Raw genomic sequence first — 72,089 nt, 5'->3', positions numbered from 1 at the left:
TAGACTGTGGTTTATGCCTCATAGTTTGTGTCTCATATCTGCAATGTTCTCTACTGAGAGTGACTCCCAGCTGATCTCTAAGACATTTCAACTAAGAGATGATATAGCAGCAAGTAATGAAGAGCTTGTACTTTTTCCAACAATACCCTAGCCATTGGAAATGAAACAATAGATCAATAATGCTTATTGTCAGAAATAGAACATAGCATGTGTAACAAAAATGAGCAGAGAGCATTAAACTCGTAGTAAAAATGGGGGGGTGTCATATGTTAAAGCCAAATGAGACTGAACTGGAAGACTATTTCAGTTACCCTGTGCAGAGCCAGGTTGCGTGATGGTGACTCAGACACACTGCTGTTTGGTAATATATTCGTTCACTAATTCATTCCATTAACAAAGGCGTATTGAGGGCCAAGTGTAGGGGCAGCAACCAAGTGAAATAAAACAAATCATTTCAAGGGACTTGGAGTTTGTTTTGTTCCATATCTAATTAACACAAACCACTCAGACCAAACATAAAATTTATGTGCACACAAACAACTGGTCTACCTCTTTTGTCAATCAAATTAGAGTGGCAAATTAATAGGTTTTGGCATTATGATAACTGCATCAAGCACTGAGTAACATCAGTAGTAAAGAGCAGAAGTAGACTTTTCCTGAGTTGCCAGTCTTTGTAAGAAAAATGGCACTTGAAGCTGTAATTGGAAGGACCTAAGCAAATAATATAACCAATCTCTATGGGAAAAGGGCTTTTCATTTGGAATTGTCAAATTTGGCAACACAAATGATATTATGACCCACTTGTTTAAATATCTGTACCCATCAGGTCACTTCCATCAGGGTATTATGTTTATCTGTCATATGTAATTCAGAATATCCCAACTAGTGCCCAAATGTGTGTGTTTAATGCCATGTTTTGCTCTTAAGAGAAGCTAGTCAAAGACAGGAATCCTCCCTGACTTTTATAACGGCTGTGTTAATCATTAAGGAGCACTCCCCTCGCATGGGGTGCCCTGGAGAAGTGTAGCACAGATTGATGAAGGATCCTTGAGGGGCCTATCTTCCTGAAGAGTGGAATATGCATGCTATTGAAATGAGAGTGTAGATCAATGTTAGGAAATACTGTGCTAGGAATTAAGACATAAATAGATTTTCCTACACAACCCTGGCTTGACTATCTGTGGGAGAGTACTCACATTCCTCCAAGGAGTCTGAGTACCCCAGTTTGATGGTCACTTCTGTACAGTGCATGGCACCATTGCTCCAGGGTTTGTGCTTTAGAAAACCAATATTTTCCATTGATGTGTTTGGTTCTCAGGGCAAGGAGTATGGAAGGAAAAAGAAAGCAGACATGAATGGGAAGATGAGAAATGCCACAGATGAATTTAAATTGTCATACTGATGATTGTCCAATGTGATATTTGAAGTAGTGATTTCTAAGAATGTGGTGGAGCTGTGCCAAGGTGTGATGATAGCAAGCAGCATCTCCACACTGCATAACAGAGGCTCCTGATGATGATGATGTGATGACAAACTGGCTGTGGCATATGGCCATTGCCTGGAGTTCTTGCAATTCTGTTACCAAGGTTGGCTAAACACACAGTGCAGGCCCTTTTCTAAAGCCCTCTAATTATAAGTGTCTTTCTGAATGATTCACCTAGGCTCATCTTTGGAACCATGTAGTCACCTCCATCAGTCTGAACTCTGATATATGTTCATTATATAAGAAGAGCTATTGGTTTTGAACGCCTTCTCTGTCTGGTTCTTCCAAGTTCTCAGAAATAACTCATGGATCTTTTAACAGCCCTTTACAGTAGTTCTCATTGCTTCCATTATGCAGGTGAGGAAATTGCTGCACAGGGGTTAATGAGCTCACCCAAGATCATACAGCGAGTAACTGGATAAGAGCTTAAGTCCAGACCTGTCTCATGACAGTGAACCACAGGAGTTGCCTTGTGCACAATAGCATATCTACTAATATGATTATATACGAAACTTTTAGAGGCTCTGCGTTAAGTTCAAATCATAATTCGTCTTGATGCCTCAACCAGACAAACTTATACTTGTTACTTTAGTTTAACAAATGTCATGCGGGTTCTATTAAGAATCACATTTTTAATGCTTTCATTTATTTTTTAAGTTTCAATTCATCTTCCCAAGAAGTATTTCTCAGCATCTATTGGGTTCCAGATTTTGTTCTAGGCATGAGGGATCCAGCTGGAACAAAGCAGACAGGAAATCTTGTCATTGGCACAGACATTTTAATGGGGTGTTATTTATACTAGAAATGAAGTTTATTGGATAAAGATACATGACTTCACCTGGTTCCAATTAGGGTCAAAATACCATAAAATATATAGGGTTGGCTTTAGAATTTCATTATACATCTAAACAGAGAAAGAAAGATTTGATATTAGGGAAAGAGACCTGTGTGGATGGATTGCTTCTGGACAAATGATACATATTGCTTGAAGCTGGAATACTCCCAAACTATAAACTTTTGGTATTATACCTTTGTAGAACACCTCTATTTTCCTCAATATGGAAATTTCAAAGATGATTTAAAATTATAGTAATTAAATATTCAGCCATAAAAATATTAGTTATAATATTATACAGATCTACCTACCACATATATTCTATAATTAACATTTTGATAGACTTGTTTGCTGTATCACATATCTGTTCCTCCACCAATCCATCATGTATTTGTGTGCATTCAAATTAATTTGCAAACACTCTTAAACACTTCAGCATGTATGTCATGCATATGGAGTCTATCTGTTCACAATTCTCTTTCCTCTCTTCCTCACATTTTTCCTCCTCTCCCATCTCTTCCTCTTCTTCCTCCTCCTTCTTCTTTGAGGTAAAATTTACATAGAATAAAAAAACAAATCCTAAGTGGATCACTTGTTGAATTCTGACAAATACATACACCTGAAAACACATGTATTTGTTTCAGCCCATCCCAAACCTGGCATAAATGAAATCATGAAAATCCAGGGAATTGGTTTATCAAGCCTTCCCACCCCCTCAATCGGAGACCAGTTTCTCTGTCATATCTCCATCTTTCATACCTATTTTCTTTTTAAAAAATATTTATTTATTCATGAGAGACACAGAGAGAGAGAAAGAGAGAGAGAGAGAGAGAGAGAGAGAGAGAGAGACAGCCAGAGGGAGAAGCAGGCTCCATGCAAGAAGCCAATGTGGGACTCAAAGCCGGGAATCTGGGATCACACCCTGAGCCAAAGGCAGACCCTCAACTGCTGAGCCACACAGGCATCCCTTTCATACTTATTTTCAACTAGCTGTTACTCCAACCCTACTGGTTTGATACTAACTCATTATGAGGTTATTAACTGAGATACGTCCTGGCTAATTAGATTTGTAAGGGGAATGTCTGGGGATTGTAGTTTAAAGGAGATATTTAAGACCCACACAACTAAAAGTATAAAGCAATAATGGTGGAATGGTTGAGGTTGATAACCAAAATTTTTGACAAAAGCCTTACCAAAATCCCTCTCACGTATGATGACAACAACCACTATTGTTTGGCTATCTTAACTTCCTGGCTTTGTTTCACTTTAGGAAGATGATATTTGTTACACACTGGGCATGGAATGGTTTGTTGAATTATACATCTGTGTTGGAGGAAACCCCCAAGTCTCCTGATGAAATTCTTCATTAACATGAAAATAACAATTTTACTTCTCTGAAAATTTATTTCAATCTGAAATCAGATCAGAGTGATGCTATTCATGAAGTTATGGTATAGACAAATTGCTATGAAGTGGGCTTTGGTGGAAGACAGGCCATCACGGAACCCACTTCAGGAAGAATTGGTGGTTGAGGCTGTATCATAGGAGCTCTTAGGTCAGTGTGATTCCCATGAAGCAAGTAGGTTTGCAGTAAAATGACTTTACTTTTGTTTAGTGTGTTGATTCCCCAAACGGAAAGGTTAGAGTATTTCAGACTGGCCTAGGAGTTACTGGGTGGTTGAAGTGGGGTAGACATGGAACCACATAGCAGATTTCTATACACCTGTTTCATCCAAGTGAGGAATGAAGCTGGGAAACCCAAAGTCATGTCATCTGAGTTCCAGTCCCCATTTTGCCACTTTTCAGCTCTGCGATTCTAAGTCACTCTTGGGACTCAAGTTTCTTATAAAATAAATTGATGTAATTTCAAATTTACAAATGTTTCGAGAATAATGCAAAGAACTCTCATATACTCTTTAGTCAAGTTCACTAGTAGTTCATATTTGGTTCCATTTACATTATCTATCAATCTATCCATCCATCCATCCATCCATCCATCATATATATATATATATCTTTCTACCCATATATCTATTTAAATATGCATACATTTTTCTAATTCACTTGAGAGAAGGTTACAGACATCATTTCCTTTTATCTCTAAATACTATAAGATATATTTTCCAAGAACAAGGGCATTTTCTTACATAATCATAATATAATGATTAAAATTAAGGTATCAAATATCTACAACACTGCTATCTACCCCACAGTCCGCATTCAAATTTCATCAGCTGTTCTAATATCCTTTAAGACCTCTGTGTGTGTGCATGTGTACATGAACATGTGTGTCTATTTATTCACCGCTCCAGAATCCAATGCAAGATCATACATTGCATGCAGTTATCATGTCTCTTGAATCTGTTAAAATCTGGAATGTTTTTTCAGTCTTATCTTTGTCTTTCATGATCTTGTCATTTTTGAATTCCAGGCAACTTGTTTTGTAAAATGTTGCTCAGTTTGGGTTTGTCTGATATTTCCTCATGAGGAAATTAATTATGCATATTTTAACAGGTGTATCCCAGAAATGACGTCTTGTTCTCGGTGCGTCATGTCAGGAGGTGCATGATGCCATTTGTTTCAATATCAGTTAGCTCTGATTACCATGGTGGCTTACCATGGTGGCTCCCCTGCCAAGTACTATTTTTCCCTTTGTAAGGTATATATATTTTAGGGGAGATACTTTGAGATTATGTGAATATTCTGCTCCTCAAAGTTTTACTCACTACTTTTATCAGCTTTGGCAATTTTTGCCTGAATTAGGTGTTACTAACTAAGATGTTTGCTAAATGCTGGTTATGGTTGTCTAAACCCACCATTCTTAATGCATTTATTAACTGCTTTTCTATTGTAAAGAAGAATTCTCTTCTTCCTCAATTTAAAAAAAAATTATTCATTCATTTAATTATACCAGCACAAGAGTGTAGATTCTTATTTTATTCGAAGTTACACTTCGTAGCTGCCAGTATTAATTTTGATAGTCAAGTGTTATGATATTTGGCCAGTGGGAACCCCCTCATACAAATTCCTGTGTGCTTTTGGCATGTGTTATGGACTGAACTGTGTCCTCTCAAAACTTATACAGTGAAGCTCTAAGCCCCATTGTGACTCTGTTTGGACACAAGGCCTTTAAGGGAATAAAGTTAAGTGAACTTATGAGAGTGGAGTCTTAGTCTAGAAGGACGGGTGGCCTTATAAGAGGAAGGGGAGACTCCACAGAATGCTGTCTCTTTCTCTCCATGCAAGCATAGAGAAAAAGCCATGTGAGTGTGTACCCAAGAAGGTGGTCATCTGCAACTCAAGGAAAAAGACCTTACTGCAAATCAACTCTGTTGGTGCCCTCATCTTGGACTTTCCAGAGTCCAGAACCATGGGAAAATAAAATCCTATTCTTTTAGCTGCACAGTCTGTGTAATTTCTTATGGTGTCCAGAGCAGACTAACACAGCATGCCTCCATCATTCTTTGAGTACTTCTTTACCTTCTAGCTCATATTTCAGGCTCATTTTGACCTTTCTTCACCCAATCATTCCTCTGAAGATTCTGGATTCCTTTAAGTAGATAATGATGGTTATATCTGAGATCTGGGTGCTAGGTATGTCTAATACTATGGGAAAACCATTGCTCTAAGGCCTTCCCAGTGAACAGAGATAGGGCACATCTATGCTTTTTCAAATGAAGATCTCCTCACACATGCTTAAATCTTCTCAACTTTAGTTTCTTGCAGTGATGTATGAGGTTCTGAGTCCTCAGTTGGTTCTGCTAATTTCTCACTTATCATATCATAAAGAGTTCAACCCTTATGTTCAGCGTGTGTGGAAATCTCTCAACACATACACACTATACATTTAAATACACACTCAATTTTGTCTGACACAATTACACAAATCCAGTTGGAGAGGCAGTAGGGAATTTATTTATTTACTTTTTAGTCAAACATTCCCTCTACATTTGAAAATACAAATATCACACACTAGCAGGAGGCATTGTCAGATGCTGACAGATTTAAATGTTCTTGAAATAGGTGAAAAAAATAGAGAAGGATCTTATGAGAATAGGAGCACAGGAAAGTCCAATCTGGGAGTGGAAAAGAAAGGAAGTTCTAAAATGTTCAAGTTGTCCACATTGTCAGGTTTGGCTTAGAAAGGGATAACTTGCAGGGTATGGCTTTGTCTGGAGGAGAAGATATCACATACAGCGAGGACCTCTAGGAACTTGACTTAACAACTACTGGGATCAGACATCTTCAACTGTGGGAGCACACCTGAAGTTACCTGCTCACTTCCAGCCAAGAGTATCAGGGGACAATCACCTCAGGACTGATAATAACAGAAACAAAGGATGGTGACTTAGTTTTATCACTTCTCTATTGAAGAAAAGGGTAGGGCCCTTGGAAAACTGTGGTGCCTGCCCCCAAAACCATGCATATGAAAATGCACAGAGGTACGCAGCCTTTTTGGGGGAGGGGGTGGAAGCAGCAGAGGGAGAAGGAGAAAGAGAATCTCAAGCAGACTCCAAGCTCAGTGTGGAACCTGACATGGTGCTCAATCTCACAACCCTGAGATTAAGACTTGAGCTGAAATCAGGAGTCAGATGGTTAACCGATTGAATCACCCAGGTGCCCCCATACACAGCTTTTCTATCTGCTATGTTTGAATGTGATCACCACTCTCACCAATACCATGCAAAGGTACATAAATTTGTTCTCAAAATGTCCAGATCCAAGAATAAAAGCCAGAAACCACTGTGAACAACACCCGTATTTTAATGAGTTTTATATTTTTGTTAACAATGTTCTAGTTGGTTTGAATTGAGACTACCAGCTCATTACAGGCATTATTCTTCACCTCCAAGATTTTGCTTAGAAGTCCCCCATTCCTTATCACCTGTACCCTGTCATTCCTGAACTTGGTCCCGGATTTTCTATAACAACCCCTGTGGTGATGGTTAGTGGGGCTGCATGCAACAGATCACTCTTACCCGATTTTGCTCAAATCAAGTCTGCTATAGCATAAATATTTTTTCCTGGATACACATGGAGCTGTTGTTTGTTTTTCTCTGGAAGCCCATTGTACAAAAAATAAAATGCTGCCTTGCATCTCAACCTCTGAGTCAGTTCCTAGTGTCTCCCACATCTTCTGACCCTGGGAGTCCAGAAAAATATCAAGGTGTATCTTGGGCCCTGGCATGTGGCACATGGCCAGGCTGAGATGTGGGGAGTTGTGGGTCTGACCTGGGAATTTAGGACCATGCTGGGGCAGACACAGGAGACTTTGGCTCTGAGACTGATCTCAAGCCTTTGTTCATTCCCAAGACACCCAGCATGGAATTTCACCCACATGTTTCCCATACTTCTCATCCCCATACCTGCATGTGGGGGTTGGGTGGACATAATATAACTAGACTTATATTTGTTTTTGTGTTCATTACAATAAATTCTCCCCTTTTCTCTGGCCCAGAGAAGTGGGTGGACATCTTCTACCTTTGCTACCATGAGGATCTTCAAAGATCTGCTCCAACTATTCCTCTGGCTCTTGCCTGTGTCAGCTTACACAAGCTGACCTGGGCCCCATTCTCTAACCCAACCTGTACCAAACAAAAGCACTCTCCTCAAAAATTAGCAGTTGTGATAGAGGGACTGACCAATGATCTACAACTTTGTCTACATAATGGAATTATCTCTAACCTTCTGAAAAATGTAAATGGTTCCAGCCCCAAAGATTCTGCCTCAATTTGTTGGGTATGGGCCTTTAGGCATTTTCCCCATTGGATATTGTTTTCATATTTTGTCTTTTAATTAAGAAATGTTCCAAACATATAGAGATACATGGTTAATATATAACATGTATGCATCAACCTACCACCTAGATTTAGTGACATAATCCTTTGCTGCAGACTAGGGAAAGAAGAAAGGAAGAAAAGAGGGAGAGAAGAAGGGGAAAGCAGGTGAAAATTTTAAAGATAGAAAAGGAAATAACATATCTTAGTAACCAACGTGGGTCAGGTTCTAGCATCTGTGCTTTCTCTTCTCTGCTTCATTGAATTCTCATACAAGATGGGAGCAGGTGAGGAAATTACTTCTTGGTTTCCCAAAGTCATCCAGCTACTAGGATGCCCCTGATTTGATCCCTACCTGTTCTGGCTCCAAGCTGCCCATGGTTTTTCTAGCACTCATTCCAAAAAGAAGAGGAAGTGGAGGAGGAAGCCAGGAACTGGTAGACAGAAGTCTGTGCTCTTGGTGAGGGGACAACAGACCAAACATATCCTGTAGGGTCTGGCTGCCCCCATACCCCCAGCTCACAGAGGACCTTGAGGTACTGAAGGAAGGATGGATGAAACTGTTATCATCACAGCTGAGCTTTCAGACAGGAGAAAATTCAAGGGATGATCAGAAATATCCAATAATGTTTGCTTTAGATGGGGTTTTAGGCAGCTTGTTTTATTTTATTTTTAAAGATTTTATCTATTTATTCATGAGAGATACACAGAGAGAGGGAGAGAGGCAGAGACACAGGCAAAGGGAGACGCAGGCTCCATGTAGAGAGCCAGACGTGGGACTGGATCCCGGGTCTCCAGGATCGCACCCTGGCCTGAAGGCAGCACTAAACCGCTGAGCCACCCGGGCTATCCTAGGCAGCTTGTTTTTAAGAGGGTCTTATATCTGCTTTGAAATTGGTCAGGGGGTCAAATCTCCACTTCAGCTGCAGTTAAATGACCCCCACTGCCCTCCAGCATGGGTGGCTGGGACCACTGGCAGAATCTTAACCTATTACACTTTGAGAAAGCAACAAGATTAGCCAAGAAGGAAAATAAATGTAATAAAAATGCTTAGTGAACATCCACTGGAATCTGCAAATGAGTTACAATGAAAAGGCAGGGAATTAATGTCCCTTCTTGGTGGTTTTGGGTACTAGAAATGACCTGCTGGAGAACACCCATATGCATGGACATCCCAGAACATTCCCTGTCGCATGAACGAAGTACAAGGATGCAGAACCATTCATGTGGAAATGATTACAGGTCAGGTCATCCCTGAGTTTGGTCACTCACTGTGCTGGCACGGGGGCGGGGTGGGGGGGAATGCCTTGGATATCCATGCCCTCCACCACCAACCTCTTCACCATTTCTTCTCTCTTTCACTCCTTCTTTCCTCTGGGCATGAGCTTATTTCATCAAATGACAAATTGCTAACAATGTTCCATAGAAAATCATTGTTCTCATTTTACACTAAATTCGATCAAGCAGTTGAAGCTCAAAAACGTGATGCTCATTGAAAAGAGCAACCTGTAGGGGCACCTGAGTGGCTCAGCCAGTTAAGCATCTGACTTCAGCTCAGGTCATGATCTCAGGATCCTGGGATCAAACCCCAGGTTTCATTCCCCACTCAGCAGGGAGTCTGTTTGTCCTTTTGCCCTTCCTCCTGCTCTCTCTCTCTTTCAAATAAACAAATATAATCTTAAAAAAAAATAAAAGAAAAAAGCAAGCTGTAAAAGGATGCAAACACAGGAATACCATTTATGGAATTAAAAATACATGAGAAGGGCTTTCAGGTGCTGGCAGCGTTCACTTTCATGATCTAGTAGTGTCTATATGAGTGTGCTCCTTTTGTGAAGGTACATGCAAGTGTATACTTGGAAAGGGCACTTTTCCACATCTACATTACACTTGCAGAAGGTTATAGTACATTATATGAATAAATACACTAACCAATGCTATGTATCATTGATGGGCATGTGTGTGTGTGGTTAAGCATAAAAACTGAGGCTTGGAGAGGTAAAACAACTCACTCAGGCTGAAATTGAGATGGCAATCGTCATCTGACACATTGCCTTTCTGCAATACATGATGACTGTGCTAAGTAGGTATTTTGCATCAAACCAAGGAGCAGTGAATGCCCATGAGACAACTAGCCTATGAACTCACCCCGACTCTACTCAGAGCTAAATCATAAAATAAAACTGAGGCATCACTATTCATATGTGAGCTCTGTAAACGTCATCGATATTCTTTTTCAGTTTTCTATTTTTAACTTTTTTTGTTATATATATAAATAATTTTTGCTAATTTTTATTGCAGTTCGATTTGCCAACATGTAGTATAACACCCAGTGCTCATCCCATCAAGTGCCCCCCTCAGTGCCTGTCACCCAGTCCCCCCATCCCCCCGTCCCCCCCGCCAACCTCCCCTTCCACTACTCCTTGTTCGTTTCCCAGAGTCAGGAGTCTCTCATGTTTTGTCTTCGTGTTTTGTAAAGTCTTGTACAAGTCTGATGAGATAGTATGGAGGGAAATGCGCAGGAACTGAGAACATTGTCGACATAGGTGAGGGAAATGACTGATAACCAGGTCTGTCCCGTCAGTCATCGGACTTTAGTCAAAGAAGAACCTGTTGTCTCTACCGGCTACTCTCACTCTCACCAGCAGAGGGGGTCTATACCCCTTTCTGCAGGCAGGGGCCTAACACACTCTTAACTAACTCTGAGACTGTGATCTAATTCGATCTTCGGGCATCCCTGGGAATGAAGTTAAATAGAACAAGTTGAAGAAATTTGGTCTCCTCTTATCATAAAGAAGTCAAGACACAAGGGGTTCAAACCCCAGGTCAGACAGCCCTAGACCAGGGCAGGGAGAGTGAGCCACAGACCCAGGATAGCTGACTAGCTGTGCAAGAGCACCACCTACAAGCAAGCTCACCTTTCTGCTCTGGGTCTGTATATTGATTCAATTCTTACAGGCTTTCTTAAGATGTGTATTTCTTATGACTGAAAAAAATTGTCCTATATATCCACAATGTTACTATAAAGTAAGAAAATTTAGCAATGATACCATGCTTTTATGCAGTTTAAAGTCTACTTTCAAAGGTCGTCACCTGTCCAAACAATGTCCTTCTAAGCTACTTCCTTTAGTCCGCCCATGGTCTAATCACACTTGCGTCCATTCATCATGTTTCTTTAGACCCCTTTAATGTGATGGAGTCCTTCAGCCTATCTTTGCTTCTCTTGCCCTAATGTTTTTGATGAATAGAGGCCAGTTATTTTGTAGAATGTCACTCAATTTTCTCCAATGCCTTTCATTTCGGGCAGGAGAATCACAGAAGCAACCTGGTGTCCTACTCAGATCATCTTGGTAGGACCTACAGGATGTCCATCTGTTCCAAGAGTGATGGTATTAACTTTGAGCTTAATTAGTGTGTGGTTCATGCTGGATGAAATGACCTTGTGCAGTTCCCACATTTAGAAGGCTGATTCTGGATACTCTGTGGGCTTTTTTACTTTGAGGGTTAGGAACACTATCAAGTGGATGCCCCTTTGCCGTTGATGTATACCTTTCAAATATTTGCTGGTAACGAAAGAAGAAAAAGATTAACAGCAAACCAGATTCACTTAGTATTTCTTGACAAATTAGATAGATGGTCTAATAAAGGACAGTTTGAAGGCCTGTCCTTCAACGTATATAAACGTATATACAAACGTATATAAAATGTTTTTATTTTTTAAATGGATGAATATTTAGGATAAGCAGCAAATTTTAATATTCTATGAGACTCTAACGTGACGCAGGTACAGTACATTTGCTAAAGAAAATTTCCAAGGTTTCTTTCCGCAACCCCCCTACTTTTTCCTAGTAAACTGCAATGTGTGGAAAGAACATTAGGTGGCACACTAGCTCCAGTAGTTTTATCAGCAAGGGCCCCTCTGGGAAATTCTCTTGCTAAGTAGAAAACCCTAGTTGCTCAAGAAGTCAACTCAGCTCTCTGCACCTAAAGAGAATAATTGGTTTGTGAGAACCTCTCCTTGCATACATTTTGAGCTGGGGTTGGGTTCCTTTCCATGAGAATGCTTCCTTCCTCCCTTACTCTGATTCCAAATTTAGACAATGTAAATATTTAGATGCGTGATTAAAAAGAGGGGGAAAAGAATATGAGGGACACAGTGGAAATGTAGTGTTTAAATATTTGGAGATGTTTTGCCTCTGTTTTGGAGGTAAAGAAATACAAAACAGAAAAGAAGCCTGGAAATACTGGAAAGTCCTGTTTCATACGTGGCACCAAGCGCTAGTTGGGGGGGGGGGGGGCGTTGGGGTTTACAGGAGGGGACAAGAGAGGAGAACAGAAAGTCTTTCCAAGATCCCTTTCCCATCCACACTAAAGTCTCATGGAAGCGCTGAGTCTTTAACCTGTAATAGTTTGTGTTGTGGGTGTGAGAGAATCTGTAACTAATTATTAACCCATTAAAAGTCGGCAAACCAAATTCTCATGCTTCTAACGTAAGTGGCAGAATTCTCCTGCCTGATGAGTTTCTTTCGCCTGGTTTTGCTTTTAGCACACTGAAAACTGCAAAAATCAAGGACTAATCTATTCATAAGATGTCACCGTACTACTTAAGCTGCCTTTTATAAATGCCATTTAAAGCTTGGCCAAAGTTCAAAGGTACTAGAAATCTCCTACATAATGTCCAGAGCAAGGTATGGACCAGATTATGTTGTATTTGCTGAGTGTTGCTCATATTCTTGACTTCTGATGATGATGTCATAGGAGCCACTTAAATAGGGAAGTAAGTCGTTCTCAGAATTTCTGTGGCAGGCCACTCACTGCACCCCTGAAGTGGTACAGAAGGAGACTCGAAGAGATGGAGTAACCATACAGTAATCTCTCTGCCAAGATCACATGGCCAGGCAATTCTGTACAAATCCATGGAACACTTTGCAGGCCCAACTACAAAGTCACCTCAGCAGTTCAGACACTAGAGACCAATGTTTTGGACTATGTTAGGACTTTTGTCTTGGCCAATAGCTTAGAAAAGAGAAAGAAAGAAAAATAAATAAATAAATAAAAATTGTTTTTAAAAATTTCATTTATTTATTCATGAGAGACACACAGAGAGGCAGAGACACAGGCAGATAGAGAAGCAGGCTTCATGCAGGGAGCCCGTTGTGGGACTTGATCCCCGGACTCCAGGATCCTACCCTGGACCGAAGGCAGATGCTCAACCACTGAGCCACCCAGGCATCCCAAAAATTTCTTAATGAAATAAAAAAACCTCATGAGTCTTTTTTTCCTCCCTAAACCCTCATATTATTGTAATGGAACCAAATAACTTTTGGTTCTATTACTATAAATAACTATTAATATTTTGATAATTTTAAGATGAATAACAACAAAATCCTTTTATATTTGACAAATGATAGTGTATATATATGTATATATACATATATATATATACATATATATATATATATATATGCAAATCCAAGGACTGATTCAGACCCCCAAATGCACAAATGGATGTGCAATTCTACCAGTAACTTTTGCTTCACCAGGGATATTGAGGACTAAGAACAATATTTTTCATTTGAGTTAAGTGACAGTAGTAAGTCAATACTCATTATTTCAAGATTAAAAAGTCCCCAAACTTGCTCTTTGTTAAAGAGTATAGACCTTTGCAAGTTCTATCTGCTTCCATATCTCCTATTTCACAAACATTGTGGTTCTCAAAGTTTGGAGTATATAAGAATGATACAAGGAACCTGCAGAAATGGTAGAGCCTTACTGTGTTGATTTGGGTGGACAGGCTCAGGAAGCTGCATTTTAACATGCATACCAGGATATGTAAGACTGCTTTTATAAGAACGCATTATGAGCAGTAGCCACTTCTTATAATTGATCATGCCTCATGGGCATGTCACTTTCAAGTTTACAGTGCTTTTTAGGCGAAATCATCTAACACAGAACTTGGTTTATTATAAGATGTTGATTATCTCACATAATTGACTGAATACTGTACCAAAAGTGAAAAACAGAATGGTTGTAAACATATTGGCTTTGACCCTCGTGATGGCAGGGCTGATGGAGAGCTGGAGCTCAGGGCCACTGCCCAGGATCATGAGAGAGTGTCGAACCCCCGGAAATGATCCACATTCAAAAATCAAAGTGTGGTTTCTACTGAATGTGTTTTGCTTTTGCACTATTGTAAAACAAACAAACAAAAAAAAGGTCTACTGAACCATTATAAGTTGGAGACTATCTATACATTAGAAATATATAATATATATTTCTTTAAAAATATATATTTCTTTAAAACCTAGTTCTCATCCTTCTCACTTTCCTCAACAGTAGTTACTCAGAGCCTCTCTCTTGTCTGAAAAAAAAAAAATCTTTCCTGAATACAAAGTGGATTCATGTCTTTTCTTCCCTGCCTTATTTACTTTTTTTGATCCATTCTTTTATTTTTGACCAATAATTTTACCTTGTTCCCATTAAATTAGCTTCATCAGCTGCTCTGAGCTCTACTCAGTACTCTGATTCTTCTACACTGACCAGTTCCAAGGAGCTCTGGGATGATTCAGACACCAGTGCAGGTGGAGCAGGAGAGCAGAGGAAGCTGAATAATGCAACACGGGGCACATCTAATGTACATACTGAGCTCAGGGGAAGTCATTTGGACAAAAGCTCCTATCACCAAGAAGTATTTGAAATCATTAGCTTATGCTAGTATCACTCTTTCATGAGATGGATATTATTAACCCCATTTTCCAAATGAAGAAACTAAATTTCATACACAGTAAATACATTCTACTGCCAGACAATAAAAGTTCCAATAACTCCCATCTGCCAGACATATTATTCAAACATTTTTCTAAAAATGGTATTGTATACTGAAAAAATATTATTTTTGTGTGATATAGCCTATGGAAATGATTTCCAGAAAATATATAATGAAATTTGAATTTAGCATGATTTAATATTAGCTTGATTTGCTATTCATGATTTATAAAACAAATATTTTCTATTAACAAGATAACTATATTAATTTTCATAAACTACCTTCATCTCATATCCCTTACACTATTCTCTTTTGAATATTGGCTTTTCCTTGTATTTTTCTCTATTTCTACAAAACATGAGGCTGTGACACTGATGAAGGCTTGCTTCAGGTTGATACAAGCAAGGCTTGAAGTCATTGTATGATCACCCATAGTTTTGGGGATCTGAGGTATACAAATTTTTCTACATAGCTTGGAGTCATGGCTGTTATCATGTGGCCCACCGTTCACTTTTGCTTTAAAGGAAAACTTTGTTAGAATCTTCACTAGCAGATCAATTTAGATTGGGAAGAAGCAATCATACCCTCTGAGAACCTACTGGTGCAATGCAATCCCACTTGAAATTACCACAGGAACTTGAAAAGCTGAATCTAAAATCCATGCAGAGCTATAAAAAAGAAAACAAAACCTCAAAACAACTATACAGTCTTATGTGGGAAAAATTGCCCCATTAGAAAATAATGCCTACTTAAAGCTACAGTAACTAAGAAAATGTTGTATCACTGTAGGGATAGACAGAGAACAAAAACGAAAGCAAAATACCCACCATGAATGAGTTCCCAGAAACATACCTATGCATCTATAAGCAACTTAATTTGAGGCAGAGCTGGTTCTGTGGATCAGAGGTGACAGAAAGGGCTTTCAACAAATGGTGCAGGGTGATTAGTCCTTCATAGGAAAATGAAGTTAAAACAACCTTGCGCCATACTAAAAACAAAAGATGGGTTAAAGATTTAAGTGGGAAATGTAAAACACATTCCTTTTAGCAAATAATATAAGAGAATATCTGTATGACCTTGGAGTACATAGGAGTTCTTAATTCCTAAGAAGCACAAATTATAAGGAGAGAGAATCATTCAGTTACAGTTTAATTACAAAGTAATATTTTTTAAAAAAAGATTTTATTTATTTATTCATGAGAGACAGAGAGAGAGAGAGAGAGAGAGAGAGAGGCAGAGATACAGGCAGAGGGAGAAGCAGGCTCCGTGCAGGGAGCCTGACGTGGGACTCGATCCCGGGTCTCCAGGATCAGGCCCTGGGCTGAAGGCAGCGCTAAACTGCTGAACCACCTGGGCTGCCCAACAAAGTAATATTAATAAGAAATTGAGGGGCACCTGGGTGGCTCAGTGGTTGAGCATCTGCCTTCAGCTCAGGGCATGATCCCGGGGTCCTGGGATCAAGTCCTGCATTGGGCTCCCCAAGGGCAACCTGCTTCTCCCTCTGCCTGTGTCTCTGCCTCTCTCTCCACTTCTCTCATGAATAAATAAATAAAATCTTTTTTTAAAAAAGCAAATGGCAGCACAGATAACTGTCATTAAATCCAGCCTCTTCCAGTGATTTCTTTGATGCCAGCCTGTGCCCTTTCAATGCATCCTGCATATCTCTCCAGGGAAATCTACCAGATGCACAGGTGTCCTTTCTTTGGAATCAAGTGCCTGACCACAGATAAGGAACCCTGGTCTCATTGACTCCATTATGTGGTCCCTGCTCCCCTCTGTCACAGCTCAGAGGACAGAGACACTGAAGATGAGAGTCCTGAGAGAGATGCAGTGTGACCCATTCTTGCTGTGTCACCTGGTGAGTCATACTTATTTACTCCAGTGGTAAATAAGCAAAGTTCCTCCCATGTCCATCTTACCCAGCTTGCTTGTGGGCTCTTCTGTGGGCAAACACTAGCAGACTCCTTAGAGCATGGAAAAATCCAGCCCTGAATGGGCAAGGGCATGGCTCAGTGGGTAATGATGGTGATGTGGGCAGAAATGTGGTGAATAGATGTCTGTCCAAAGCAGAATGAAACAAGTTAGAGAAAAAGTGCAAATGCACGAATTAAACAAGTGATTGACAGTAGCAGAGAATTTGCAAGAAGGAGATTGGAAAGTAAGGAAGAAGTTTATTAGATGTGTTTCTAAAATAGGGATCCATGTAGTAGAAGGAAATGATCTTTTCATATGTGGGGTAAGCTACAGATAAACCTAAGGAATAATTATTTAATTTCCAAGCAGAGCTCCGAAATAGCATGAGCCATTTCAAGAGGTTGGATCACTTAACAATGGCATGTGAGTGTCTATATGGCACACGCCATGCAGCTATGTGGTGGACAATGTTCCCCGAAGGGACAGGACTTAGACCCAAAACCTGATGTCATGTGCTGTCTTGCTTTTTTTTTTTTTTTTCTTTTTCTTATTTTGCTTCAAGTGTTCAAGAGTTAACCAGCAGTACATTCTTCTCATCTCAGCTCCTCAATCATCCCTGGGTTTCTGATGACATGGTATGTGACTGATGTTTGTAAACACAGTAAATAGTTTTTTTGTTGTCGTTTTTTGTTTTTTGTTTTTGTTGTTGTTGTTTTTTTGATACTCTTAGGATGTGAGGGTTATCTGCCAAGACGTTTGTTAACCTACTGATTGTCAGGTTGATTCAGCCAATTTGGCTGGCCGGGTGAGTGTCCCCTTTCTCCTTCGCTGCTCCATGTGCATCCCTCCCAAACCTGTGTGCTTTGTCAAAGAGGATCACCTTCCCCAATAGATGTGAACTGTTCTTTGACGAAAGGTATACCAGTGCTCCCCTGCTAGAACATCCAAATAAGTTCTCAAGGTCCGTTTGTGGGAGAATGTAGAGTAGTCAAGCTTCCAAGTCTCCATACATATCCAATGGGCACTGCATGTGGCAGTCAGCCTTAGAAAAAAACAAAAACAAATAAATAAAATAAAACAAAGATACTTTAAAAAACACCATCACTTCTACTGGTTTAGAAGTCATGCATTTAAATGGGAGTTGATTTAAATATTTTCATTTTAAAATACCACCAATTAAGACAATTAATTTGCTTTCTAGCAATTCTGAAATGCTGTTTTGAAATGGTCTGAAATGTTCTGCGATGCTCGTAAGATATTTTGCTAACATTTTAATGACAGCTCACAAATCAAACATTTGCAGTTTGTTGAGGGAGAATACGAACATTTCTCCATTGGTGTTTGTGTGTGTGAGGTAAAGATATGGAAGTAGGGGTAGAACTTGACATTCCTAGTTTACGTCCTTGCCTTGTTTTTACATCTTTTCCACTCTCAGTCCAGTGAGATGAGCCCACCCCTTAAAAGCAAGCCCCATTACACAAGGTCTATTTTAAAGGGCCATCCCATAAAACAATGTGTGACAGGATTAGAACACCTGCCTTTAAAAGCACTTCCTCCCTGTCATGTAGGACTTGATTTAGCACCGAGGCACAGGATTTCCCTGACAGTCTGAGTACCTTATGAGGCCTGAGTACAGGTGCAAAACAGATCTTCCCTGGACTGTGAGCCGGGCTTTAAGCAGAGTACAGTGAAGTGTCACGGACTGTGGCCATTCTCAGTGAAGAAATCACTGGGGAGGAGGAAGGATGGACCAGGGTAGCCAAATTTTCAGGGCTGAGTGCAAATTTCCCTCATTTATACAACAGCAAATAAATATCTGTCTGGTCAAAGAAGGTGACTGTATATACAGGTGTCTACTTGGCGATCCCTTATTTTATTTGTGTACATGGAGAGGAGGCTGTGTAGAAACACAGATGTGCCTTTGGGCCCATTGGCCTTATTCAGTGTGAAGAATGTAGGTCCCAAATCTTTATGGAGAAGAAGGGAAGACATTTTCCTTAGACCCCAAGTCATTTCAATCACGGGCCCCTAGATGGGCTCCTGAAAGGACATGGTGCCTCAATTTAGATCACACAGTCCTGGCTTGTCTTCCTGAAACTAGCCCCATGTGCAAGCCCAGATGCACTGCAGAACCACGTCTTTAGTAATAATGACTCAAAATTTACTTATCCCCTATGATTGGTGAGCTGAAGTTTGGACACAGAGCTTACACAGCATGGACTGTGAGGTCAGGGTAACTTAACTAACTTGCTAACTGCACATGTTTGGGAAAGTGATGTGACATCTCTGAGTCTCAGTGTCTTAATCTTTAAAATGGATGTTATACTACCCAACCAATCAAATGGATGATATCTGAGAGCACTTAGCAAGAGCCTGTCACATAGTAATTACTGATAACTAGCAGGGCTAATGGAATTACATTCTTACTAGTGGTCTGACATTATAGGGATGGACCACATTTGTTGTGTGAATCCTGATGAGAATTTTAAGGAGGTTTTGTGTATTCAGTAGGAAAAGAAATGATTTTAGTTTGCACAGGCTGGTGAGGGAAGGGTAAATAGTGGCCTCTGCCTCTCTGTGGGCCAGTTCATACTATATTGCCCTCATCTGTGTGCCTATAGACTCAGGAAATTTAATAGCTAGAAGGCCTTTTGAGGCTAACTAGACTAAATGCCCTCAAACTAGAGTAGTGGTAACTCCAGGAGGTACCCAATGTCTTTTGATGGAGGATATAGGCATGGAGACTTTTATGATTAAGCAAGTTCAATTCCTGATTTACATGTGAGCTCTTAGCTAAAAATCAGTGTGCATGAGAATAAACCTGCTGGTAAGCTTACCATGCTTACCATTACCACATTTCCTTTCAGAGGAAACTCATGCATTCAGTATCCACTGAGGAGTAACCTCAGACACTTTCTAAATGTTCAGGACACAGGGTGCCTGGGTGGCTCAGATTGCTAAGCATCCAATTCTTGATTTCAGCTCAGGTCATGATCTCAGGGTTGTGAGATCAAGCCCCAAATTGGGCTCCATGCTTAGTGTGGGGCCTGCTTGAGATTCTCTCTCTCCTATTCCTCTGCCCCTACCCCCACTCACTCTAAATAAAATAAATAAATATCTTTTAAAATGTTCAAACACAAGAGTAGACAATAATCCCTATGAGAAGACAGACAATAAATAAGATAAAACCAGTAAAATCAGTTGCTTTTTCCATGGAGACACATACTAAGGAGGAAAAATGAAGCAGGGGAGGGGGGATTGTAAGAACTGGCAGGGGAGGGGAAGTGGTAATTTTAGATAGAACATTTGGAAAAGATCTCACTGAGAGAGGGACATCTGAGTAAAGACCCTAATGAAGTGAAGGTGCCTGCCTGCAGATTTCTGGGATAAGACAATCCGTGTGAGAAGGTGCAGAATCTGTGTGTGTTCAGGGATGAGCATGGGTCTAACTGAGGAGCTCACTGGAAGGAAAAGAAGAGCTTCTGGAGAAGCAATATCCACTCTCACAGAGCATCCTTTTACTTTGGGATCTTGCCCAGTAGAACCAACTGGGAGAGTGCCATGCATTTCACCAAGACTGCCATTGCTAGGTGGACCTCAGTCAGAAGACGGTCCAGCAGGACTTCGCATCTTTGGGTTTGTGCTTGTCAGTCATGGAGTTAGCTGGAGAGATGTGACCCTTTGGGCTGCTTGCTCTGAAGAATGTGACACTCTTTGAAAATGTGGAGAAACAAGCCAGAGCCCATGGAGATTCCTTGGCAATGAAATGCTCCCTGCCACTGGAACATGGGCTAGAATACAAAGAAGATTCTTGTGAGGGTAGGTGGATCTGTAACCCTGAATGAGCAGAGGACTTTGCATGCCAGAAAAATAGGGGATCTGAGGACAGGACAAAAGCAAAAGAATGATCAAAGACACAAACTCATTGTTCAGAAATGATGATGTAAAGTCGATAGACAACTTGAAGCAAAGAGAATTTTTTTAATTTTATTTTGCTTCAGAGTGAACACTGGTTAGGGGAGCAGACACCTAGAATGTTTCGTGCAGGCAAGATTCTGGAATAGATTACTCATTCTGCTTCCCTTTTAAAAGGAATCTGATCACAAGAAGCTAGCATGGGTTTACTGAGAAATAGCAATTTCACACTAACCCTTATTTCTGTTTCTTTAAAGGAATACTGGATTAAACCATATAGTGGTCATTATATTTTAAGGAAACTTTTGGCCAAAGATCAGAGAAGATCCCTCTTTTCTTGCTAAAACCTAAATTAATCAATAGGCTTTATTTATCAGGGGGTGAATAAATAATACATTTAAAAAATCACAAGTCTAATAAAAAATAGATAACAAATCAAAATCCTTTCCAATATAATTTAAAGATTGTATTAATAAATATGCAGCCCTCTGTTAGAGAGATATTCCTATTTGAATGTTCTCAAAGGTGTGAGCAAAACTTGGGGCTGACTTTACCTCCTACCTTTACTCCTTTCCATCCTAAGAATGTAAGAAGGAAAGAAAAGAAGAAGGAAGGAAGGAAGGAAGGAAGGAAGGAAGGAAGGAAGGAAGGAAGGAAGGAAGGAAGTTCACCTAAGGCAGTGGTTCTCAGAGTGTGGACTCCTGACCTGCAGCATCCAAATTACCTAGAAGCCTGTTAGAAATACAGATTCTCAGGCTCTACCCCAGACCTGCTGATTAAGACACTCTGAGGTGGCGGCCTTGCAATTTGTATGTCAATGAGCCCTCCAGCAGATTCTGATCCCACCGAGTCAGAGAGCCACAACTCTATAGTCACGGACACCATAGGATACTTATGTAAGTTATCTTGTATAGTGGAAAGGCCTGGTCCTGTTGGAATCTGCTGTTAGCAAGAGTCCAATAATTCCTCTTTGTCCATTGCTAAAGAAGGCATTTTCACCTGACAAATAAATGGCCAAGAGGTCCCTGTGGCCTGCTAGACTACAGTTAGATATTTGACAGGGTATTTAATGATGCATTTTGGAAAATATGGGGAAATGAAAAATTTTGGAAAATATGACAATTATTTGGATCAGTAATGAGATGACAGACTAAATACCATATATACTGAGGGAGCACTATCAACCCATATAGAGGACTCCAGCAGTTGACTCATGGCTCCGAACCCTGCCTCATTGATTTATGTGTTTTATTACTAACCTACATAGAAGTTTTCATGATATGTCTCTCGGATTATCTAATAGTGCACAAAGTTAATTGATGACATTGTCTAACAAAATTAAGATTCAAAACACTGATAAACTGCTGCAGACTATTGGCAGAATGTTTTTGTTTTGAGTGATGAGCATGGTTTTTTTTACATTTTTTTTTATGTTGGAGACTGTAATGTGATGATCCTAAGTAAAAAAAAAAAAAAAAATGGTGATGAGTTGACTCAGAAACTATGTTTGCAAAGAATTCTCAATGGTACTTGTTACCATAAAATATAAATATAAATATAAATATATTGAAAATATATTTGAAAAAATATATTTGAAAAATATATTTATTATTTTTTTAAAATAACATTTTTAAAAATATATTGAAAAATATATTAGAAATATATATATTTTTAAAATTTTTATTTATTTATGATAGTCACAGAGAGAGAGAGAGAGAGAGGCAGAGACACAGGCAGAGGGAGAAGCAGGCTCCATGCACCGGGAGCCCGACGTGGGATTCGATCCCGGGTCTCCAGGATCGCGCCCTGGGCCAAAGGCAGGCACCAAACCGCTGTGCCACCCAGGGATCCCATATTAGAAATATATTGAAACATTTCAAATACATTTGAAAATATATTGAAAATATAAATATTATTTAAAAATATATTTGAAAATATATTGAAAATATATTGAAAAAATATAAATATTCCTCCTAAAGGAGGAATCATGAGACATGGCAGCCACACATTTGACTTCAATATTTGATTTCTTTACCGGAACTATTGGGTCTTAAATGAAGGTCATTAAGTTTGCCTTGCTCAGATCACACTTACAGAATTACACTCAGTCTGGGCACCATTTTTATTGGTATGCATATCAGTGGGAGCACATTTAAAAGACACTGGTCAACAAATGGAAGTTATGCAAAGACACATTTAAGAAGTATTGAGAAACTTTGTAGGATATTTAACCTGAAAAAGACAAGGTTAAAAGGCCTTGCCAGCCATCTTGAAGTACTTGAAATACTCTCCTGTCCAAGTAGGACCAGCTTTGTTTGGTGTGTCCACCAAGGATAGAACCCAAATAAGAAAGAGATAACTGGGAATGAAGACATAGGTTTTCACTTAATACATAAAAGATTTTCCCAAGATACATAAAAGTTTCCCAGGTTGCAGTAAACTCTTTGTTGCTGGAATGCTAAAATCTAGAAGATCACTTAAGAGGTGAAGTTGCAAGAATTCAAGCAGCATAAAAATAAACTGCCTTTAAAGTCTTTAATCCCCCTATCCTTGCATAAGTGTCTTAGTAGCATGATGAGCATATATATATATATATAAAAGAGTTGAATCCTGCACTATCCCTATAGTTGGCATTGTTCTAAGCATTTTGCATGTACTCACTCATTTAATCATCATGATAACCCTATGACAGAGGTACTGTCATTATCCTTCTTTTACAGATGAGGAAATCAAGGCACAGAGAAAATAAGTAATTTGCTCATGACCACATAGCCAGCCCTCATCAGAGCTGGAATTGAACCCTGGCAATCCGGCTCCCAGGCCACATTATGCCATTATGCTCTCCAGCATAGGGAAGAGCTCTGACTTGCCCACAAAAGTACACTGGTCAAGCAGACCAAGTAGCTCACATCAAGGGAAAGACATGTGTATATACATGTGCACATACAGTTCCACATATATATATAAACAGATATTAATTTGTCAACACAATGCCATTCATTGGTTATGATTCCAAATCCTTATGAACACAAATGCCTAAACAAGAAAATCCTGATAAAAATCATTATTAAGTCTGGAAATTCAAGACATCCAGCATTTTTCCCCTTTGTAGCTTTTGCATTTACTATTCCCTCCCCTGGAAACCTTTTCTTTGGGCTATTTCCAAGACAGGCTCCTCATCCAAGAGGTCTATCTTGACCTCTTAATTTAAAATGTCCCCTAATTATCTCCCTCTCTGTGATGTTATTCTAACCTATTACTTAATAGGTTCTTATCTCTGTCAGATAATGTATTATTTATTTACTTTTTATTTTCTTGATGCACAAAACCTACGCTTTTTCTGAATGAGCCAACTGGTTGAAAGCTAAAAACAATAGATGGGACCCTAAAAATAAATATGTAGTTGAGCATAGGAATGAATAAATCAATGAATCAATGAGAAAATTCTGGAAGTTTCATATGATTAAAGATATTGACTTCACATCCATTAGTATGGCAGCTATTTAAAACAAACAGAAAAACCAAATTAAATGAAACTAAACCAGAAAATGACAAATGTTGGAGAAGTTGCAGAGAAGTTGGAACACTTGTGAACTGCTGGTAGGAATGCAAATGGGCAGCTGCTATGGAAAACAGTATAAAGGGGCCTCAAAAAATTAAAAATAAGATTAGCATATGATCCAGCAATTCCACTTCTGGGTTTATACCCAAAAGTGTTGAAAGCAGAGTCCTGAAGAGATATTGCACAGCAATGTCCATAGCAGCATTATTCACAATAAGCAAGAAGTGGAAGCAAACCGAGCATCCCACAGACAGATGAAATGATAAACTTGGTATATACATACGTGGATTATTGTTCAGGTTTACAAAGGAAGGAAGTTCTGACACCTGCTGCAACATGGATGAAACTTGAGGACGTTACACTAAGTGAAATATGGTAGTCACAAGAAGACAAATACTATATGATATTATTTATGTGATGCACTTAGAGGTGTTAAATTCATAGAGACAGAGAGCAAAATAGTGGTTTCCAGAGTCTGGGAGAAGGAAGGAATGGGGAGCTTTGTTTGATGGGTCTGAAATTTCAGTTTTATAGGATGAAAAGAGCTCTGGAGATGAATAGCGGTAATGTTTGCCTAACAATGTGATGTTTGCCTAACTTTCTGCCACTGAACCTCACACTCAAAATGGTTAAAATGGTAAATTTTATGTGTATTTTCTGAGTTTATTTGTATTTGTATTTTATTGCAAATAATAATAATAATAATAATAATAATAATAATAATAATAATAGATTATACCTCCTTCATGGGCCTGTAACATTTTACATTTTTAATTTGAGCAAAGCTATCACTTTCTCCATTAACCAGGGGTCATGCTGCAAATGTCTTGGGATACACACCCATCTGTGAGGAGGTTAGCATCTTTCACTCACCTCCAAAATTCTGTACAAGGCTGCTCTTGGCCTCACCAATTCAGGTTCTTGGCAACTTCCTTGCCTAGGAGTGATGATGGAAACTCCTGGAAAAATATTTTCCTATCACCTTTTCTTACTTGGAAGACACAATTTTTCCAGAACGAAGACCAATTAGCTCGTCAACATGAAAGTCATTACATTTCTTCTTCTAAATATCTTTTACAGCCTACTAATTGGATTAAATGTTGAGGTCATGTGACTCTTACTGCCTATCTACACAGTCATTTATTTTCTTTTGCCTGAGTGATTTAGGCAGAATCTCATGTTGGGGTTAATTTCTTCTTGGTTTGTTCAGATAGAGTGAATGCTGTTTGAACACTTGAGATGCACTGGTCAGCAGTCCTCAGGTCACTCACATGGCCTGTGTGACATCATGCTGCGAGGTACACTCCTTGTGCAAACAGAACCCACACATTACAGACTGAATGGCTAAATGTTGGGGGAGGGGAGGGGTTTGACCTCTGAGCCTCCTACTGGGTGCTCTTGTGCTTTCTCATTGCAAATGTTGTGACTTGGCTCCCTGTACCTGGGAGTGTACACCTGTGAAGCATCTAGAAGTGTGATTTTCTCCCATCACAGCTTTCCAGAACTCTCCTTGCTTCACCTACTTTGCATCTGTTCATCCCTGCTTTTGGCGTTTCTTTTTCTGACCTTGCTCCTGGCCCTGTCCCCACATTTCGTATGCAGATATCATAGGTTTTTTTTCTGCCAGAGTTTCTCTTTAGTTATTTGCCATGAATGTGTCCCCAAGGCTGCCTAGCAGGGACATCTGGCATACAGCTGCTGGGCAAGAGTCCACCTTGCTGGCCCTCTCCTCAGGGCCTCTGACATCCTATCTTTACTGTCTGTATCACTCCCCCTCTTTCTGCCTAGGACACTGCTGTTGCCTGAGTTATAGAACATGTAGATGTTTGGAAAGAGGTTGGGCTATGAGGAGAGTCTGCAACCCTTGAGCCTCAATCCTGCTGGTGTGACCTTCCTTGTGATGCTTAGGAGGGACTGTCATCCTGGCAGTTCTCACCATGCACACCCTTGGGCACACTTCCCATCACTGATGAGTAGGTTATGGAGAGCCCCACCAGTAGCAAATTAACTTGCAAATAGTTCTTTCTAGTGTGAAAATGCTTCTGAGGGCTAATTCCATTTTCCCACATTTCTGCAGATTTCCAGAAGAAAGTCTGAGTCAGGTGGGTGGTAGCTACAGTTCCCTTTCACACTTGCTTGTTTATTTCCCTTTGCACCCATTTCCACTCATGGCTCCATTGTTTCACAGGGGCACACTTCCCTTGCACCTACTTTCAGAAACAATTAGCAACAATTTCCTTCTAGAGCCTACCTCTGCTAGCCAGAGAGATAATACTGTTAGGTTGCTTACTTCCCGGTTGCCTGTTTTCTCCCAGAAGTTATTCAAGTCAAGTTAAAGTTTGTTTGCCTGTTGGCTAGAAGAAGCAGAACTCAGGAAGACATCCTCAGGGTGACTGGTGATCCCTCTTTCCCTCGCCAACACAGAAACTTTCTCTAGCATCTAATCAGCACAAGTCAGAGCCTGAAACTGTCTAGCTGGTTGTTTGAGCCTATTCATGGTCACCAGGCCATCCCCTGGACTCTGCAGAGCACATGCATATTTTCTAAAACTTGCACTCTTTTGCCTTTTGTTGATTAAATTTGGGAAGAGTCATAATTACTGTGACATAAATGTGTTCAACTGTGGAAATCCTGTCTTTAGAAGAATCTGGCATAGCCTCCTGTAGTCAATCAAGGGCTTCAAAGAAAGCAACTAGGGGCATCTAAAGTGACAACAGTTGCCTGACAAATTGCCATTTCAAATCTCTTTGAACTAGAAGAGCGAACTTAATAGCTTTCAGCCACTGATTGTTATTCTTTAAACTGGGCTTTTCTTCTTGTCTTCTGGGTCATCTGCTGAGTCTTGCTTCTGCAGCCTTGGAGACAGTTCTTGCCCAAAGTTTTGGTTAAAATTGAGATATTTCATATTGTTTAGTGACTCACTGAACTTTGTCTTCAACTGGCCAAGTCCATCATGGTGCTGGAACGATGCCAGGGTAGTCATTACTACCAGTGGGGATTATTGGCAGCAGCCACTTTGGAACCAAATACATTTTCGTTTAAGAGGCAATTTTAAATTAGCATCGGATAGAGAGACGTGGCTTATGAGATCAGAATCTCACCATGGGTGGGGGTATAAGGGTGGATATTCTGTGTCAGATGCTTCAGGTATAATGGTCCCTGAAACCACACGCTAAAGCAACACTATCCAATACCACAACCACTGATCATCTGTGGCTATTTAAATTTATATTAATTGAAATTAAATAAAATCTAAAAATCAGTTTCTTAGGTTCAGTAGACAGATTTCTTGGGCTCACTGGTCACAGGTGGCCAGTGACTACTGTACTTAGCACAGATTTAGGACATTTCCATCATTCCAGAAGTTTCTATTGGACAGTACTGTCCTAAGGTAGGATTTTTTTTTCATTGTTTAGATGCAGAAGATTCGATGCAGACACACTAAACAACTTAGCCAAGGTCACATTGCCAATGCATGTTACCTTGAGACTCTTGAGTCAAAACTCCTGGAGTCATTTCTCATGTTGGCTTCCTTCCATATTCCCTCCTGCCATGAGGTTTCTCACACCATGACCTCTCTTTCCCTGACCCCATCTCCACCTTCACCTTTCACCCAGGTAACTGCCATGCATCCCTCCATGATCAGGCCCGTGTTCCCTTCTCCAAGGATGCTCCTTTGCACTAGTCAGGATTCACAATTCCACCTTTTATCATCCTGCTCAGTATGTACTTACCCTTTTCCTTGTAATAATACTGGGTAGTCTGACTGGTTTCTTGGCTAAACTTCTACGAGAAGTTTTTGCAATCAGTGTCTTATATGAATACAAACGTACACATATAAAGATACATACATATGCACTTTAGTATGTAGTCAAGATAACTGGGCTTTTAGAAAAGTCCTCTGGCTAGATTTAAGATCTTTGACGTGGGGTTGAAACCTCCCTTCTTGTCAGCAAAAGCAGTCCGCAACTGTAACCTCATGCATTGCATAAAGGTCAATATTTACATTCCAACTTTTCTTTTGGAGCCAGTCACAATCATAAACTTTTTTTTTCTCAGCCAAAGTCACCTGTAGCAGATATGGACAGTGTAGTGTCTGCCCATTTTATCCTGGCCTGACCACTTTAGGGGAGAAGTGCTGAATCTCTTTACTTTCTCTGGAGCCTTGAAGGTTGACTATGTCTGAGAACAGAAAAGGCTGGAAGGGCACTGGGGACAGCCTTTAACCAAAGACTGAAGGGGTTGATGCACTAATACTCCACCCCCAGCCCCTGAGATTGAAAAACCAAGATGCATGTTTCATGCCACATTCTAGAATTTCTTTGCAGCATTAGGGCCCAGTTACCCAAAGCAGCAACTTGCTTGGTAGCTCTCTTATAACTCTTTCCCTTCTCACTTCCCTCCCGGGGTCTCCTGGGATCACCTTTCAAATAGACACTTGTGCTCAGATCCCCTACTCATGAGTAGCTTGCTATAGAGTTGAAAACCACAACACTCATATCCTCCATATACAAGATAAGGAGTAATATGAGGAAGGCAAGAGCTCCTGGGTAGTTCACTGTGATGTGTCCAACACTTGATTTCAGCTCAGGTCAAGATCTCAGGGTCGTGAAATTGAACCCCACATTGGGTTCCGTGCTGGGCAGGAGGCCTCCTTGAGATTCTCTTTCCCTCTCCTTCTGCCCTCCCCCCTGCCCATGCTTGTATGCTCTCTCTCTCTCTCAAAACAACAACAACAACAACAACAACAACAACAACAACAACGGCAGCCCAGGTGCCTCAGCAGTTTAGTGCCACCTTCAGCCCAGGGCCTGATCCTGGAGCCCTCCTTGGAGCCTGCTTCTGCCTCTGCCTGTGTCTCTGCCTATTTCTCTCTCTCTCTCTCTCTCTCTCTCTCTCTCTCTCTTTCTCTCTCTCTGTGTCTCTCATGAATAAATAAATAAAATCTTTAAAACAAAACAAAACAAAACCATGAGGAAGACAAGGGTGAGGGAGAGAAAATCTATACTGAGAGTTTACTTTGTTGGATTTCCAGGACAATGTTTTACATAATCCTATACACAGCCCTGTAAAATATAGGATCACATAGCTGAGGAAAAACAGAGGCTCAGAATCACAGTAAACCCTGGGGCCAGGTTCTGAACAAGTTCTATGAAGCTATTCCATGTGACTTTTCTATGTGATATTATTAAACAGCAAATATGCAATGTAATTAATATGTGATCATACATAGCAGGAATGTTGGGGATTGGAATGACCAGATGGTGTTTCTTGGAAGTTTGACGTGGAGGGATCCTTTGGCGAGGAGGGTATTTGACAGGGCATTCCGAGAAACAGGCTCAGACTCAGAGGCCAGAATGCATATTTTAGCTTCACATGTTTTCATTCATTTCTGAGCATATTTTGCCTGTGGCTTCTCAGATCCTAAGACTTTTAAAATAACATATGTCAAAATACTTATCTTTTCTGCTATTGCTATTGAGGAACTGAATTAACACCCATTAAAAGGAGGTGCCTCTTTGTGAATTGGTGGGACAGCTTTCAATAAAACATAAAAGAAGATAGTTGTTATTTTTAGAATCATATAAAGAAAACAAACCTGACTGGCTAGGCATCTCAAAACCATGGGAGTAAAAGTAAAACTAGAGTTTCCATTGGGGGTAGAGGAAAGGCCCACATCAGCAAGTGTTCTGTAATTGGTGCCAACTGACAAATATTAGTGAGCATGTGCCATTGAGCAATGTTCTGTCGTCAGATTCCCATGAAGGCTGGTAACACAACTAACATTTTTCAAATAGCCATGGGAATGGTGTAACCACCAAGAATAAAAATTATTTTGTTGACTTTGCAGCCCCATTGTCTAAGTGATGAAGGACCCATTGTAACTGGTAGTTCACAGATCCCATTTCTGACTGTGCCTATGTGCAGATAGAGGTGTCAAAAATATATGGCTGTAGTTTGAGGGTCTTAGTAACATAATCCCAACAGTCTCTGGTCCCCACAGGGAGCTTAAGTTCTACAGAGAGTCTGTCCTGCCTGAAGGCCAGGGAGCTGGGCTTTGAGACATCTTATCAGTCTGTCATGGCTCCAGTTTGCTCTGGGGTGACAAGACACAGCCCAGAGACCCTATGGGAAGCTGGCGCAGGAACAGATTCACCGAAATTTTGTCATGGAGAGCCCTTCCAACAGGCCCCCAGGCATCCAGTAAAACGTACCCCTGGGGGGCTCTGGATCAGCCACCAGCAGCATCTGCTCCAGGGTTTTCTGTAGAAACATCTCAAATCTCACTCAGCTCTGCAGCCCCTGATGTGGAGGCGCAAGGTGTGGCAGGCAGGAGGTGGGGAATGGGAGAAAGGAGGCAGTAGAGGGCTCTCTGTATCCCTAACTACTGAAGTTTGCCTTTGAATATCTACTTTCTGCCTCAGGAGACGTCTCTCTTCATTTACCTCAAAATTTGAGTCACACGTGGTGCAGCACGGCCGGATACATCATAATTGGCATTGTGGGTGTCTCGTCCCTCACAACCCTGGGAGATGGAGGGGCAGTGTATTCATGTGAGGTGGAATGCATCTCTTTTTCTCCTTTGCATTTTCATTGTTTTCTCTACCCCACCACTAAGCATTCTTTGATCAGAATTAAAGCCCAACTTCTAGGGACAAGTACTACTAATGCTATGGAGACAACAGAGCCTAAATCTATACTGAGGAACAGCTAGGTGTGCAATTAGCAAGGCATTCGTTCCTCATGGCAGTCCTCAGTGCTGACTGTCAGGTTGATTTCTCGCCTGCTCCTCAGGAAGCTTGCAGCATCCCCCAGGATTATGCGAGATCCTAGAGGCTGCTCTCTCTGATTTCCTCGGGAAAGGCACTGCTCTTGATGAAATTCTTAGTAATCATGCAGTCTCCCCATACCAACAATAACAATGACAATCTCTGACATTTTTATAGGGAAAGGTCATAATTTCTGTTCTTGTTAAGATGGCCTATTAAGACTGCTATTTTGAGCCTCTGTTCACTCAACAAATGAACACTAACTATCTCTCAAATATAGCTCTGGATTAGAATGCAATGGAGGTAGAGGGGGGAAAAAAGGGCAAAAAGTCACATACCAGGATTTGAGTGGAAGTATGGCATGTGAGCTTCCAGAGGACTTTGAGGGAATTTCTGAAGATTTTGACAAATGTTGCTGCAGGGAATGAATTTGATCCCCTTCAATGGTAAAATGGTAGACTCAAACAACCATCGAATTCCTCTCTGATCACTGCACTGACTGGGCTGGTGTTCCTTGAGTTTACCTCATGCAGATAGTAGAACACAAGGGATCATGGATTATTTTATTTGGGTCCAGCTACACACACAAACATGCATGATATATGTATGTACACATATCTAGATATAAACACGTATATATATATGTATGTGTGTGTATATATATATATATATATATATATATATATATAGTCTTACTTAATCTTCAGCTAATCCTATGATCTAGATGTTGTACTTTACAGAAAACTGGGACTTCCTGATATTAAGTAGCTGTGCACTTTATATCAAATCTTGTGCTTCTTTCATCACATTTTACTGAAATCTCTTGATTTTACCAAGAACCATTACTATCCATCAAGAACTTCCAAACAAATTGAGAATATATTAGATAGAATCTTCCAATAGCGAAGGATAGAAATCCCAATTCAAATAGGCCTAAGCAAGGAGACAAATGTACTGATTCATAGAAGTGGGATGACCACGACCAGTTGTCATCAGGATTTAAGTTCTCAAATGACACCATTATGATGTGTGCCTCCATCGCTTGACCCTGCTTCCACATATTAATTTTATCCTTAGGCAATCTCTCAGGAAAGATGAGTTAGAACAGATGAAAGAATGCCAATATTCGACTACCTGTTTGATTGGCTCTGGTAGCCACCACCCAGGTAGAAGGATCAGAGACATGAATGCACTTTCCCCAGATGCTCCCCTGCCTGAAAAATCTCATTTTCTATTTATACAAAATCCAAATGTTTGTTCTTCATTCTCTCACCTTTGCTCTCATGTTCCATCTTGCACAAATCTCTGAACTTTCTTTTAAAGCAAGAACAAGTTTTGTCCTGCCACCAGGGACTCTTAACTCTATTTACATGTTTGGTTTCTTCTAATTATAATACAGGGACAGAGTATCAGAGTAACCAGGGCGGTAGTCAGTGAAGCTTGTATTTAACAAAACTTTATACTCTACTCAGTAAAATACTGGATACTGGGCTCTCTTAATACTAAGGGTTGTAGGAAGGTGAAATCATTGATAAGTCTACCAGCCAACTCTCTAAATAGTGACTATTATCCCCAAAGTCTGCTTTACCTGCATGCTTTTGTCTAAATTTACTATCTTGGCATATTTTTTTCTATTCCTGACACCTTTCTTTCCCCCAATTCAGTGGATTCCCCACCTGACTCATAGGGAGTGTCTACTCAACAAAATCCCCTTTGGCTCTGCAATGCAGGGATGGGGCTTTGGGCATACCAGGACTGAGACAATTCTGAAAGATGAAGAGAAGATAGGACTATATTGAGAGAAATCCACAGAACCAAGTGACTTGCAGTCCTATACAGGCAAGGGAGAATAGTTACAAAGCAAATTTTCCCTGTAGCACCCCAGAGTAACCTCAAAGGTAGAGGCAATGAGCCTGGATTAAGTGGCCTGTGGGCAGCAAAACACTGGAGGGTAGAACAGCTGTGCTAGGGTCTGTTTCTCAGAGGGACTAAAGCAACAGAGCAGTATGTATGAAAGTGTTGAGTAAACTTCCTGGGATCACTCACTGTCAAATAAACTACTTGCACTGGAATCCTTATTTCATGATCTCTTTTTTGGGAGAATTCAATCTGAGATGGCATCTACCTCTACTATACCATTATGCAGGCACCAAGGAAATACCGAAAGCACAAAGAGGCAACAGTGAATTCCACTTACAGGGAGTTCCAAAGAAGACCTCCTGGAGGTGGTGACATCAGAATTGAGGGAAGAACGGTCACTGAAGGTTTTGAAGATGAGAAAATGCAGGCACATAAAGCAGAGAATGAGCTCCATGAGCTTCCTCTCTGCAGGTCTTATTTATATAATACATATGCACATATGTACATGCATACATGCATGGAGCCCAGGGCTGAGGGCAGGAGGCCTAGAAATGTCCCATGTAATGTCCTAGGTGGCAGAGTTCAGGGCAATCATCACATGTAGTTGCCCCATGAAAGAGGAACTGTGACCCTCACTGGGAGGTGGGGGGTGGGAGGGTGGCATGAGCTGGGATATACATGAAGCCCAAGAAAAGTACCCTGGAACATTAATCTCTCACCAAAAGCGCACAAGCAACAGGTAATAATTTACCTGGTAATTGAAATGTTTAAATAATACAAAAGGAAATGTGGATGTGCTATGGAATAGAATGTAATCTGTAGAAATTTAAAAAATAAGCACCAAAGAAGTGCTCTGGTGGTAGCAGGCTACTCCAGACTAAATGCTCAAGACTCTAGAGAATATTATACATCCAAATCCTCTGACGTTAGAAGATGGATATTTGAGTGAAAATTCTAAAAAGTTCTCTGGAAAAGTATTGAGCCAAGAGCCCAGCTTCAAGTTTACATCTGTCCCTTAGTTTTGTAAGGTTATAAATTCATTTTTGAGTTCAACTAAAATAAGGAGTATGCCTCTTATGGGCCATATATTGGCGATGCTGAGAGAGTATCATCCAGGCTCTGATTCTCTGGGCACAGACAAGCGGGTGCCCTAGAAAACACCCTTGGCCCATGCTGGAGGTCCCCAGTGGTTAGTTCCAGGTCTTTCTGCCTAAGAACTTCCTCTGGCTGAGAGTGTGCTTTGCCCGAAGCTTGAAGGGGGCGAGACATGCCAGGGAGTTCATGTTTCAGAAGCAACCTCCTAAAAATGAGGCACCTAGTTCATTGTTCAGTAGATTAATGGACCAGCTTCCTTGCTCTTTAGTGGGATAATTCTCTGAGGTGTGTCCTTACAATGAGCCCCACTATCCACAGGCAGAAACTGAGTAGTGCTCACCTTTCCATGTTCCTCCTTTCTTCCCATCTCCCACTGGTGGCTCCCCAGGTTCTGTCCCAGGTTAAGTGTTAAGCATTAGAATCTTTGTTTCACAGCCTGTTTTAATGGGGGAAGGGTGAGGTGAGGAAGTAAGCAGCATCTGTCATGCACTGTGAGAAGCTGTAATGGTTGTGTTATGCAAAACTAGGAAGCCCAAAGAGAGAATAACAATTTCCAGGGCAGAGTGATGAGGTGGGGGGCAGGGAGTGCAAAGTAAATTTCTCAGATGTGGTACCTTTACAGCTTAGTGAGACATGATGAGTTGGAGTTCACCACACAGTTGCAAAGATGAGAGGGGTATGCAGAAATAGAGGGGAGAGGATGCAAGGCCATAAGGCATGAGGACCCTTGTTGACCTGAGGAGCAACAAGATCCTATTGGAGGCTTCATTTATTTCCTCTGCACAGTGGGGGCACAGGGCCAAATAGCCTTCTAGAACCTGTTGATCCCTAGTATATTTTGTAATTCCAGCTTGAGCTCTCACTCGGGGAAAGTGACAGAGGCCAGGATTGTGGACTACCGACTCTGCCAGGAGCCCTTCAAAGAATTGTGTTTAGCAGCACGAAGTAGAAGCAAAGGAGAAAGAGGGAGGGCAGACAGCCAGCATCCCTCCAAAGGGCCTGCTTTTAATTTAAGCCACATTGGTGATAAGTCTCAGTTGATCAGAATACACAAGAAGAGGTAGACAGGCTGTTGATGGCTGTGACTTTGGAGGGGGGGAAACTGAGTCTGGAGGAGGAAAAGAAGGAATCTGGGGGCAGGAGAGAGTAAGAGAGAGTATATCTTCAAATGGAAAACCTGCCTTAAAAACTGAATGAGCTAAATAGAATTATGAGCAGAAGGAGCCTAGACGACAGCTTTCTCCAGAGGCTTTGGGGTGCAGGGTGGGTGGAGATGGCTTCATGCTGCTCTTCTTGGAGTGGTCCTCCCTCATGAATGAAATACTGCCATGCTTGCTGGATATCTTACCACAGTGGGTTTAATAGCCATGAGTCAAGGTGCAGAATTTATACAATATTGAAAAGGAAACTACTTGGATTTATTCAGGTGCACACCAGATGTTGTGCTGGCATTCGCCCTGCTAGGAGGGACTCTTGGAAATCAACTGCAGGCCCTGGAATCCCACACTCCTTTCTCAGTTAACCCTTAGGAGACCACAGCTACCAACCCTGACACCATCTGTGGCCAGGAGGGACTGATGGTCAGGCAGTCAGCAACATTTATTTGATGTTCTATGTGCAGAGCCATGCCCAAAGCATGATAGGTAATATGTGAGAAGTATCATGAGGGATCTCTGTGTTGCAAAGAATTTATTTAATCTGTGTGGTAGAATCTACATATAGGATAAACAGTTGTGATAATTTGCATGTTGAGATTCATTTAACTAATCATAAGATCCTCCATTAGGGAAAAAATGTCAATTGTGTATCTGCATTCTCAGAGTTTTCATCTATGTGGTTGGGGACCCTAATCTGGAGGTTCACAGAAAAAGGGGATCATGCTTTAGCCTCCTTTATATCACTTCCCCTACCCAAAGGCCCAAGTGATGTACACAGCAGGGGTCTAATAGATGTTCCTATAATGAAATTCCTCAAGGGATCTTGGGTCACTCTTTGTGGGCTTCATGGTTCTGTCCATGTCATGTGATATCTCTGGGCCACGGTTTTCTCATTTGTAAAATGAGAGGTATTTCCAAGATGAGGTCTTCTCTTTCTCCTCCAAAAAATAACATAAAATCCAAACCTGTCCTAGGAAAGTAGCCAGTGAAACCCACATAGGATGAATTCAGCTGTCAATTCAGGTTTAAAGTAGTATTCGCCATGGAAAGCATGTCCTCTTGTGGGCATGGCCTAAGAGTGTCCCTACAGTATTTCCCCCCATCTTGTTTCGGTATGAACCATGCAGCATGGCCCTCATTACTATAGAGCAAGGGAGCACTTGAAAATTGGTTTCACTGACCACAGGAGAGGACAAGGCTCTGTGGCCTCAGCAAAGCCCTAAGACCTTAATGCTTTGGGTGATATTTGTATTAAATGTTTGCTTAAGGAGTCTCATAGGTAAGAAGAAAATCCAGAGCTATTGGAAATGACCCCAAAAAGTGATCATTAGAATTAGAAGACAAAAATATAATGGAAGAAAATTATTTTCTATGCCATATTGATCAAGGCAAAGCTATCTGAATCTGGAAGTTTTGGAATGTTTTGGCATAAAGTCCTTGTGGCATCTTTATAGATGTATTACCATGAGGAGAAGTCACCCATGATTGTGTCTGTCTTTCAGGTGAAATATGTATTTCTCCCATTCAATCACTGGCTCTGTTAAAATTATCAGTCATGACTCTTTGATACCCTGGACACTGGTGGGCTGGACTACCTAAGCTGAACGAATCAGAGTCTTCTATGAAAATTCTTTTAATTAGCACTGATATGGAGGGTCCTAGTTCCTCCATGTTCCCAGCATTGCAAGGAGACAAGTCCCAGCATTCTGGAAGAAGCCCTAACTCCAGCTTCCTCTGACAGCCAACCAGGAATGAAGAGGCAAGCATGCAAAGAGAACAAGGACAGTGGACAGTTCTAGTCCTTGGTCACCTCTAGGGCCAACTTCAGCCCCTACTCTACAACTTCTTTCTTGAGGTTTGGGGTTCTTTTATCCCCTCTCCTATTTTAAAGTGTCTTTCTTTCATTTGCAAATGTAGAAATCCAAAATGAAAGAATTCCTGCTCTGTGTGTAGGCACACACCTTCTCAGAGGTCTTGGAATAATAATTTTCCGTTTATTCCACCCTCAGGATCTAGATTGCTCTGCCTCTGCTTCCATCTGTGGCTGCTTGACCCAGGAAGGCTGGAAGAAACAAATGAGTTTTCCTATTGAGATAAAGGTGCTGAACATTCTTCCTATAGCATCTCTAGAACACTCTAAGAAGGTGAACCAGCTCAGGCATCCAGGAGTTGTGATTTCATCCTTGTTCAAATAGCCACCCTTCTAGGTGGCTGGCAGAAGGTAAGGACAGATGCACAAAAATGTCAGAAGCAGGTTAGATCTGCCTTTGCACAGCACGTCAAGAGATCTTTAGGATAAAATGGAAGAAATGATGACAAGAGAGACCGATCAATGAATTGTGTTGGACTAGACAAACTCATCTGTACCCAAACTAGGTGAAACAATCATTCATCATTTTAAACAGATTTTAGTCTACTGTAGTGGCTTCTCCATGGATCAAGAAGGTACTGGACATAGTCTTTTTATGGGATGTGTAATATTTCTTATAGGATTTCTGACGAGATGTTGAAGGCCAGAGAATATTCAGGAAATTATCTCCTGGTAACTGAGACCAGAGAGAGTCTACAAACACCTGACTCTTAGCATTTCTAAGATCTTATTCAATAAGTATTTGAAACTACTGCCAATTTTCAAGGCTCTTGCTTTAGCATGTGTTTAAGATTCAAGAAAGAAGCAAAGAGAATATCCACCTGTGAGCTGGAGCACATATCAGGGATTTTGAAGGCTTTCCATCCCTCATGGAGTACAGTTAGAACTCTACAGGAGTATCAGAAAACCTTCCATGGTTGGGCTTCTTACACATTTCCAGCTGCATCTTCCTTTTTTATTTCTTGCTTTTTATTTCTGTTTACTTCCTGTGTCCTTTTGAGGATTTGCTCTTTAGGGTAAAGAGCAATGGTTATACTTCTAATGGTTGAAGTATAAAATCATATTAGCAATTCAAAGGAACATTTGGCAATTTAAAAAAAAATTTTTATTTATTTTTATTATTTTTATTTTTATTATTTTTTTTTTTATGATAGTCACAGAGAGAGAGAGAGAGATAGGCAGAGACACAGGCAGAGGGAGAAGCAGGCTCCATGCACTGGGAGCCCGACGTGGGATTCCATCCCGGGTCTGCAGGATCACGCCCTGGGCCAAAGACAGGAGCTAAACCGCTGCGCCACCCAGGGATCCCTAAAAAAATTTTTTTTAAAGATTATATTTATTTATTCATGAAAGACACACACATACACACAGAGGCAGAGACAGAAGCAGACTCCACGCGAGGACCCCGATGCGGCACTCGATCCTGGAACTCCAGGATCATGCCGTGAGCCAAAGGCAGACACTCAACCACTGAGCCACCCAGGCGTCCTAGCAATTTTCTAGTAAAGTTAAACTTTACTATATACCCTATGATCTGCCTATTACTCTTTCAGGTGTAAACCCTAAAGACATTCCCATCCCATGCAAGGAGGAATGTTCATTGAAAGCACTTTTTATTTTTATTTCTTATTTTTTGGTGATTGCTTAGATGTTTTTTATTTGAGTATAGTTGACACACAATGTTACATTATTTTCAGGTATACAACATAGTGGTTCAACAGAAGCAGCATTTGTTTCAAAAATGAAATAATCTAAATGTCCATTCATTGGCAATGAACTAGAGGTATATTTTAATTCCTACACAGTTATTAAAATCGGTAAACTGCATCTACTTATTTCAGCATAGATGACTTTGTAAAATCTAATGTTGGGAAATAAAGCAAATTGCAGAAATATTATATACAAATAATACCTCATTCATATAAATTAAAAAATGAAACATTCTTTATGGGAACATACATATATTGTGAATTTTAAGATATAGATCAGTGGTATGTGAACCACCTTCAGAATAGAAGTTTTTTGGTAAAAGAAGCCAATGGGATACCAGTGAGTTATGGTATCAATGAACACTGTGTGTCTTATTTTAAGATTGTCCAAGCAAATATGGTACCATTTTTTTAAAGCTCCTTTGAAAAATGTGAGTGATATGCGCATGGATGCTTGTAATATTCATCAGTAAACTCTGAAATATTTAATAATTGAAAAGGTTTGGAAAGAACTAAGATCTGATAGAACAGCAAATAGAAATAAGCAATGGATGTAATATTAATATAAAATAGTGCAGAATTAAAGGGTAAAACCCAAGCAGAGAAAAACTTCTACTTTATTTTCACCTTCTATTTTAATTTATATCTTCTCTGTTTAGGACTTTAATTTTGTGATCATATTGCATGTTTTTATAAACCACCTCAAACTTTTGTAGGATAAGGCAAAGTTTAAATAAACCAATAACACATCTCACCCTTTTCATAACTAAATAATTAATCCCAGTACTTCTAAGGCATATTATATGCCTTCTACTATTATTTTGGTTGTTTTAATTATATAGAGAGGGTCATTATTACTTGTGGCTAAAGGATAAGTCTTGAAGACATTTAGGATGAGATCAACAAACTTCTTTAAAGGTCCAGGTAGTAAATATTTAGGCTTCACCTGCCAGAGAGTCTCTGTTGCAACTATTTGATGATGTATTGCAGCAGGAAAGCAGCCATAGACAAAATGTAAATGAATGGGTGTAGTTGTGTGACAATAAAACTTTATTTACAAAAGCAGGCAGCAGGCTGAGTTTGGCCAAGCATCATAAATTTGCCACCTCTGATTTAGGAGACAGTATTCTCCAAGGGATTTTATAGGGCCATCCTGAGGAGCCTTTCAAATTGTGCCCTCCTTGAAGAAGCCACAAGAAAAATCATACCTTGGTTCTTTGTATAGTATGAACAAAAGCTTTGACTTCCAAAACTGAGTGGAATAGGGATTTTCTTATATTTATTTTTATTTTAAGCAGCTCTTCATCTGTATAATTTCAGTTTTTCCCCTTAAAGTAGTACATCATTATTTCCAGAGATTACACATTTTCTTTAAAGTCATTAAATTTGTGACTTGGGTAAGTCTCAGGGAAATTTTGTCCAAGAACCTGTGGAGACCTAACTAGAGAGAAGACTCATTAACAGTGACTTGCCCAAGATGGGGTTCCTGCAATATCCTGCTGTAGCACTCGGCTGCAGCATCCAATTGTCAGGTCCCACCCCTACAGACTCCCATGAAGCAGATAGTTAGCCAACCACCCAAGAGTATGAAGAGAGAGAAAGAAAAATACTCACTTATTTACTGTTTCTTTCATTCATTTGACCTATATTCGCTGAGCATCATTTATGGATCTGACCATGCTGGACATGGAGAATATAAGGATGAACAAAAAAGTCATTGTGTCTTCCCCCATAGAACTCAAATCAGCATCTCTGCAGCAGGGATTTGGATGGAGAATGTCAGATATTAAAACAAACCAGGGCTCTCATGTAGCTGGCAGTTCCCATCTAGATTGAAAGATGATAGGAAAGGAAAAGCAAAAGCACATTTCAGGTAGCATGTACATAAACCATAAAGGTAACAATTTGAAATCTTCTGATGGTCATGGACACCTGAATGTGAAAGGATCTTGTACATTGTCCAAAATGTTGATCTTATGGGAGAAACTTTCTATCTGAAATTCAAGGGGGACTTTTACCCGAATAGGATTAGTGGTATTTTCATGATTATATTATTACTTAACTTTATGAGTATTGCCAGCTGACCTTAGGTGATTTTATTGTGCAGAAGTTAGGAGTCTTTTGATGGAAAATGGTAGCCTCCAAAAAAATTAGATGTGGATGGCTCTTCCTACAACCTGGCTCCTAGCCACAATGAAAATCAGTTTCAGATAAAATTCTGACACACATACAGACTTTTAAAAATAAACAGTTATTGTCAGGCAAGCCCAGAAGTAGCTCCTATAAGCTGTTATGCTGCTCAATGAATTTCTCACTCTCTGTCCTTGAGATAATATGACCACAGCCTCATTTGGAAGGTTTGTGTAAGGTGGCCTTCCAAGGTCTCACAGACAAGCTTTTGCTAATAATGTGGCTGATTTCAGGCAGACAGAACCCTATGGATCCCTAGTTGCATATAGAACAAAAAAAGGTCAAGCCTCAGAATTGTCAGCCCTCTGGTTGCATGTCCCTGTTTATGCAGGAGTACACCTCTGCAAGATTTTGCCAATCTACATACCTTGATTACCTTCAATTTCACCAAATACGAACACATTTTTAATGTGTATCAGCTTACTAACAGGCCACAAATTTCACTGAAAATACACTTTATAATAACCAGCTTTAGATAGTATTTGAAATGTAAATAAAAGGAGCTTTTGTTATCACTGTCTCTGGAGATTGGCTGCCTCTCTAATGGAAGGGAAGTGTGGCTCCTTGGTGGGAGCACCATGAGTACTTGAATTGTAACTCAACCCAAGCAACAGGCACGTAATTTTACATCTCTCTTTCTCTCTTTGTGCTCAAGTATTATAAAGTAAATTATGGGTAATACAGCAATCATGGAAGCTTATAAACACATGCTTACTATCTATACTTTTAATAATTCATTTACATAATTACTGAGACCTGGGGAGAAAATGGTTATTTTTTTTAAGAGGAAGGGAGAAGGTAGAGTGTAACAGTAATCAAATCGGGGAAATAACCATTAATAAGCACCCCTGACACATACAGATAACAGATGATTGATAGATGATAGATAGATAGATAGATAGATAGATAGATAGATAGATAGATAGACACGTTGAATAAACAAGTTGTAGGCAGAGCAGCTTGTAGTGGTTGTATCTAAGACATGTACAGCATAGACTATTAGTAAAGGCATTGTCTTCACAGGGCTACTGTGAACAATGACAAATCTGAACTTAAAGCCATCTTCCGATGGCCATCTTCTGCCCTATAACAAAATCTGAAAAATCCTAGACAAAGAAGTAATGTAATGTGCTTCTTTGGTGCTGAATGCTTCAACTCCACCACCACATTAGCCCTTTCCACAAGCCCATGTGGTAAGCACTATAATATTCATTGAGGAGATGGGTGGCTACTAAGCCCTCTGCCCAGTGTCATTCAGTTGGTGAATGGCTGAACTTGTTCTCATCCAGTCTGAGTGAGTCCAAGTCCATGATCTTTCCATTCTACTACACTGAGCTTCTGGTTCCCTACCAATGGGACTTGAAGCTTATCCAGCTCTTCTAAATCATGTGTGGGTGTTGGCTATGATGTGCATTTTTCTATGATATGCATCTGTTACTGCAGATTGTTCTAGGTGTGTCTTTTTATCATGTGAGTTCTTCCCAAGGCCAGCTAGATATGGCTCAGAGTCATGGACATTTTAATTTGTGAAATGTAAAAATGTCCACTATTTTGTCAGATAATTGATGAGATCAATTTACAAGTTTGCCATGGACCAGATTTTTCCTTCTTCTCAGGTCCCCATTTCTAAGCCCCTTTTAAGCTTATTATTTCTGGGAAGTTTGAAATTTTATTTTTTTATTTTTTATTTTGAACTTTCTCAACTTTGCTTATTTCCAGTTCAAATCATTTTTATCATTACTGACTCCATCCTTCTCTGCTATATTTAAGGAATAATGATCTCTTTCCTTGTCAATGAGAAGCCTTTGCCTTTGAATCCAGCTTTCTTTCCTCCTGAGGACTATAATCTATTCATTATCAACATTGATTTTCAACCTCTACTGTGCTTTGGAATTCTTCTCCTTGACCAATAGAAGATGATGCTCCCTGACAGAAATCAGGATTCTTTCCACCCTATAACTACCACCCCCATCTTTCCCTAATCTTTCTGTCCTAATACATTTTGAGACTCAGCCTTTCTGAAGGTTTGTGCTGTATCTTGTTTCACTTATGTATTTCCCAATCTTATGCCCCATTCCCCACTCAGATAATCTGATCTAAAGGTTAAACACTAGATAGACAACACTTGCTCTTGTGCTTGCCTTGATTTTGCCTCTGTGGTATATTAACATTTAAATATTGGTTTGGACAGCTCCAAAGGATAGAAGATATATATGTGGCTTGTTCACTACTGTAGATTCAGCATATAGTGAATGTGCAAGAAACATTTGTTGAATGAAAGATTCGATAAGAAATGAAAAGCCACCAATATAAGATGTAAAAATAAAAACAACTAAACTAAAATGTGACTCAATATTTAACTCTTTGGTATAAAAACCAAATTTTCAGATCATGTTTTGCATTTCATTGGTTATGTATGGATACATAACCCAACAGTGGTTCCTTTAGTCTACCTGGAGGCAGGGGCATTTAGTTATCACAATAGCAGGAACTTCTTGCTTTTGCTTCCTACTGGAAGCACAGTACCTGACATGTGGTAGGCACTCAATAAGTATTTGTGCAAAGAATGAGTTAATAAAGAATAATAAGTAAGTTGGTCTCCCTTCTCACTGACTCTAAAGTCCTAGGCCAGACCCTAAGAATCACATAATGGAGACAGTCAAACGTCATGTTTGTAGATGTCAAAGCAGTGTATAACCCAAAATGTGGCTGACTCCTTTTCCCTGTGGTCAGATCAAGCTGTGAGTGGATATCATAACACAAGAAACCGTAAGATACTTGCTTCTGTGTGTTGTGGTAGTGCCTGCTGGGACACGTAGAATAAATTTTAAAAATACAAATAAAACTAAAAAACTATAGATGTGCTACACATTTTTAAAAATAACTTGAATAGAACACAAGCCATAAAACAAAACACTCTCTTTTATGGGGATTTATAGACAGGAGAAATCTGTGTGGATGGGGATTATGTATATGGGTATTGTATATATGTGTGTTTTGTGTATTGATAGACAAGAGGAGATTCCAGCAACATGTCCTGCTACATAACAGATGACACCTATGGGCACATAGGCACACTGGTGCACAGGGACACACACACGTGTGCATGTACATACACACGTGCACGCACACACATGTACACATGCATCACAGACATGCTGAATCAAAGGATGGGCGCTATGTAGGTAAAGTTAGATGAAGAGTACTAGTACAGTCCTCACTCTTAAAGGTCAGATAGACTTTATGTTTGTTTGGTACCTTTACAGTCCTCCCACAAACAAAAGTTAAACATTGCACTGCTAAGTCTGAGTCAGATCACAAAGATTGAAATTGCAGCAGCAGCACTCCCGCTCCCACCACCACTAACAATCACCAGAAGCATTCACAGCCACACTATTGCAAATTTACCCACGCACCTTGAAGCATAGCAGCTAAGTGGGGATAGGGAGTGACCGCTAGCCCCACCTAGAATTTTCTGCTCCTCTGTGCTTCTGGCTCCAGATTTTGTGCTGCCACCATGCTGGGCAGGTCCACCTAGATGCTCTTTTGCTGAGGGGACAGGTAAGGTGCATGGTCTCAGCAGGCGTTGCCCCCAGGGAGACTTGGGGTTGACTCCTGACAGGAGTTCCCATCCTGATCCGTACAAAGGTTATTCTTTGGCACTTGGTTTGAAGACCAGCAGAAGAGAGGGCCTTTTATCCTTCTCTTTAATTGGATATGCCTTTCAGTCCCCATTCTGAGCTAATGAGGAATGTCTCAGAGCCTCAGAGGGAACATGCCAGCTGTGGGGAAAGATCACAGACTAGGACCTCGGGCACCACAACCACGTTTGTGTTTCTTGTTTGGCATGGTTCTGGGTTTCTACAGGCAGAACGGAGTGCATTTCATGTTGGGAATGTCGAACATAGGCCAAACACTAGGAACAGAGGAGGAAAAGGAACCGATCTTATCTCCTTCTTAGCAAATCAGAACAGATGGAACTATAGGAAGCCACTTCACACTTTTTCCTTAATTTTTTTTTCAAATTACATAACTTAATAAAATATTCAATTTAAATATCCTGAAGTGTGTTGGTAAAGGCTGCACAGAAACCTGTGCTAGAAAGAGTCTTGAGTTAGAAATGGGAAAACATGTCCAAGCCACCCAAAGCAACTTAAAATTAGTGGATTTAAAAATCAGTCCCAGAAGTGAACCTTTGGAAAAGCTACATACTCCACAACCAGTGCTCCTGCTCATGGCTCATGAGTGGTGGCCCTGCAGGTGGACACAGAGCACCTCTCACCTAACAAAGAACAGATCCTGGAAAGTTAGTGGGGGAATCGCTTCAGCAAATGGCTGTAAAGGTGGGGAAGTAGGACCAGTGATAGAGGAGACCAGTGTATGGGAAGAAGGAATATGGATGCCCTTGACCAAGGAACTCATGATACAGGTGTAAAGTGTCAGGAATGCGGAGTGGGAAGTGGAAAGCATGAGTCATGTGAGAAAGGGAGTCATGGAAATGAGCTTAGGAGTGGAGTAAGCTGAAAAATGCCATCTGTGGTGTTGGTGGAAATAAGGCTGGCAAAGGATGAGCCAAGGCCTCCAGGTGGTCCAGGTGGGTGGGCCTTGATCATTGCTGTATGATGTACTGTGGACAGGTTCAACTCTCAACCTCTGTTACACACCACTCCAGGAACATCAGCAAAGCAAAAGGGAGAGGGAAGATTTCAAGGGCAGTATTTGGTCATAATCACTTTGTCTCTGTGGAGACTGTAACCAGAACTGCACATTAGCAAGATGATCTAGGCACAGCCGCCACACTCAGTGCCTCCCTCGTGAAGTCCTCCAGGAATGCAATTTGAAAACATGGTGTCCAAGCACCCATTCATTTATTTATTTCCTCAATCATTTGTGCCAGTCACTGTTTAGGGCATGGAGGAAATAGCAATGACAAAAATAGAAAAATACCTTGTTTCCATGGATTTTACACTCCAGTGTGAGGGAAAGGATGATAAATAAAAATACATGTCAGAGCAGTTGGTATGAATGAAAGCAAAGCAAGGTAAGGAGAAAGGAGGTTTTATGTTCCCCCGATGGGCCAGCAGGGATGAGGCAATGCAATACCATTTGAGCAGAGACCCGAATGAAACAAGAGACTGAGTCAGGAAGATATCTGGGGACAAAGCATTAGAGCAAAGGGTATAGCAAATGCAAAGCTCCTGAAGGGAGCATGCTTGATGCACTTCAGGAATAGCGAGGAAGGCAGGGGTTTGGGCTGAGTGGTCAATGTGGCCCAAAATAGGAGCTTGGGGGTCACAGGAAGGATCTTAGAGTTTATTCTTTAGTGAGATTGGGAATCATCTACATGTTTGGGGAGAGTTGCCACATATCTTAACTTGTACTTTTAAAACAAACACTTTGACTGTTTGAAAGGTCATCAGAGGCCATTGCAAAAGCCAAGGCTGGAGAAGGTGGTAAAACTGGCAGGATTTCTGAGTGAATGCTGGATGTTGGGTCCAAGTGAGAGTTAAGGATGTCTGTGAGGAGTAGTGGCACCTTTTACTGAGGTTACTGGGCTGGAAGGTGTGGCAGATTTAGGACTTGGCAATAATACCCTTAAACTAACAGTTACACACTTGAGCGGAACACTTCTTTCCAAGGCTTTCTCTGTGTTATTCCAGAGCCGGACACGGTGAAAGGTGGCAGATGGTTGTTTCCTTCATTCTGTGACTCCGTAATTAGAGCCCTAGTTCCAAAACATTATTGTATATTTGACTTACCCAAAAAGATTGTTAAAAAATACAGACTCCAGAAAGCACCAGAAATTCTGATTCAGTGGGCCAGGATAGAGATCCAAAAAATAGAGTGTTTTTTTAGCAAATACCTAGGGAATGCTAATGCAAAGGAGTCTATGGGCCACACACTGAAAAACCCTACTGTGAGGAGGTGCACTTAATGGTTTTGCTGTCATCAAAAACAATGTGGGAAGAACACACTTCTCCTAGGTTGACCCAGTGACATCAGCCCAACCCACCTGGATAACTCATGTCAAAGATCTCATGGTATTGGCCCAGATGAGTCAAGCCTATTAGCAAAGATAACAGATCCTATTAGGAAGAAGGATAAATAGAGCAAGCCAAGCCAAAACTTAGAACACTCCTTTTCAGCTCATCCAGTTTTGAAGGGTTGGTTAAAGCAAGCCATGAGACGTCAAGGATGTTATTACCTGAACAGAAGATGGACTCGGTTGTTGAGTTCAAAGTGATGGGCTAAGAAATGAGCAGCCTTGAAGGGCTACTTTATGGTAAACATTGAGAATATCAGGGTCTCTTAGGTACCTGCTCTGATTTTTCTTTTCTTTTTTTAAGCTTTTATTTTATTCATGAGAGACACACACAGAGAGAGGCAGAGATGCAAGCAGAGAGAGGAGCCGGATGCAGACTCGATCCCACAACCCTGGGATCACACCCTGAGCCTAAGGCATATGCTCAAACACTGAGCTACTCGGGCATCCCTGCTCTGATTTTTCTAGCCAGCATTTATTTGAAGGTTGTAGAGAATGATGAAAACAGTTCCAATTAGGCCCCTTTTTATGGTCCTAATGTCAACTGAGGTAGATATAGTAATGATCACATCCAGGAAATTATGTGTGACCAGTGACTTTGCACAGGACAGTCATTAATGCAACTCTAAGCAGGTGATGGAACTCTGCATCATTTACAGAAGACTTGTGTCTGTGAGCCCACGGGCATGCTTCCTCTGGTTTGACATATCTACTGTAAGATCCTACATATTAAATGTGAGTCCAGAGCCATGGGTAAGCAATGCTGGCTAAAATACAGATTCCCAGGCTCTGGGCTAAATGTTTTGAACTGGAAACTGCAGAGGCTCCATACTTTTAAACAAGCTTTTCCATGTGATTCTGATACACAACCAGCCTGATACATCAACAATGAGGACAATTCCTCTAGAAAGACCTTCCCCAGGTGTTCTGCTTGATGTCTGATGTAGAAAACAGAAGTTGGATTTGGAAACCGGCATGCAACTGCCTTATCTTTTAAAACAGGTGATTCAAAAAAAAAAAAAAAAAACAGGTGATTCATGTTGGTGGGTGACTCGAGGTCATCCAACAATCCCTCCGCTAGCTAGCTATTCCTTCGACATCAAGTTAAGACAGAGGCCCACATGTGGTTTATTTTGCAATTTAACCATTAGAGAGAAGTAGCTAAACATTTGTGTCAGTGTGAAAGTCTTTAATGGTAGTAGCAGAGTATGATATGGAATCTCCAATTGTGTGATGATAGATTCAGGATAAGGAAGGAATCCCTCCTGATCAGCAGAGACTGATATTTGCTGGCAAGCAACTGGAGGATGGCCGTACTTTGTCTGACTACAACATTCAAAAGGAGTCCACTCTTCATCTTGTGTTGAGACTTCGTGGTGGTGCTAAGAAAAGGAAGAAGAAGTCTTACACCACTCCCAAGAAGAATAAGCATAAGAGAAATAAGGTTAAGCTGGCCGTCCTGAAATACTACAAGGTGGATGAGAATGGCAAAATCAGTCGCCTACGTCGAGAGTGCCCTTCATATGAATGTGGTGCTGGAGTTTTTATGGCTAGCCACTTCGACAGACATTATTGTGGCAAATGTTGTCTGACCTATTGCTTCAACAAACCAGAAGACAAGTAATTGTATATGGATTGATAATAAAAGAAGTGAACTGAAAAAAAAAAAATTGAGGCTCCTGCCGCGAGGCTCTCTGGGGAGCGTAGTTCTAGACCGGACTAAAACTCCTTGGGCTCAGCTTCAGTATAATTTTCCAAGCTTGTAGATAAGTGTGAGTTCAGAAGCCACAACCATAAGAGGCCAACACTGAATTATCTGCAGCAATACTGAGAGGCCAACGCCTTAGAAGAGGTAGGGCTCAAATTATGAGCAGATAAAGGCAAAAATGTCTTTGGGATATCATGAACTGTGGATATTAGAAGGAGTTTCTCTTTTTCTTATTAGTCTTAAACTTTTTATTTATTTTTATTTTTTGGTATATGGTTCTAGAATAAAAAAAACACTGTGATTCAGAAACACCTAGCATTTAATAGACAAACATGGTCGCAGAATGTGAAATTGCCATAGTGAAGAAACTGTGGTTTGTGCTCTTGGTAACATACTAAATCAGGCTTAGAATGTACCTGCTCGAATTTTCTGGAATATGAACCTCCTGCTGTTGACCTCTAAAGGCTCTGAATGACTTTTCTGGAGAAGTCCTAAAGATTATTAGAAATGCATGCCACCTCGGGAAGTGAAACATGGCTTCAAGCCCTCAAGTTGTGTTCTGGAGATGACCAAGCACAAATTGAATAGATTCTATACAGGCAGCAGAGCATTACTCACCTCAACACCTATGAGGGTCAACAGATGTCCAAATTCACATTTTTCTCTCAATTCCACCCTTTCCCCTACAGTATCTGATGCTGGACTTGCTGGATTCTCTCCAATGCTCTTATTCCTCCAACACATTAAAGACATAGTGCAATATCTGACATTTTAGAGATTTTCAAGTCTGGTATTTCCTACCTGAACATCTTCTTTCTGTCCTGTTTAGTCTTTCAGTGATGTCATGCACAGTCATGGCATCAATTATCAGCTATGCAAATCTTTCCAGAATTCTACTGTCAACCTAACATTTCCACTTTTCCAGACTTATTAAATTTAACATTTTCTTTACAAGGACAGCAACAGATTTTTCTGCAATGACACTGTGGTCTGTAGCCCCACCAGATGTTCCAGTGACATTCCTGGGAAGCCTTTGTCCTAATGAGGAATAACAGAATCTTGGGAGAAAAATAGTGGATGGGAATGCCACTGGCGATGAATGCTCTGATCAGGAATATACCATCCCAGAGTTAACTTCTATCATTTCTTCAAGCTGGGTTTGGGTTCCTGCACAACTATTAGAGTATCTTGAGGCACCGCCTGCTCAAAATCTGCATGCTTCTTCTTCTTTTTTTAATTTGCATACTTCTTATCTCTTGGGATAATCCACAGAAATGGCAATAAAAATAACAACATAGATGCACAAAAAGAAAAAAACTCTGCTCAGAGTTCCAGGTACATTGTGCAGAAACAGCTGAGTAAGCAATGCTTTTGAGGCATTAGCACATCTCACTTAGCCGTGAGTCCTGAAAGCGTTCATCGTTTACATTCCGAGTGAAGCCAGACACAACATCTGGAAAGGGGCCGGTCGAGTACCATGTTGTAGATGCATTCTGCCTCACCCAAATTTCCATGTAGAACCAAATGTTTGCTCTTCTGTGTCTTAGCCAACATCTTAAGAAATCTTCAGAATTTTTCCAACTCATCTAATATGAATGAAAAAACATCCCTTTGTTCTAGAAAAACCTTTCTTTCCAAATATTTGGCATCATGAAAACATAAATTTCAAATTTAAATGTCCAGGTCAATTTTATATTCAAATGTCCTGATCCCATTCTGTAGTTGAGTTATAATCAACACTATTCATAAGTCATTGACGAGCTTGGTTCTTTCAGAACATGTCTTAGAGCTTGGAATCCTCACTCAGAGCTCAGTTCTAAGGATTCATGTTTTTAGTTAGGAAGTCAGCTAGAAATACAAAAGTGCAGTGTTTTTTTGGCATTGCCTTGGGAAAGGTGATGGTCGGTCTGGTGAAGAGTGAGTTAGGGCAGGAAGGGAGGGGAGGAAAGGCAGAGATGATGCCGTGGAGAGTTTTATTTGGAAATGAATTTCAGCCAAATGACAGGACTCTAAACTATTTGACGATCACTCTTTCCTTCACTCTCCATTCAAATTAAACAAACAACATTTTTCTGTCCCTCCTCTTCTTCTCTTTTAGGCTTTTTGTATGCAACAAAGTTGTGCATGGTACCTCTGATTTGAAATATTCCACCAAAAGCACAACTATGTTTCTTTTTTCCCCTCTTCAATGAGAAATGTTTCCAAATGACCTGAAAACAAGATGTAATTTTGGGACATGAAATCAGGTGAAGAGGTTGTACTCATTTTCTTCTCCTCCTAACTAAAATCACACCTGTCCCATGAACAAGCCTCCTCTGCATGACTCCGGAACACTCCAGCACTGGTGACTATGGACATCTACCATACGTTTGACAGAATGCTAAGCACTGCACAGTCATCACATTCAAGGTTCCCTGCAACCTGTGAGGTAGGTGCCACATTACCTTCACCTTTCAGACATGTAAACCAGGGCTCAGAATTTCCAGTCATTGCCCATTGTATCAAAGCCATACAGTTTAGTAAAGGACAAAGCCAGGGTCTGATGCCCCCCAACCAGTGGCCAGCTCTTCAGCTCTTTCTGGTGCTTCTGTCCTCCACAGCAACTTCGCTCATGATTCCTTTAACTTGTTCATGTATCTCCAACTTGACCCAGGAGCCCTTGTTGATGGTTCTTGTCCTGGGCTTTCTCTGCATCCAGGATATGACCTCACAAAGGGATTTGTGCAGGAATGTATCAGAAATGTCAGCTGATTGAGGTTAAATGATATCCTATCATTCAGGATAGATAAAAACCAGAGACTCAAAAAATAGGAAAGTAAACTTCATCATTCCATGTCTTGTTGGCACTAGCTTATATCAATGGTTGTTAAAATTGTGTTGCTTCCAGGCAAGTATCAAAATAAGAAAAGAAAATCCAGTAACACACATTAGCTATGCTGAATGGACTGGATCAGTTTTTTTTTTCTTTTATGATTGCACTGTAGTGGAATATGGGAGGGGGGTTGGCTAGACACCCCAATGCAAGGAGTGTCCAAAAACAGTCTAACTTCCACCCTGAGTCTCTGGCTTGGATCCTACCCAGCAATGGCTGTCAGTGTCCCTGTACCTGTGGACACTGGATGCCTTTTTTTCCAGAAACCACCTGTCCCAGTGAAGCTCTCTGGTCTCCAACAGGTTATGCAGTCTTGACAGTTCCAGTGCATGGTCCTCTCCCAGATAGACATTGTGCACTTAAAGATGGGGAAGGAAGTTCAGCCACTATTTATATATGTGGAATAGACCCCTGGGAAAATTCTAGAAGGGTCTGAAAAAGCCTCTTTTATTTATGCAGGAAAAACTAGCCTTAGAATTAGTTCCTGTATTGACTGTCACAAAGACAACACAGAGGAATAAGGCTTTGCCCAGACCTAGGGTGTGTGCGCAGAGTGACAGCAATGAAAGGGGGAGGGCCCCAGAGGAGAGCTGATGCCAGGCCAAACCCCACTGCCCATTTGGGCCCCACCTGGAGCACAGCCCAAGGAGGAGCTGCAGCCAAGGGAGCCGGTGTAAGGGGTTTTAGGAAAGCCGCCTTGACAGGTAGGGAATGTCAGCTTTCCATAGAGTAACGCTCTGTTCGCCACTTGTCCAAATAGAGATAAATCACCAGTAAATTCTTGCTGCTGTCGGGAAGGTCTGGACTTCAAAGCCTAAAATTCACAAACAGGAACCTTTCATTAACTCTGGAAAAAGAATTTCACTTTATTTCAATTTGTGTATTTCAGTTATTTAGTGGAAGCATATATTGCTGACCAACATGGCATACTGTTTTGAATCAAATACCTTTTATTACATAACCATCAGACACTGAGATTATTTGGCTAAATGCTAGACCAGCCTTCATCTGTACCAAATGTTTGGACTTGCCTTCTTAAAAGATGAGACAACTTCTCTTTTTAGTTTTTTTTAAAAAGTAGCTTTTTAAATTTTTTTAGCTTTATTCACCAAATACTATGAGACTAAAAATAAATAAATAAATAAAAACCTCAAAGCTGTAACATTTTTATTTTCCTGGAGTTCAAAATATTACCTTTCTTCATTAAATAATGTAAAGCATCTTTCCTGAGAGAGGGAATAACAACATGATATGATCTGGAGTTAACTGCCTGGTGGCGAGTGGTTTTGCTTGGGTGAACAGCCTACTTATCCCTCATTTCTCCTCTTGTCCTCCCGCCACAGCTGTGCTTAAATATTCAATGTCAGAATTATTTCTTTCATCAGGCACATGCAAATGGAATAATATTCTCCGCACTGAACATCGCTGCTTCCTGGACCTTCTAAAGCTCAAGCCAAATGCCTCTTTGTTTTTAAGAGACACTGCCTCACACAAAGAAAATATTAAACATTGATCTTGAGCAAGAGCACTCAAGAGCAAATTGGGATCCAGGCTATTTTCAGCTGGGACAACCATTTCCTTCCAGCTTCACTTGAAGATCAGATGTTTGACTCTTCCAGGAATCAAGGTGAAGAAGGATAAACATGCAAGTTTGAAGAAAAAGAAAAAAAGCAACCCAACTTGTGTTTTCTGTAAGTTGGTAGCAGCAAATTTAACTGTTAGCCACCACTGACAGGGTTTGGAAAAGTCATCAGTGGGAAAGTAGCCAAAACACCGCTCAAGCATGGGTGGTCACCAACAGTAAAGGAAAGAGGGGGGGGTGCAGAGGGAGAGAAAAGGAGAGGGAGAGGGAGAGGGAGAGGAAGAGGGAGAGGGAGAGGGAGAGGGAGAGGGAGAGAAGACGGGGGGGGGGGCAGAGGGAAGGTCTTCATATAAATGCTTTGCACGTGATGTGCTACCTATCTGCTTTCCTATGAACCTAAGACAGCATAACTGTCAACATCCTGCTGGAAGTTCAAATTAAGAAACAACAAGGAAGCATTTCATATAAACTGAATAAAACGCAGATGACTCAGTCATCCATGCAGCTTTGAGTGGAGTGGGCTGTTGTGCACCATGCTTCCTTATTTCGAAATTGTCAGGTCATGTCACGTCATGTATTTTGCCTCCAAAAAGTCATGGTCAGATGGATTTGAACACCAATCTGGGGTAAAACTCCTTTCCATTATTTAAGTTTTCTCTTATTATTAGCCTGGTTATGCATTATTAACAGGACAGGGCAGGGCCAGGCCCCAAATTAGCAGTACAACTGCCAGCCAACTCAACAGTAAAAACAGCTAAACCTAATATACTGTAGAAGTACTCACAAACACCATGGGTTTAAGAATTTTGTGAGAACAGCATGCCTGTGTGGCTTAGCAGTTGAGCGTCTGCCTTTGGCTCAGGTTGTGATCCCGGGGTCCTGGGATCGAGTCCTGTATCAGGCTCCCCCGCAGGAGCCTATATCTGCCTATGTCTCTGCCTCTCTCTGTGTGTCTCTCATAAATAAAATTTTAAAAAATTGTGAGACCAAAATACTACATTCTTGAAGGAAGAGTTCCCTATTAGATTAGTTTAATGATAGCATTGATATACATAAATATTTTTTATTCTTTTTTTTTTAGTATAAGTAGTCTTCATATGCTTCCCTCTCTGTTTGATTTGTAATTATTTTGTTAGTGAGATGCACATTCATCAAAAAATATGGGTAGCCTTGCTGAGGAAATAGAGTGACTGCCCTTGCAAGGCAGGCCAGCTCCACTGTGACCCTAGATAGCTAGCAACACCCTTTGATCATACCAGTGGGCAGCCCCCATTTCATGGCAGGCTCTTACTCTGCTGTGGAGCAAAAAGCATTCATGATAAAGTTCAAAGGCAACATTTTCCCAAGTGAATATTTTATATATTCTCAAAAAGAGCTATTTTTGCTTTGTTTTGTTTTGTTTTGTTTTGTTTTGTTTTGATGAAGTCTCCCTCAAAGGCTGTTTTAAATGAAGCCCTCTGCTACCTTTCCATCTAGGACCAAAATCCAGGATTTTCTGACAGACTCCATCCTTGTGATGATCTCTGTTCATTATGTAATGAATCTGTGATTCCATGACCCAACCCACACCTCTCACTGTGCCTTGCCCATTTATAGGGACACAGCACAGTGACCTGCTTCTTCATTTAGAAGGCTGCAGAACTGATGCTTATCCTCACAGAGGGCAGCCTCCTGGCTTTACTAGATTGGCCACTGTATAGGTTCTGAGCAAGAGGCAAAATGGGTTCCCAGGAGATTCTTCTTTTTTTCTTCTACCTGCAAAGTCACAGTATTCTAACTGGAAAAGTCAGTAGTGGCCTATATGTTTGGATGATCTGCATGGTAACATATAATTGGTATCACTGGATTTGTTCCACATACTCACCAGTTGTGTGACTAAATTGGTCACACTTTTTGCATAAGTGTGGGTTCTGGAAATCTACAGTATTTTTGTTTTTTTGTTTTTTTTTTAATTTTTATTTATTTATGATAGTCACACAGAGAGAGAGAGAGAGGCAGAGACATAGGCAGAGGGAGAAGCAGGCTCCATGCACCGGGAGCCCGACGTGGGATTTGATCCCGGGTCTCCAGGATTGCGCCCTGGGCCAAAGGCAGGCGCTAAACCGCTGCGCCACCCAGGGTTCCCAATCTACAGTATTTTTGAGTCATACTATTGTTTGGGGAGCTACACATTTTGAGAGAAAAACATTACAACATACCAAGAAGTGTGACCATTAGCACCCAATCTCCACTCATCTCAAGCACTCACTGGGATAAGTATTATATGCTTCAGACATGTGGCATTGCTTTGCCATCAAAGCTTTTTTTTCTTGTGGTATTAACTCAATAATGCTGTATTAACCTGATATTGGAAGAAACACAGGCTCTAGTTTGTCACATGGTAGTGACTGGCTTTTGATTTTTTAAATTATATAATCCAATAGCAAATCCCATATGTGTGTGTGTATATATATATATATGTATGTATGTATGTATATATACATGTACATATATGTACTCATAACATTCATATACTCAATTTATGAGTATAGTTGAACACACAGTGTCATATTAGTTTCAGGTAAACACTAATTTGAAGATACACCCCTGTGTTCAATGCAGCATTATTTACAGTAGCCAAGCTATGGAAGCTATGGAAGCTATCAACTCTTCTTTATATCAATGTTTGTCTGTGTGCATAACAACTGACACCACGTATTACAGCTATGTTGTTAAGAAGACCATGGTCCATATAGTGATGAGGAAAAAATCATTTGTGCATGGAGTCCTTGCAATGGTATTAAGGCAAATATTTTGCTTCTATGTCTTCTGACAATTTTCATAAAACATAGAAATATGAATAGAAAATCAGTTAAATTCTTCCTCAACACTTCTCCAAACTGATAAGATTACTCATGAAACACTTTGATAACTTTTACATGAAATGTGACTGGTCTAGCAAACAGAAGCAAGAGCAATGTGTCAGAAAGGAAAGTGTTCTGCTTAACCACCGGGAAGAATGGAGTCCAAATTTCTTCTTTGCCCCTGACTAGCTGTGTGATTTGAGGCAACTGAATTCTGCAAACCACTTTTCCTTTATCTCCAAAATAAGAGAAAATATACCCATATTCTGGAATTGTTCTAAAGGCTGAGGTCAGAGATTCATAATTACCTTTCCCATAATAAGGAGAGAGACAAATGTTGAAATCAGGGAAAATTTCAGATGACTTGTTCTAAAAGTAATTTTGTGATGGCCTCATTTTTTAAAACATTTTATTTATTTATTTATGAGAGACACACAGAAAGAGGCAGAGACACAGGCAGAGGGAGAAGCAGGCTCCTCGTGGGGAACCTGATGTGAGACTCCATCCCACGTAGGATCACGACCTGAGCCAAAGGCAGACACTCAACCACTGAGCCAGCCACCCAGGTGCCCCATCTTTTGAATGACATATACCTTCATGGGGTGATTACAAGGAATAGATGACAGTGTGGATGGAGTGGAGCTGAAATGCTTCAACAAAAAAAAAATCTCTCTTGCCTTTATTGCTATTGCAATCTCTGCCCCTCAAACTGCAGGACAGCCATTCATTATTAGACCTTACACACGTTTTATTAACCTTTTTGGAATTAAAATAAGTAGATTTAGTATTGTTTTTGCAGTCAGAACTCTTGAGTATGCGTAAGGAAAAAACCCAAGGGGTAGCTTTGGGAATAAAAAGATGGGGATTGGCTATCAGGAGATGCGGGCTTTGGAATCATCGACAAGGGTGCCCCAGGTCTCTGGAGTGCATAAATCACAGTCCGGAGTGCTGATGGGAGCCCAGGACATTATCTCTGTGGCTCTGAGGGGTCGCTGATTCTAGTTTCTGTCGCAGATAAGCCTTTGGTTTCCCACTCTGCAAGGAGAGAAACATTCCTGGCAACATCTGACTGGCAAAACCTTCCTAACTCAAGGTAGTCCTGCAGGGCCAGCCAGGCAAGCATGCAGTCTCCCATTCCCAATAGTGCTGGTTTCAGATGCAGAGCATCACAGGCCTAGCTTGTGTCAGGTGCTTCTTTCTGGTCCAATCAGTGTAGGTGGGGGAGGGGAAGGTCTTATTTTATAAACATGACTGCTCCCACCGTAACCACATGGCTCAAGATCTGGGATGTGTGGTTTCTAAAACTCTGCTCTCTCTAGCAGGAGTAGAGATGTGCCATGCATGTTATGGTTGAGAAAAGAAAGAAGGGGTGGGGGGGAGGAAGGGGAAGTAGAGAAAGAGGGAAGGAGAGGAGAAGGGAGGAGGGAAGAGGAAAGGAGGGGGAAGGGGAGGAGGGAAATGGAGGAGGGAGGAGGGGACAGGGGAGAGGAAGGGAAGGAAGCAAGAAGAGAGAGACAAAGAGAAAGGAGAAAAAGACGTTTTATGATTGTTGTAATTTGTTGAGAGCCCCTCGTTCAGCATTAAGATATAAAGAGTTTAGGTTTTGTAGTTCACCACCACCTGCTTTGGAGTTAACTTTTTTTATACCAAAGTTTATTTGCTGTTCCAAAGCAGTGCACTGGTGTCACTACTTCAAGTGACACAAGAAAGCGCAATTTGATTTTTCCAATAAAGAAAATATATTTGTTAATTTGCCATGTAGGCATGTTCTTTTTGTGGAAAAGAGTGAAAGTTCTTTTCGTCATTAAGGAAAAAGATTTAATTTTGTTCATGTATTTACAGTAGACTGCATGCTAGAATTCAGTAGAAAATTATAATTTTCGCTAATGGGAAATAGTATAAATTTTGGATAATAAGAAACAGAAGGTATAAAATATAAAATTATATGCTTAAAGATTGCATGGGTCTCAGTGAAACTGGTACATAGTAAATAAATTTAAGCTCTGTAGCCTATTTGCAGTATTCGAAAAGCAAGCAAGCCCTAATGTACAGTAAAATTGAATAATTTTTCACTGAATGTAATATGTATTTTCAGGCATGTGTTAAGTCTATTTATGGAGCAATTATGTCACTTTGCTCAGTTTTTATTGGTTAATTTAGTCAACTGTATAGAATTGTTATAACAGAAGACACAGCCCAAATTGGAGTCATTTGTCCCCCAGGACAGCAAACTAAGACTTAATTTGGATTTCAACCTATCCCAGGCTTGGAACCTTTTTAGTTACTCTGAAATTTCCAGATCAGCACCAGTGAGATTATCTGCATGATAAAAAGCCTGTCTTCCCTTCCCCTGAAAAAGATGTCCTGGCCTGAAACAATCCTTTCTTTTCTTTGCCTGTCACTTCTTGCCCCATCCTCCTTCCTATAAAAACTTTCTATTTTGTACAAAGAAAGCATCTCTCTACTTGCTGGACGGATATGGCTTGATTTGTGCTTGAGTTGCTTCATCAAGTTAATGAGATCTTCAAACTTACTCAGTTGAATTTCCTTTTTCCACAGTATTTTGATTAAATCCTGATGAGTGCTTTTATAGTTGTGTGTTTGAATGCTCTGATCCAGTTGTGAATGTGGACATGTTTTTTTTCTAGCTTTATCCCCCCACATAGAAGTTGAGATGGGGGACGCCTGGGTGGCTCAGCAGTTTAGCACCTGCCTTCAGCCCACGGTGTGATTCCGGAGTCCCAGGATTGAGTCCCGCATCGGGCTCCCTGCATGGAGCCTCCGTCTCCCTCTGCCTGTGTCTCTGCCTCTCTCTGTGTGTCGTTCATGAATAAATAAATAAAATCTTAAAAAAAATAAGTTGAGATGGCAGTCCATAAACCTGGCTTCATTCTCAGAGACGCTTTGAGAAAAACTCAGTTACCTCTGTGTTGCTAAGGAAACCATACAACAGATTCACCATTGGAAATCAAACAGAATTAATTGTGAGAATGAGTTGTGTTGCTAACTCCTGCTGATTCACTTCTGTGGGTGACAGTATTGGCCAAGGGTTTGGTTTCATTTTCTGACAGAATGTTATCCATTTGCATGTTTCACACTCCATTTCACACTCCATTTAAGTGTGTGTGTGTGTGTGTGTGTGTGTACAGATATGTCACAAAGTGTTTTTTTTTTTTTTTTTAAGATTCTATTTATTTGACAGAGAGCACAAGCAGGGGAAGTGGCAGGCAGAGAGAGGGAGAAGTAGGCTCCCCAGGGAGTGGTGAGCCGGACACAGGACTCCATCCCAGGACCCTGGGATCACGACCTGAGCCAAAGGCAGACACTTAACCCACTGAGACACCCAGGCATCTCACACGTCACAAGATTTGATGTCTTCCTTTCCTTTTCCAAATGGTTCTTAAGCTTGAGGAATTTTAGGCAGCCGAAAGGAGACTTGGAACAAGGACGGTACACATCTCCATTGCCAGGGAAAATGGTTGATGAGTGCACACAGGCCTCTGTTTGAGCCAATGGCCAAAGAGCCTTAGGTTCATTAATCCCATCAGTCCCAGCAAATGAGGAATGAAACACCTTGGCAGCTTCTGAAGTGTTCAGGGACAAGAGCCAGGAATGTGGCCATCTTCCCCTACTCCTTGAGAGTTGGAGGCTTGTACAGAAAGCCTGTAGCTGACTCTTCTTGCTCAGGAGCTATCAGGAACACCGTGCTCAGCATCTTCACCCAGTCTATTTTGGATTATGTGAGTGTTCTCAACCCTACCATGAAATACCAGGATGAGTTTAACTTCCAAATCCCTGAAGATCCAATGAGGGAAAGGGCAATTGTCTCCTCTCAGTCGTAATATCTTACGAATTTATGAACGGTGTACTGTGTAATACTGTGCACACACCTTACCAATTACTTTTACAACAGTCCTGCAAAGTAGATGCTCTATTATTTCTAGATTGCACAATCCAAGATAGAAACTAATGGAAGTGTAGTAATTTACCAAGAGTTCTGGCTAGTAAATAGTAGAGTCAGTATTGAATTCAAATCCACCTAAATTCACAGTTTGCATTTTTATCACCATGCTATATTTTATATAAATATGCTATATGTATTCACTTTAATGAAATAAAGTTTGTGTTCCACAGATGTGAATTTGGGTTTCAATTCAGAAGATATTTATCAACAATATTTATTCTATTACAATATAAAGTACATGGCATCATAGGTCATGAAAATAAGGAGTATCACAGCTATATTAATTTGGTATTGCAGTGATTAAGATATGTAATTCTATCATCAGGAAAAACCATAAGCAAATTTTAATCCCATTGATTGTCCCTTTCGTGGAATATTTTTAAAGAATTTTGACCGATAAATGCCAAATATGATCCTGTAGTAATTTCAATTTCCTGTTACATAGTTTGTTCTTTCCAATTGGCTGCCTATCAATTCATTCCATATTAGGAACTCCACCCTTTTCCTATCTGATTATAGTCTCCCATTTCTGGTTGTTCCTTATTGGTTCACACTTATATTGGTTTTTTAGTCCTTACTAAGTTTTTTCTTTTTCTTATAGTTAGATCCTCACCATTAATGGATAGTTTCCAACAATCTCAGTTTTTCAAATATCTCAGATAAATAGTCTTTCTCCAAAAGTATGGGGAAATTAATTTTTGTAAATGAGCATACTCAATGGTTTGAATAGTCATTCACACATTAGTCTAAATAGATCTTTAACATCTATTTAGCTTATTTGCATTTCTTGTTTATAAAGATTTATATGAATAAATCTTATTTATTGATTCATGAGAGACACAGAGAGAGAGAGAGAGAGACAGAGACACAGGCTGAGGGAGAAAGAAGCAGGCTCCATGCAGGGAGCCTGATGTGGGACTCGATCCTGGGTCTCCAAGATCAGGTCTTGGGTTGAAGGCGGCACTAAACTGCTGAGCCATCCCCACTTATTTGCATTTCTAAGTAAATTTAAGGTTGAGGACAATACATAAAAGAGAATACAGGGGTCAGGGACAAAATTTTGCAAATTCAAATCAGCCAGATGTGGTTGATGATCTTTTGGAGAGGACCTAATTTTTAGTTTTCACTTGGTCCTTCTCTGTTGTCAGCAATGCTTTGGGCTTTATGGGCTTGATCAGCTATTTCTCCTCTGGTTCACGGTGGTAAAAAAGAGGGTGGTGGATGAAAAGGCTTCCTGATCTCCAAGATGTCTTTCCCTCTCATAATGTCATAGTTTTGAGTATTAGGCATGTATGTGCATGAACTCTGTTCTGTTCCTGGGCACCCTTTCTTTGCCCAGGTCCTGAGATTCCTTATCTGTGAAATAAATCAATAGCAGCCCAAGTGGTGTATTGTGAGGATGAAGTGAAGTGAGGTGTGGAATGGCCTCCAGCCATGATACAGACCCTTCCAGTTCACCTAGAGCTTCATCACATCTTTCAATAGGACTCCCCCTTCTCAGGTTCAATATCAGTAGAGTAACAGGCAAATAATCTATGAAAAGCACTTTCTCACCTCCCTATTGGTCATCTTATATGATTACATTTGAAACAACATTTTTGATAACCCTAACTGACTTCTATATCACCTTGGGAAAGCCACTCATTGCCTTTAATGGAAATATCTTCATCCACTAACAGAATTATTAATAAAGTATAAAACAAGTAAACAAAGGAAGACTTATTGGATGTTCATTGCAGGCTTCTTTTCAGTATAAAACAATGGAAATAACTTAAATGATAGGTAAATTTTTACAAGTTCACGATGTAATATTGTACATTCCTTAAAATCATATATAATCATATTATACAAAGAATAAGCATCTTTACCATTGCTAACCCAAATAAACCAGTTTAACAAAACACTATAGATGATTTGATTCTCAACTCAATACATATATGTGTGGATTAAGAAATAGATAGAAATGTGGAAATACATATAAACAATTTTAAAAATAATTTAAAATCAACTCTTGGTTTCAGCTCAGGTCATGAACTCAGGTTCATGAGATCAAGCTCCACTGCTCTGTGCTAAACAAGGAATCTGCTTCAGATTCTCTCTCTCCCAATGCCCCTCTTGCTCATGCTTTCTCTTTCTCAAATAAATAAATCTTTTAAAACAATAAAATAAGAAAACTATAAAAATACACATCAAAAAATCAGAATATTGGATGTCATTATTGTCATGTAGTAGGGTTGAGTGGTTTAATTATTCTTTTAGATTTTTAGGTAGTCCTTAAATTTTTTACAGTGAGTACATAGTCTAGCATACAAAATCCCATTTAAAAATACATAGAGAAAGGCAATTATAACTCATTAAGGTTTGTTTCTTTCAGCATCACCTTAATTTTTTGATTACATCAGAGCCATGCCCTTGTGCCAAAAGGTGAAGGGAACTCATCAAAGTTGGAGGGAAAGATCTCCTTGTCAGTCAGTGCCTTGTTTAGCCACGTGAAGAGTAGAGAGCATCTTTCTTGAGTCCAAATGATGCACTCAAATGCTACACGGTGAAATCCATCTGCTTTTCCCTTCACTAATGATAAAGAATACAGAAACTCAGACCACAAAATCAGGTAGTCTCACCCTGAACTTTTAGAGCAGAATCACATCACTAAAATACCATCTCATCTTATGAAAATGTATTGTGTATTCCTCCTTTTCTCACCTGAGCAATTCCTATTGGCTCTGCTTCCATGATGGTCTCAGCCTTCTCTCTAGACCTTCCCTTGGTTCCTCTCCTCCTCCCTTCAGCTGAATATGATGCAGTTCCAAGGTTTGATATCTCCACTCGTCTGGTGTCTTTACGCAAATGCAGGTCCCATGGCAAGTCACCCACCTTGAGAACTTTGCAGGTGCTTTGGATCCACCCAAGTTCAGGTCACTTGACATCCATTAGCTCCTTATTGCCAATTTCCTTCCAAGTGGAAGGAAATGAGGTCTGATTGGAATGAGGTCTCCTTGAGCTTTTGAGCCTTGGTGTATGGCACCAGGGATGTCTGACCTCAGATATCAGTTTGGCCTTTCCGAGGGCCTTAAGGCCCCTGCCAGACGTCCCCACCAGAATGGAAAATTAATTGGACAATGAATGATCATAGTCATTTCTGGATTGCAGCTGGAAGTGTGCTTGAAATCAATGCAGCTTTAAAGCCATAGGATGAAGATGACCCCAATATATAACCAGTGGGTGAGTCAATGCAAACATTTCAGTGTTGTATACTTTTACACTATATGCAACATTATAAATCCATAACAATGATCATCATCTGCTCCAGCCAAAAAAATAGTGGCCCCTTTTTGAAGCATGACTCACTATATCAATGTCATGCCACTCAGTCAAAATACCTCTAATTATGAGCAAATTTGGCACCTATTCAAAGACCTTGGGAATTCACAACTGGAGTTGGATCTACTACAAATAACACCAATTTCCCAGCTTTGAAAGGGTCTTTTGATGTAGTACCTTAGGCTGCCATTAGAGGTCAGTAGTAGTCAGCGCCCTGAGCGGCAGTTCCCACTCTGCCAACATTTTTAAGTCTAGAACATTCTTCAGAAAAATGTTTCCTCACCTATAGCATTAGTGGGGCTATTAATAACCCTTAATTTTCCTGGTATTTACATTCCAAGTTTACTTATAGGAAAATATATTCAGGAATCCAACAGTCTATTAAGATACCAAGTTTTCATGAGGAGACACTTTGGTGTTGATGAGGGAACTCATGCCCAGGAGGGCAGCTCAAGGTGGGATATCTGATAAGGTAGGAGGGGAGCCTGGCCACAAGACCTGTAATGCATTACTGATCTGAGACAAGGATGTGCGCCAAAGCTTAAATACCTCGTGGATCTGTAATGTAGACAACTCATAGTCATGGAAATAATTTTAAAAGGAGGTCATAAATATATTGACATGAAATGACCATGCCATAATCTTGAGGGAGAAAACCAGTTTAGTGAGTCAGTGAAGTATGATTTCATTATATATCATTATATTTAATTATATATATATATATAGTTGCTCTGTGCTTTCGTGTGCTCCAGATTTTATGGTAATGGTTCATTCCTCTCATAATAAAGGTTTCCCTTTTAGATAATAGAGAAATGGTCACCTGTCTGATGACTTCACAGGGGATCCCAACTCCTTCCTCTTCCCTGGATAACAAGCCACACCTTGGTGTATCTCCACACATGGGGAATTCTGGTTGTTCACTAATTTGTCTCCTAAGTGTAAGAAACTCCAGGTCAGGGAATAGGTCCCCTCTGGGACTGCAGACACAGGCAGGCAATATAATGGTGTCAGCTGAATCTGGAGAAGGGATGGAAGGGCAGGTGTGCAGAAGTTCAGTAACCTACACCAGGTCTGGAATGTGAGCCCACCAGGGAACTCCCAGTGGGAGTGGCTCTCCTTCCCCCACGTGATCCCTGTGGTATTGAGATTTATAAAAGAAATGTGTATTTGGTCTTTGTCCCCATTTCTGGTATAGAGTTCTTGAAACTCTTGGATGTTCCTAAGGAATGAAAGATATAAATGTGACTCTTGTCATGCTAATGAGGTGACCTTATGGGGGGGGGGGGGTTGCCAGGGGACCCAACCATGTGATTAGAGGGTTAGAATTTTCATTCCCACATCTGACCTCCATGCAGAGAAGGGGCTGGGAGTTGAATCAATGGCCAAAAACCAATGATGTAATCAATCATGCCTAGGTATGATTTGTTTGAGCTTTCCCGCACCAGGTAAACCCACCAAAGACCATTAGAAACATGTAACAGACTTCAATCTAAAGGCAATTGGAGTAGCCAGAGATCAGGGTTCCATAAATGGCTTAAATCTGGTCAGGGGTCTTATCAAAGTTGGGGGGAAGCTGACTTCACCCACAGGGTAGACCCTAGCACAGCTGTCCATGGACTACCAAGATTCCCACCCTCCCCTCACTTGTATGCTTCTCTGAGTCATTCCTCAGGGCCTATGGGAAAATAGGGGAAAAAATGACACCAAGATGCAATTATCCTCTATATTAAGGGTGATACTCTTTGGTTGAAGCAGATTTTGCAATCTATAAGTGCATCAGACCAATGTGTAGTATACATTAAACTTGTACGATCCTGTGTGTCAATTATATCTCAGTAAAGTTGGAAATAAGTAAATAAATAAGCAAACAAAGAAACAAACAAAGGTAGAGTGGATACCATCAGGGTATCCTGTCACTGGGGAAGGCCACCCACCACCTCTTGGGCAGCCTGTCTCAAGGGCAGTCCATAGTCAGGTTGTCATGTTCAGGTCAGCCTTCAGGGATCACCTTGCTCTTACCAAGGGCATAGGAAGCTCATGCATAGGTGAACTTGTTGATTTATTTCTCAACAGGTGCATGTCAAACAACCAGAACCCTCAGCCTTCTACCTTCTCGGTGGAGGCATAGCATGAGCTCTGTCCCAAAGCTTCCTTAGTGATAGCAGTAGGTGATTGATAGGGGGACTGTGCCTACCAAATGCACACATGCTCTTTCAAATGGCATTTCTTTTTTTCTTTTAAGATTATTTATTTTAGAGAGAGAAACTATGTACAAGCAGGGGGTGGGGGGAAGGGAAAGAAGGACAGAGGGAGAGGAAGAGAGACAATCTCAAATGGACTGCCTGCTGAGCAGAGCCTGATGCAGGGCTTGATCCCAGAACCCTGAGATTATCACCTGGCCAAAACCAAACCCAGGAGCCCCAATGGCTGGTCTTTCTTTCTTTCTTTCTTTCTTTCTTTCTTTCTTTCTTTCTTTCTTTCTTTTCTTTGATTTTGTTTATTTACTCATGAGAGATAGACATAGGCAGAGGGAGAAGCAGACTCCTTGCAAGAAGCCTGGTACAAAACTTGATCTCAGGACCCCAGGATCATGGCCTGAACTGAAGGCAGATGCTCAACCACTAAGCCAGCCAGGCATCCCTTTTATGAGAATTTGATTGTGCTTTGCCTTCCCCAGAACTGAGGAAAGTTTTACCCATCATGTACCTTAAAAAAGTGGACATCTACTTTTAAAATATCATTCATTTCTTATTTTTCACTTTAGTAAGCATGAAATAAACTGAGTTGCAAAAAAAAAAAAAAAAAGAGAAGGAATTAAGTAAAATAAGAATATATTCAATTGGCACTACTAAACAATCTTGAAATCATATCCTGAATTGACCCTTTCTTTGAAGACAGGGAGGGAAATATTTTTGGCTTGCGCATGAACTCTCCTGGGTTTCTTTCCATCAGGCAGGCAGGAAAATTCCCACAAGGCCTTGACACATGGCAGGTTTGTAGGGCCAACCAGCTATGGGTCTCCTTCAATTCTTATTTCCAAAAGAGTGAGAACAGTGTCTGGTACCACAAGAGCTTACTAAGGGAGTGACAGAGTATACTTTACTCTGTCTTGGTTTTCTGGTGCATTGCAAGTCTGATCTCGAATTACCTTTGTGTTTTGTCCTTTCTGTATCTTCCCCTCTTCTCCTGGTCAAGGAGACAGCCCAAATCCTTGATCTTTCCTGATTCAAGAGGAGAGGTGGAGGCTGTGCAAATTAAGACTAAGAACAGAAAGACACCCAGGGTTTCGGGGATGCTGAGGACTTGTCCACTGCTCGACCGGGCTCTGAGGGAGTGACATGACCTCTGAAGGCCAGAGTATAATTGTGGGCACAATTGAGGAAGCTGAACCTGGCCCTGGGATTCAGGGTGGCTGAGCCTTAGCATGGTAGGACCTCCAGACATCAATGGGCTGTGTGCACTGAACAGCAGAATCCCAGAGGTGACCCTGTGACTTCAGGTGATATCCTGAAGATGGAGAAGACTTACATAATTATTTTGCTGAGCATGAGACCCCTGTAATCTTCATAGAGACTTAGGGTGCCTTACACTGGGTGTCCTACTATCCAATCTCAGACATCCTGGAATCAGATTGAATTGAACTGAAAAAAAGAACATTAAGTAGCATGAGATGATTTTCATTCCCAAGTTTTAAAGGTTCATGCTCACCCCACATCTACATGTGACCAGTCTATCAGTCTGGGTCTTGATAGGAAACTGACTTCTACACAAATGTTTTAACTTAAGAGAATTTAGTGGTGAGACTCTTTGTGACAGTATGTGCACAGTTAAGGGAATCAAGAAGGAAGACTGAGGCATCCAGAGATGAGCAGCAAGAGGGAACCATTACTGCCTTTGGCCTGAAGGGGCAAGGAGAGGGCTTGGTGTTTGTAAGAGCCTGTGAAAGCTGGCATAGGGAAAGAAACTGCATGAAAGAAGACTCAGCATTGCCACACAACCCAAGTGGAAGCTGGGAGATGGCAGGCAGAGAAATACCCCATCCTCTTTCTTCCCACTTGCTGATCTCTTGCTAGAGCCTTTCATTGGCTGAACCCCTGCAGCAACCTGAGCCCAAAGGAAACTTGATGACTGGTGATGAAATCTGGGGATGGCCAAGTCAGGCCCTGGGCAGAGTAAAGAAGAGTAGACAAGGGATTCAGTGTCACAGGAAGGGGAAAAGAGAATAACCAACACAGCGCAGTCCAACACGTTCACCAAGGTGGTTTTCTAGGTTGTCACTGGCAGAACAAGTCCTCTTGGAATACACTTAAGAATCCTATGCTTGGACCTAGGAACCCTGACAGGGATCAAGTTCAAACTCTATCACTTTCAAGCCATGACTTGAAGTTCTTTTACCTCCCTGAGTTCTAATTACTACTCATCTACAAAGTGTCAGAGGGTTAAATGAATTAATGTCAATAAACGGTGAGGCATACTTCTGAAAACTTGGACACATGCCCTCTCAATAATATTCTGGGTGCAGGGTCTTTTCTCTCTGGACTTGACTGTGTTAATTGAAAAGTGCAGAGGTGTTTATGGCATGTTACCTATAATGTGCCCTCCAATTTCTGTGTTTTAGAGTTCTGTGAAACCAAAGGAAGGGGTTTACCCTGAGCTTTTTCATCTGGTCCCCACATGTGGCACTCCTTCCAGAAAACCAGAATTTTCTTTTTTTTTTAAGTTTTTATTTTAATTCCAGTTAGTTAACATACAGTGTTATATTAGTTTCAGGTGTACAATTTAGTGATTCAACACTTGCACACATCACTCACTGCTCATCACGACAGACGCATCCTTAATCCCCATCACCTATCTCCCCCATTCCCTACCTCCCTCCCCTCTAGTAACCAGCAATTTGTTCTCTATAATTAAGAGTCTGAAGAAAACTGGAATTTTCAAGATACTTAGCTATATTATAATACATCAGCAAAAGTTTGCTGAGTTTCAGTTTCCTAAATTATAAGATGAAAATAACCCGATATGCTATCCCAAAGCAATTCAAATTAATACTGGCGGTTGTGAGGACATCTAGTACCATGGCTGGAATACAGCAAGTTAAGGCATCCCTACCTCTAAATCAAATTCACCTGGGGAATGATTTTTAGTTCTTAATTTGCTATTATAAAATAAAACAGAAATATAGAAAATTACACAAAAGTACATATAATTTAGGAAGCACTCTTGTGACTGCTACTCAGGTAAAGAGGACTTTGCTGGAGCCTTCCATGTATCCATCCCAACCTCAGCAACCTCTTTCCTCCAAAGTCCACATCATCCTTCTTTGATAGTAATTACTTCCCTGCATATGTTCAAGCTTGAAATGTTGTTTAATATTTTCTTTTCCTTTTAATTTATCCACCTAAGATGCAGTTGGTCTGACCTGAAGAGTCTCCACAAGTCTGCATCTTGCAGCCTGCATCCCCAATGTGTTCCTCAAATTTTCAGCAAATTGGCACCTGGATCTGAATATGTGATCAAGCTCATGCTGGATCTTTTTGGCAAGATCAGAGGTGCTGTTATAAGGAGATTCTCATTAAGATTGGTAATAACCAAAATTTTATCCTAACTCATTAAATAATAATCATTATTTTTAAATAAATCCACAAGAAGTTCTGGTGTACGGTAATGTAGACAGCCACCCTAAAGACACTCCAAAGTTTGTTTGTTCCTTTTTAGAACAAAGTCCAAAAGGGAGGTGATGGGTCAGGAAAAGCTCCTACTGCCCTTAGTTCTCTTCACATTTAAATCCTGACAGTACTATAAAGAATTTTACAAGTGCCACGCCCTCCCACCTAACAATTTCCCCCAAGATAGTTTAAAACTCTCTTCTCATCTTTTATACTGGGGCTTTTGAGTCAAATTAAAAATTAGTATAATAAAGCATAGCTCCATTAAACAGCTGTTGAAGCACAAGGCCCAAGCCATCTGACACAGACTACCTGTCATGCCTTATGTGTAGCAAGAGGCCCGGCATGCTGCAAGAGAAGAGTGTCAGCCTAGGGCTTGGCCCAGAGACCTGAGTTCAAGTCCAGATCTGCCATTTTACTATTCCCATTTTCCTTTTCTTATTAGTGGAATGTGGAGGCTGGACTCACCACAGTTCAACATTCTGTGAATCCAGAGTTCTTTTTCTCCTTAACACAGGGCAGCTAACACAAAGACAGCAGGGGCTTAGTCAGTAAACTGGGCAAGATAGAGACCACACCCCCCATGGCCTCTTCACTCCAGCACTGTACCTATCACTGTCCATGTTCAAGAAACAGCAATTGAGGGGTACCTGGGTGCCTCAGTGGTTGAGCATCTGCCTTCGGCTCAGGTCATGATCCTGGGGTCCTGGGATCGAGTCCCACAGGGGGCTCCCGGCAGGGAGCCTACTTCTACCTCTGCCTATGTCTCTGCCTCTCTCTCTGTTTCTCATGAATAAATAAATAAAATATTTAAAAAATAGCAATTGAATGAAGTTATCTCTGCTCTGAACTCAATTAGTACAGATACACATTGTTTTATTGTTTATATATTTTTCAGCTAAAGTAGTGACTTTTATTTAGAATTGCATGTATCAAGATTATGATAAAAACACTAGTGATACCACCCAAACAAAAGCCATGATTTATTGGTAATGGCAATGAATGGAATATTTACAGTCTCTGACAAGAATCAAGCAATTATCCAGGAGCTGTAGATCTGATGGCAACATGGTCCTCCAATGCCTTTTTGTACCTTAGTCACTTTCTCCTTTTTTGCCAACTACTCGTTTGAAGTCATTCATATTTGTTGCCTGGACTGGAATACCAATAAAAGTAAAATATGAAATTCTTATTGTTTCTTCTTCACCTGGATTGGACTAAACAGATATGTTTTTTGTTTGGGCCCAGATATTCCAGATACCAGGGCTGTCTAGATATACTAGGTGTTTGATAATCCTCCTCCAGAGTAGGTCATCAAATATTTTTGACCATAATATAATGCATTTCAAATATTCTGTCTTCCTGGAGTTCATAACTCCTTTCTTTGTTAGGTGGATCAGTTTTCTATACATTTATTTATGAGGCACTCATCTCTCAAACTCCCTTGGTTGAAAAGGAAGAAAACCAACCTGTATAAATTTAAGACAGAAAGTGGGATTTCCCAGTTATAGATGTGGGAAAGACAGCATAATAGTTTTTTATTGCTGTATAATAAACACCATAAACTTAGTGGCTTAGGGAAACATAGTTGTATTAACTTACAGTGTCTGTGGGCCAGGAGTCCAGGCAAAACTTTGCTGGATCCTCTGCTCAGGGTCCCATGAGACTGATGTCAAGATGTCAGCCAGGCTGCATTCTCATCTACAGCTCATATCCTTTCTAGGCTCATTCAGGACATTGGCAAAATTCGGTTCCATGTGGTTGAGGGACTGAGCTCCATGTTTTCTCAATGGCTGTACACCAGGACCATTTCAGGCCACATTCCAGTGACCCCCTCCACAATATTGCCATTTGTTTCTTCAAGGTGAACACAAGACTTTTTGATCTGCCTCAAGGGAGTCTTATATAATGTAATGCAATCACAGAAGTACTCATCTTTACTCTTACTCCTATGCAGGCTTGTCCTGGTGACAAGTGACATAATGGTGCAGCTTCAGCACCAGAGGAAATAATGACTAATTCTTTCCAATTAGCAAATTCTACTGAAGGATTCTGATTGGCTCACATCACCATACCTGGGGCTGGGAACCAAGACTGGCCCAATCTGTGGCCATGGAGCCAGAACTGTTACAAGAAGTAGGGTAAAACCAGTTGTCTCCATCGTAGGGGATACTAGATCACATGGGTTCTTTAGATCCTTACAGTTAAACTCAACATCTCTGAAACCAAACATAGCAAATCCCCTTGAAATCAACACCTTACAATCAATCCTCGAGTTTGTTTGATGGGATCATTCTTTACCAAATCCTCCCCAGTTATTCTGGAAGCGAACTCATTTCTGCTTTGTCCTTCAAATGCAATCGTCAACTTTATCCTCACCCCGTCATCCTTTTGCATTTTTCCTGTTGCAAGCTGGGCTCATAAGAGGCAGATTTTGAGGCTGAGTTTAGCACTCAAGGTGTTTATTATTAAGAAGTACCTTCCACAGGGCACCAGGGTGGCTTGGTCAGTTAAGCAGCTGCCTTTAGCCCCGTGTTGGGGTCTCTGCTCAATGGAGAGCCTGTTTCTCCCTATGCCCCTCCTCTTCCACCTCTCATGCTCTCTCTTGGTAATAAACAAACAAACAAACAAACAAACAAATAAATAAATAAATAAAATCTTAAAAAAAAAAAAAGAAAAGAAATACCTTTGGGACTTGACACCTGTGGGAGGAGGAAAGGAAGAAGAGCAGGCAGAGGGAGAAGCTGAGCTGTGATGCATGCCCAGTGTCAACCTTGGTCAATAGGATGAGCAGCCCCAGAGTGAAAATGGCCCATCAGAATTCATCCAAGTTGGGTTGAGGTGATCCATCCTTTATGCTTCTAGACTGTGCATGAGCCAGGGGAGTGAGGTGGTTCTCTGGGTCTCTCTGAAGCCACTGAGAGCTGCAGGTTGCTGCCCACAGCCCTCCCAGCAGCTATGCAACCTACTCTAACAGGAGTTTGGGTGGTGTGCTGTGGTTCCAAGCACATTCCCTCCCTCACATTTATCCCTCCAACACACTCCCAGAGAGACCACCCCAGGTCCTTATAGTCCGATCTTCACTCTTACATGAGTAAGATCTACACTCTTACTCATACTGGGATCCTTCTAACCCAGTCAAATACAAAATCTCTTCTATTATCACAGTCAAGCCACTGTTCAAAAACTC

General features: G+C 40.7%; 1 protein-coding gene and 1 long non-coding RNA gene across 2 annotated transcripts; one reads left to right on the top strand and one right to left on the bottom strand.

The window, feature by feature from the left end:
- Positions 1–38,258: 38,258 nt before the first annotated feature.
- Positions 38,259–44,604, bottom strand: LOC121477799. Its single transcript, XR_005984379.1, has 3 exons — positions 44,317–44,604; positions 40,325–40,537; positions 38,259–38,309 (listed from the first exon to the last, which is right to left on the bottom strand). It is a non-coding gene; the product is annotated as an uncharacterized LOC121477799 (long non-coding RNA).
- An 863-nt stretch (positions 44,605–45,467) lies between these two features.
- LOC121477878 (ubiquitin-40S ribosomal protein S27a-like) lies at positions 45,468–48,613 on the top strand. Its single transcript, XM_041732404.1, has 2 exons — positions 45,468–45,494; positions 48,184–48,613. Exons 1-2 carry the CDS (start codon positions 45,468–45,470, stop codon positions 48,565–48,567), a joined length of 411 nt encoding a protein of 136 aa, XP_041588338.1. The 3' UTR covers positions 48,568–48,613.
- Positions 48,614–72,089: the final 23,476 nt, after the last annotated feature.

Source organism: Vulpes lagopus, chromosome 18 (assembly GCF_018345385.1).
Source record: "Vulpes lagopus strain Blue_001 chromosome 18, ASM1834538v1, whole genome shotgun sequence".
Taxonomy (NCBI): Eukaryota; Metazoa; Chordata; class Mammalia; order Carnivora; family Canidae; genus Vulpes; species Vulpes lagopus.
This window is presented reverse-complemented; position numbering and strand designations above follow the sequence as displayed.

What these genes read in the sequence shown, in the direction of transcription:
- LOC121477878 (XM_041732404.1), top strand. Translation starts at nt 45,468, where the DNA reads ATGAGCCAAGGCCTCCAGGTGGTCCAG. An exon ending in AAGGCCTCCAGGTGGTCCAG is followed by an intron (nt 45,495 to 48,183) that starts GTGGGTGGGCCT and finishes GTGTGATGATAG; the next exon opens with ATTCAGGATAAGGAAGGAAT.